Consider the following 61,222-nt stretch of genomic DNA (forward strand, 5'->3'; position numbering starts at 1 on the left):
GCAAGGTTCATCTTACGCTACACATGTAGTAACCCGTAACCAGTATCAGTAATTAAGGGATTAATCATAATTACTTGGGTAGAGTTCGGAAGCTCCGAAGGTGAGATCGGAAGCTCCGATCAGGATCGGAAGCTCCGAACAGGATCGGAAGCTCCGATCGGTATTACGTCAGGCATGACGTGTGGTTGGATCGGAAGCTCCGATCAGGACTGGAGGCTCCGATCACCCCTATCCGGAGTCAACAAGTGATATTTTGACACGTGGCAGATCAGGATCTTCGGAAGCTCCGATGACAGGATCGGACGTTCCGATCGAGGTTCGGACGTTCCGATCAAGGATCGGAATTTCCGATCGTTGTCTATAAATAGAAGGCCGAGACTTCACTTTCATTTGCCAATTTTGAGTTCTCCTTTCTATTCTAGTCCTTTTGGAGCTGCTTTAGTCTTCTTAGGCTTGGTCCGGAGGTTGGCAAGGCGTTCGGTAGTCGTAGCGGAGTTGTGCCCAAGTTCTGGAGGCACCGACATCAAAGGGCTAACGACGGACGAAGGTATAGCTTTTGCTTCCTATAAATATTTAGGAGTATGCAATAGCTTAGTTAAGGCTTTTAGAGCACTTTGATGATAGTAGTATCATTTGGCAGTGTAGAGCAGACTATAGGCGTGGACCTAGAGTTGGTAGAGCTTGCACTGTATTGAGGTACGAAAGTACTGTTCGAGATATCCTGACTGAGTATGCATGTATTATGTGACTGCATGATTTATATGCCATGATATTATGCTGCATTCATTTGCATCTTGCTGTATCTCCTTCGAGATGTCTGTTAGTAGGGTTGTACCCTATCCTGTTAGTGGATGAACTTCCATCGATTTGGATCCGGCGTTTCCACGGTTATCTCGGTATGGGAGCCACCTCCTGAAGAGACGGCATAGCGTGCTACATACCAGGGCCCGGTCTGTCTCTGTTATCTGATCCTTGACCTCGAGTCTATAGGGAGTTCACTTTGCATGCATGTATACTCATACTCTCGCACTGAGCATTTTATGCTCACGTCTCGTACTCTGTATTTTCTGGACACCCTATTCCATGGGGCAGGTTTGCGATTGGACGAGGAGGGTGGATCCAGGAGGGGCTAGTCAGTGGTTGGCCAGCTGGAGCTTCGCTTAGGTTTTATTACTGTTGTTTTGGGTTTATACAGCTATTCGATTTGGTTGTATATTATTGGATAAATTACAGATTCCTTTTCTTGGGATTGTATAGTGTTTATGGTTTCCGCAGTTTTTTTTTTGATATCTGTTTTATTAAGTTAATTGCATGCCTAAGTTCTGTTTAGTAGGTGATCCGGGTAAGGGTCACTACATTTATGGTATCAGAGCATGCAAAAGATTTCTTGGGATTTAGTCTCATCTTGAAGTATTTTTGTAGATGTCAAATCGTGACGACCAGAGTTCTCATGGCAGTGTTGGTGGGCGTTGGGGTGATGCCGACCGGGAGCCTCGTCGAGAACGGCGTCATCGTCACCATGACGACGAGCGTTTCACTGTGCGTCGATTCTTAGCTATGGGTCCTAAGCCCTTAGTTGGAGGTGAGTCTCCGGAGGATGCGGAGAACTGGTTAGACCGCATGGAGACGACTTTTCAGACTTTCCAATGCACCGATGAGCAGAAGGTGGAGACCCTGGGCTATCTTCTGGATGGGCGTGCGAGCAGGTGGTGGAGGTTTACTTCTGCGCCTTTTGTTACGGCGAGAGGAGTGGCCACCTGGGCCGAGTTCCGCACAGCTTTCCAAAAGCGATATTTTCCTCCTGCACTCCGTCAGAAGGCAGGCGAGCTACTGAGTCTGCGACAGGGAGCCATGTCTATTGATGAGTATCAGCAGAGGTTCTTTGATCTGCTATCCTATTGCCCCGAGATTGCTGATAGCTCAGAGATGAAGTATAATCTGTTCCTTCAGGGCCTTAACCCTGAGATCCATGACCGTGTGGCGGTTGGCGACGACATGTCATACGAGGGTTTGGTGAGCCGTTGTCACCAGGCGGAGGACAACATTCGGCGGAACAGGTCTTTCCCTCAGTCAAGGCCTGCTAGTTCTTTGGGTCCCCGTGCCCAAACTTTCAAGAAGTCTGGATCTTCTTCTTCCTCTGGTTCTGGAGGTGTTGTCCGTTTCGGTAAGAAGGACAAGTGTGATCACTGTGGGAAGAACCATCCATCCGACAAGTGCCGCAGAGCTTCTGGAGCTTGTTTTCGTTGTGGAAAGACTGGTCATATCCGGAGGGATTGTCCACAGTCTGGGGGAAGCGGTTCTGGATCTGGTTCAGGATCGGGTTCTCAGGCCACCGTTCAGCAGAGGTCGCAGGGACAGTCTGCTGGGAGTTCTCATTTGAGGCCACGAGCTTCTGGCCAGGTGTTTGCCCTGAGACATGATCAGGCTGTGGAGGAGAATGAGAAAGTCATCGCAGGTACATTTCTGCTTTATGGTATACCTGCTCTTGTACTTATTGACACTGGTGCATCTCATTCCTTCATTTCTGCACGTTTTGTTAAGAGGCATAAGTTACCATGCATTGCACTAGACGTAGTGATGTCTGTTTCTACTCCGACGGGCCAATCTGCTTTGGCTAAGCGTCTAGTGATGGGTTGCCCTTTAGAGTTCGAAGGGAACATTCTGTTAGCGAATCTCATGGTCCTGGCGATGGACGACTTTGATTGCATTCTGGGAATAGATGTGTTGACTACCTATCGAGCTTCAGTGGACTGTTATCAGAGATTAGTACGCTTTCATCCGGAAGGGAGTGAGAGTTGGTTTTTCTATGGTGAGGGAGCGCGACCCCCGATGCCTTTGGTATCAGCTTTGAGAGCCTGTCGAGCTCTAGAGTCTGGTGGGGAAGGCTACCTTATCTATGCAGTTGATTTGTCCGCTGAGAGTATTGGGATAGAGAGCATTCCGGTTGTGGATGAATTTCCAGATGTGTTTCCTGATGAGATTCCGGGTTTTCCTCCTGCTAGGGAAGTCGAGTTTGGCATAGAGTTGATGCCGGATACTTCGCCTATTTCTAGAGCACCGTATCGTCTGGCTCCGTCAGAGATGCGTGAGTTAAAGAATCAGCTACAGGATCTTTTGGACAAGGGGTACATTCGTCCTAGTGTATCTCCTTGGGGAGCTCCTGTTCTCTTCGTGAAGAAGAAGGATGGGTCGATGCGGCTGTGCATTGACTATAGGCAGCTGAACCGAGTCACTGTGAAGAACAAGTATATGTTGCCTCGTATTGATGACTTGTTTGACCAGCTGCAGGGCACGTCAGTTTACTCCAAGATTGACTTGAGATCTGGGTATCATCAGTTGAGAGTCCGTGATCAGGACGTAGCCAAGACTGCATTCCGTACTCGCTATGGGCATTACGAGTTCCTAGTGATGCCATTTGGTTTGACTAATGCGCCGGCTATATTCATGGATTTGATGAACCGTGTCTTCAGGGAGTACTTGGACAAGTTTGGCGTGGTCTTCATTGACGACATCTTAGTGTATTCGCGTAATACGGAAGAGCATGTTTCTCACTTGCGGTGGGTACTGCAGACTCTTCGAGATGAGCAGTTGTACGCCAAGCTGAGCAAGTGTGAGTTTTGGATGGATAGAGTGGTCTTTCTTGGCCATATCATATCCAGGGAGGGGATTTCTGTTGATCCAAGAAATATTGAAGCGGTACTTAATTGGTCGCGTCCGACGACAGTTGCTGAGATCCGTAGTTTTCTGGGTCTAGCAGGGTATTATCGTCGCTTCATTCTGAACTTCTCTCAGTTAGCTCGACCGTTGACGCAGCTTACTCGCAAGGGTGTGGATTTTGAGTGGTCCTCCGAGTGCGAGGAGAATTTCCGTGAGCTTCGACGGCGGTTGACTTCTGCGCCGGTGTTGGCATTACCGTCGGGATCTGGAGGGTATGTAGTTTACACGGATGCTTCTCTTCAGGGGTTAGGTTGTGTCCTGACTCAGAAGGGGCATGTGATCGCATACGCTTCTAGACAGCTGAAGCTTCACGAGGACAACTATCCAGTCCATGATTTGGAATTGGCAGCCATTGTGTTTGCTTTGAAGATCTGGCGTCATTATCTGTATGGCGAGAAATTTGAGATCTTTACCGACCATAAGAGTCTCAATTATTTGTTCACTCAGGCGGAGTTGAACATGAGGCAGAGACGTTGGATGGACTTGCTTAAAGACTATGATTGCGAGATTAAGTACCATCCGGGAGCTGCTAATCTCACCGCTGATGCTTTGAGTCGCAAGGTGCGACTATCCGCACTTCAGACTTGTTCTATGTCTAGTGCGATCAGTGACTGTTGTACTTCAGGTATACTTTCAAACATAAGAAAGGTATGCAGAGTATCCAGATGTTTGCGATATTATCTGAGCCAGCCTTGTATTCGCGGATCCGAGATGCTCAGATGTCTGATTCGAAGACCCAGCGTTTAGCTCGTCTAGCTAACGAGGGTAGCTCGTCTGGATTTCATTATCAGTCAGATGGCTTTCTGTGTTTGTCTGGTAGGCTTGTGATTCCGCAGGATGAAGAGTTGCGAGAGGAGATTTTGTCTCAGGCGCATCGCACTAAGTTGAGTATTCATCCTGGGAGCAACAAGATGTACAAGGATCTACGTACTCGTTTCTGGTAGAAGGGAATGAAACGCAGTGTTTATCAGTTTGTTTCAAGATGTTTGGTGTGTCAACAGGTCAAGGCAGAGCACCGACGACCTGGAGGATTGCTTCACAGTCTGCCTATTCCTGAATGGAAATGGGAGTTTATCACTATGGACTTTGTGACCCATTTGCCGGTATCCCCGAGGAACTGTGATGCTATCTGGGTTGTGGTGGACCGACTCACCAAGTCAGCGCATTTCATTGCCTATAGCCGAGAGTACTCTGTGGATCGCATGGCACGGATGTACATTCAGGAGATCGTTCGACTTCATGGAGTGCCTGTGAGCATTGTCAGCGATCGGGACCCCAGGTTTACTTCTAGATTCTGGGGGAGTGTTCAGCGTGCGATGGGTACTACTCTCAGTTTGAGTACAGCCTATCATCCGGAGACTGATGGTCAGTCAGAGCGCACTATCCGTACGTTAGAGGATATGCTTAGAGCGTGAGTCATGGATTTTGGTTCAGCCTGGCAGGATCATTTGCCGTTGATCGAGTTCGCTTACAACAACAGCTATCACACTAGTATTGGGATGGCACCTTTTGAGGCGTTGTATGGGCGACGTTGTCGTACTCCACTCTTCTGGGAAGAAGTGGGGGAGAGACAGGCTGAGGGACAGGAGTTTATCCAGCAGGCGATAGACATTGTTGATCAGATCAAGAAACGGATTAAGACTGCACAGGATCGTCAGGCCAGTTATGCTAATATCAAGCGTAGGCCTTTGCAGTTCGAGGTCGGGGAGAAAGTATTTCTGAGAGTGTCACCTTTTCGCAAGATTCTCAGATTTGGCCTTAAGGGCAAGTTGTCTCCCAGATTTATCGGTCCGTTTGAGATCTTGGAGAGCATTGGCGATTTCGCTTATCGACTAGCTTTGCCACCACATCTATCCAGTATTCACGACGTTTTCCACGTATCTCTGTTGCGACGGTATGTGGCGGATGAATTTCATATTCTGCAGCGGTCTGAGGTTCAGGTAGACAAAGATTTGACTTATGTTGAGAAACCTCTTCGTATCCTGGATTATAAGGATAAGGTTTTACGGAACAAAGTCATTCCTTTGGTTTTAGTTCAGTGGCAGCGCCGAGGCACTGAGGAAGCTACTTGGGAGCTTGAGGACAGGATGCGTAAAGACCATCCTGAGTTGTTTTGATTTCATTCTTTAAGTTGTATTCAGTTGCAAACTCTGTAAACGTTTGATTTGAATAAAGAATGTTTCTGATTTCTGTATTTGCATTCGGTACTTAAGATCTGATTTCGAGGACGAAATATCTTAAGTGGGGGAGAATGTAGTAACCCGTAACGAGTATCAGTAATTAAGGGATTAATCATAATTACTTGGGTAGAGTTCGGAAGCTCCGAAGGTGAGATCGGAAGCTCCGATCAGGATCGGAAGCTCCGAACAAGATCGGAAGCTCCGATCGGTATTACGTCAGGCATGACGTGTGGTTGGATCGGAAGCTCCGATCAGGACCGGAGGCTCCGATCACCCCTATCCGGAGTCAACAAGTGATATTTTGACACGTGGCAGATCAGGATCTTCGGAAGCTCCGATGGCAGGATCGGACGTTCCGATCGAGGTTCGGACGTTCCGATCAAGGATCGGAAGTTCCGATCGTTGTCTATAAATAAAAGGCCGAGACTTCACTTTCATTTGCCAATTCCGAGTTCTCCTTTCTATTCTAGTCCTTTTGGAGCTGCTCTAGTCTTCTTAGGCTTGGTCCGGAGGTTGGCAAGGCGTTCGGTAGTCGTAGCGGAGTTGTGCCCAAGTTCTAGAGGCACCGACATCAAAGGGCTAACGACGGACGAAGGTATAGCTTTTGCTTCCTATAAATATTTAGGAGTATGCAATAGCTTAGTTAAGGCTTTTAGAGCACTTTGATGATAGTAGTATCATTTGGCAGTGTAGAGCAGACTATAGGCGTGGACCTAGAGTTGGTAGAGCTTGCACTGTATTGAGGTACGAAAGTACTGTTCGAGATATCCTGACTGAGTATGCATGTATTATGTGACTGCATGATTTATATGCCATGATATTATGCTGCATTCATTTGCATCTTGCTGTATCTCCTTCGAGATGTCTGTTAGTAAGGTTGTACCCTATCCTGTTAGTGGATGGACTTCCATCGATTTGGGTCCGGCGTTTTCACGGTTATCTCGGTATGGGAGCCACCTCCTGAAGCGACGGCACAGCGTGCTACATACCAGGGCCCGGTCTGTCTCTGTTATCTGATCCTTGACCTCGAGTCTATAGGGAGTTCACTTTGCATGCATGTATACTCATACTCTCGCACTGAGCATTTTATGCTCACGTCTCGTACTCTGTATTTTCTGGACACCCTATTCCATGGGGCAGGTTTGCGATTGGACGAGGAGGGTGGATCCAGGAGGGGCTAGTCAGTGGTTGGCCAGCTGGAGCTTCGCTTAGGTTTTATTACTGTTGTTTTGGGTTTATACAGCTATTCGATTTGGTTGTATATTATTGGATAAATTACAGATTTCTTTTCTTGGGATTGTATAGTGTTTATGGTTTCCGCAGTTTTTTTTCTGATATCTGTTTTATTAAGTTAATTGCATGCCTAAGTTCTGTTTAGTAGGTGATCCGGATAAGGGTCACTACAACACATTTACCTTATGATGCAAGGTTCACCTTACGCTACATAAGTACACTACGTTGCAAGGTTCAACCTATAGACCTTACGTACAAGTACTTGTATTTTTTGGCTACATCAGCTTGGCTCCTTCTATGGGAATCCTGTTTACCTCGTCACTGAGAATGGATAATCAACCTCACACCTCTCAAGATACTGAAAACGATGGACTACCACATCAAGCGACAATGCAGATTGCACAGGCAGAATTGAGAACCATGTTATAGGAGACCACCGCCCGCGCTTCGAGTGAAGCATTGGCAAGATTCTTGGAGTCCCAACAAAATGACAAGGACGAGAAGATAGCCGACAAAAATGGTTTATCCACCGCTAACCCGATAGAGGACGAACAAAAGAAAACAGTAAATGAAGCAAAAACTCCACCACTTAATTCCAAGAAGAATACAACCCATAGAGAGGATGAGAACCAGAGTCAAGCTCAGAGCACCCCAATGAATGAAGAAGAAAAATCCTTGGTAGTTCTACCTGCCAGACGCAGCCCATTCACTACAGCTATCCTAGTTGAATCATTGCCCAAGGGAATGAAAATCGTCAATCCTCTAGAATATGAGCAAACAGGTGATCCACAAGATCACCTTGAAAAATTTTATGTGAAAGTGGATTTATATGACATAAGCAATGCTACTTAATGCAAGATATTCCAAACCACTCTGTCAGGGGGCGTACTGTCTTGGTTTAACAAACTACCTTCCGGAACCATTGAAAACCTGGAACAGTTAACCCAGCGTTTTCTCCATCAATTTTTTTATCAACAAAAATTATCTGAAAACCGCAACATATCTGTTTACAATCATTCAAAAAGAAGGAGAATTCTTACGAGACTATGTACAACGGTTCACACAATCCGTCCATGAAGTTTCTCATGTTAACCATGACTTGCTAGCAGAAATAATTCAACAGAACCTCCGACACAAAAATTTCAAAGAGTTGATTGCAGGGAAGCCTCCAACAACCCTAGAATAATTACTGGAAAGGGCAGAAAAATACATCCGCATAGAAGAGTCTATCGAGCCACGATACCTGGGGAAGAGAAGAAGGGAGGAAGAGAAACCAAAAAATAAGAGGAAAGATGATAGGAGAATGCCTCAAACCCCCAACTCCAGTTCATCCCCTTGAATGCACGTTGAATAGACGTAATGATTGTGGCTGAACAACAGGGGTTATTGAAGCCCCCATGCCCGATGAAGGAGAACCCTAAACGACATCGATTGGAGAAGTATTGTCATTTCTATAAGGATAAAGGGCACACTACTGAAGATTGTTTCAGCCTCCGTGCTAAGATAGAAAGGTTAATCAAGCTAGGATACTTGGCCGATTACGTGGATAAGTCTCGTAGTCAACATTGAGATAACAATAACCACAACGAAAACCGTCAGCGCGAACAACATAAAGAGCGGGGGGATACAAATAAAAAACCCAACCAGAGAGAAGTGAATATGCCCACAGAAGGCACACTATCTGTCATAGCCAGAGTGCCTTCTTGCGGTGATACAAATCATGCTTGGAAAAATTTGGCACGTGCAACCAGAGGAGATCATCCATACTCACGCCTAGTCTTCACCCAAACAGTACATGAGATTTCAAGACCAAGTGAAGAGGTGTCATTTGGAAATTTAGACTTGGAAATCTCTCGAGATGAACACAAAGATGCCCTAATAATTTCTGCACAATTTCTAACTTTTGGGTGAAAAAGATACTAGTGGACTCCAGAAGTTCAGCAGATATCATTTTTACAGGGCATTCCAGAAAATGAGAATAAGCAACACACAACTAATGCAAGTGAAAACTCCTCTCGTCGATTTTGCGGGATAGACAGTTGAAGCAGCAGGGGAACTTACACTACCACTTTCTCTAGGCTCATATCCTCGATGAACCACCAAAATGGTGAAATTCTTGGTTGTTAAGGCCCCTTCGCCTTACAATGTCATAATTGGACGTCCAAGTCTGAATCTGTTTCAAGCAATAACATCTACGTATCACATAAAATTGAAATTTCAAAATTCTGACGGAATCATTGAGGTAATCGGAGATAGTAGGCTTGCGATAATGCCATACATCTATCCTAAGAAACTCTACGGGAAGTCGTAGACAGTCAGGTCCTTGTGACAACTCATTGAAAAGAAAGAAGCAATAACTTGACTATGATAAGGATGAAAACAACATACACCTTATCGAGGAAGAATAGAAAGAGCAAAAAGAATGAAAGCCGCAGAAACCCTCAAATACATAGAGATGGTGCAAGAACATCCAAAGAAAATCCTAAAGATCGGATCAGATTTTCCAGTCCAAGAGGAAAAGGCTTTGACAAAATTTTTGCAGCATAATGTCGATGTTTTTGCTTGGAGTGATGAGGCTTTACAAGAATTAGCACTTCATCATATTAATTTGGATCAGCGAATGAAACCAGTCGAGCAGAGGAAAAGATCTTTCGGTCCAGACAAAAGCAAACATATTGTTTCAGAGGTTGAAAATCTTTTAACAATGAAATATATCAGACCGGATTCGTACCCAGAATGACTAAAAAATGTCATATTGGTTCCAAAACCCGGAGAAATTGGCGTCTTTGCATAGATTATACCGATTTAAACAATGCTTGTCCAAAAGATATTTTTCCGTTTCCTCACATAGATATCTTGGTCGATTCAACTGCAGGCTGCGATCTGCTTAGCTTCCTTGATGCTTACCAATGGTACAATCAAATAGGCCTAGCCCCCAATGATCAAGAAAATCAAGTTTTATCACTAATCGCAGAATCTATTGCTATGATGTAATGCCCTTTGGACTCAAGAATGTCGGAGCCACATATCAGCGATTGGTTAATAAAATGTTTGCAAAATTAATTGGACGAAACATGGAGGTATACATAGATGACATGCTAGTTAAGAGCATCCAAGCAAACAAACATGTGGAGAACGTTTCCGAGTGTTTTGAAATATTGGGAAAATATCAGATGAAGTTGAGCCTTGAAAAGTGCTCTTTCGGCGTGCGAGGTGGAAAGTTTACCCTGTTACATGGTTTCACAAAGAGGAATAGAGAAAAATCTTGAAAAGATTAAAGTTGTTATAAGCATGAAACCCCCACGGAGCGTTAAAGGAATACAGGAGTTGACTGGAAGAATAACAGCCTTAAACCACTTTTTTCTCCTTCTGCAAACAAAGGTTTGTCATTCTTCAAAATATTACGACAAGGAAAGAGATTCCAATGGATCGAAGCATGTCAACAAGCATTTGAATATTTGAAGATATATCTACCAACACTGCCACTCCTAACCAAATCTCGTGAATAAGATAATTTGCTACTGTATTTAGCAATATCATCCAAAGCAGTTAGTGCTATACTGGTAGTTGAAGAAGGAAGAGAGCAAAAACCCGTGTATTACACAAGCCAAACATTGCAAGGAGCAAAACTTCGGTACACCAACATAGAAAAACTAGCATTAGCTTTAGTGACTACAACAAGAAAGTTACGTCCATACTTTCAATCTCATCAAATGGTGGTACTGACCAATCATCCGCTCAAGCAAGTGCTCGCCAGACCGGAGGCGTCTGGTAGAATGGTCAAATGCGCCATCGAACTGAGTGAGTACAGAATTGAGTTTCAGCTTTACCCGACTATTAAAGTGCAAGTTCTTGTAGATTTTCTCGTTGAAATGACAACTGCTGACGCAGAGTCTTCAGCCTCAACCTGGACACTGTATGTAGATGGATCCTCCATATAGCATGGAAGTGGAGCCAGAATTTTACTAGAAAGCCCTCAACAAGACAAGTTTCAATATGCTGTCAGATTTCAATTTAATGCATCAAACAATGAAGCTGAATACGAAGTTCTCATCATTGGCATCAAGGTGGCTCTCTCGATAGGAGCAACAACGTTGATAGTTCACAGTGATTCCAAGCTAATATTGAATCAAGTCCATGGCACTTATGAAACCAAAGAAAAAAAGTAGCGCACATACTTGACTCGAGTTAACGAGCTCCTTACCCGGCTAGAGAACTACGAGATAAAACAAGTACCCATGAATAAAAATGAAGAGGCTGACCATTTAGCAAAACTAGCAAGCTCCTTAGCCAACATAGATAGTCGAAAGATAACATTCCTGACGCTCAGTAAGAAAGAAATCTAGAAGGTTGGTTTTAATCTTTTTGCAACAGAATAACATGAATCTAGCTGGAAAGATGAAATTGTTAACTACCTGACATGTGACAACCTCCCTTCAGACCCTACCACTGCACGAAAGATAAAAGTGCGAGCCGAAAGTTTCGCCATCATAGATAGAGAATTATACAAGCGAGGTTACTCCCAGCCATTCCTGAAATATCTCACTCCAAGTAAAGCATATTACGTTCTCCGTGAGATTCACGAAGGAATATGTGGAAATCATTTATTGGAAAAATCACTGGCTGCCAAAGCATTACGTCATGAATACTTCTGGCCCATCATGAAGAAGTATGCTTTGGAACTCGTCCAATGTTTTCGGCCATGCCAAGAACAAGCCAATCTTCACACCCATCCTGCAGCATTGATACAACCATTGGATAGCCCACTACCTTTTGCCCAGTGGGGAATGAATCTTGTAGGCTCTTTTCCTCCTGCTACAAGATAAAGAAACTTCCTTATTGTTGCAGTAGATTATTTCAACAAATGGGTCGAGGCGGAGCCACTGACAAAAATCACCGAAAAATATGTCATCGGTTTTCTTTGGAAAAACATAATGTACAGGTTTGGAATTCCCCGAGCATTGATCTCAAAAAATGGAACTCAATTTTCCAGAGCAAAGATAAAAGAATGGTGCAAAGGCATGTCTATCCACCAGTTTTTCACATCAGTCGGCAACCCGTAGGCTAACGGCCAAATAGAAGTTATTAATCGAACAATCTTGCAGCATCTTAAAATCTGCTTGGGTAATGCTAAAGAAAAGTGGGTAGAAGAGTTACCAAGTGTACTATAACGACACCCCGTGCATCAAAAGAAGAATCACCATTCAATCTAGCTTACGGAGGTTGTAGCTCCAGCAGAAATAGGAGAGACCTCTTGGAAGGTCAAACAATATAAATCGTCTCATAATGATCAAGCATTTCGACACTCTATGGATTTAATCGATGAACTACGAGAATAAGCATCAGACCACGCGGAAATTTATAGGGCTTGCATGGCTAAAACTTACAATAATCGAGTGAAACCTCGATCTTTCCAAGTAGGAGATCTCGTTATGAGAAGCGCTGATGTTCTGCACCCGGTCGGAAAATCTCAATCCAAAATGGGAAGACCCATATAAAGTGATTAAAATCATCAAGATGGGCACTTATCGGCTCCAACATACCGATGGAAGAATACTCCCTCGACCGTGGAACGTGGCGAATTTGAAAAGATTTTATTCTTAAGATCTGTTTTAAGCGAGTCGCAACTTTGTCAACTCCTCACCTTACATTGCGTAGTTTCATCAATACCAGTTTCGATAAAGTTAACAGTTCTTTTATCAAACACACATTGGTTTACTATGCGCCATAAAATTTCTCTCGTTCTCCATGCTTAACGAAAACGTCACCGACCCAGGTAGTCGTTAAAGGTTAATAAACCCAAAAACAACGACTTCATAAGAAGCCAATGATGAACACGAGTCCCGGGATACCTCACCACCTATAAGGTGGGTTTAGGACTTCCTCTTGAGACAAAATCTTGAGAGATGATCTCCTCTCAAGTACACACTAGTTAAGCATTACAAAGCGCAATGTACATCAACAAATACGCGAAATATAATAATCATGCAAACGTCAATTTCACGAGTATGTCATCCAATACCTCACGTAGATACCTGACATCATGCCAAGTCAAAGACCTATTATGGCTACACTTCACTCGATTCAAGATCGTCATCTAACGAGGGACTCTTAAGATAAATCTTATTATTTTCCCACAAAATCTACTCTCGAACGTCTTCATTGCGTGAATTCACTCAAGACTAGTGGGCTTATGATGGGATGGAAGCCCAATTTGTTAATTAATAAAATAAGCCCAAATTTATGAGCCCAAGACACAAGGGTCCAAGCCCACGAAGCACTCCTAAAACATCTATAAATAGATGTGTCTCTCTTATATCCAAGGTACATTCTCATTTTTCTCTCTAACTTGAGCTTTCTTATTTTGGGAGATTATCATTGTGCTCTTTGCTGACTTGAGCGTCAGAGTGCCTACGCCGAGGAACCGCCCGACGCCTCTGACGTTTGTTTGTGTTGCAGGTGACGATCCACAAAGTTTCAGCTTATGCTGCAAGGTTCACCTTACGCTGCGTAAGTACCCTACGTTGCAAGGTTCAGCTTATAGACCTTACGTACCAGTACTTGTATTTTTTGGCTACATCAGTATTCACCCCCCCCCCCCCTCTCACGTATTTCGATCCTAACATGATTATTATACAAGCATACAACGTGTGCATCAATACACTAGAATATAATAATGATTAAAAAACCGTTTATTTAAGATGATCGGATATAACTATTAATTAATATAAATATTATATTTTAAAATATAATAAATGAAACAATAGAGAAAAATTTTGTTGAAGGCATTAATATTTTTTGATATTTATTCTTAATATATCTACATGTACTACATGCAAGTGATATAGAAATAGATCGATGCATTTGAATGTGATGACATAATAATTAATGTCTGGCGCTGAAATTAAATACTATTAAAATTATGTTAAATTATTTAAATTTAAAAATAAATTATAATTTAAAAAATGAAAAAAAAATTGTAATAATGTAAATTTGCATGACACCAAAAATATTGAAATAAATTGGTATAGAATAAAAATCAATATATGTAAAACATTAAGTTTAGCGGTATAAATAATATATATTAAAAAATTAAGTTAATTTATTTTAATTTTTGCTTCAAATTATAAAAATAATTATTACGAAAAAAATGAAGCAAGATTGGTAGTCGTGTAAATTAACATGTCATTAGATGTAAAAAATATTGAATTTTTTATATAATAAAGACAAATATCAAAAGTAAATGCATCAATATAAATAAGTCCAATATAGAGAATAAAACTCAAAATGTAATCCATATTTAGTGAAGCGAACTTAACATCCAAATAAAAAGCTTTTAGTTACTATTAAAGTATGAATGATGGGCACAATTTTTGCATTGTGAAATTTTATTAATGCCCAAATTTTGTTAATTAGAATGTAAAATGTAATGGGCATTTTGAAAAGTTATATGATAAAAATAAGGATAGTATTTTAAGTCAAATTAAATGGATGTGATTGTATTATTAATTGTGTCATTAATCACCCTAAATTCATTGTACAACAATTTTATAAGCTATTTACACTTGATATGTTTAATTTTTAGTTGGTGAAAAAAAGAAAGCAAAACATTAATTTAATATGACAAATTTAGAATGGTAATTAAAATAATAATTAAAAATTTTATTAATATATATGAAATAATATTTAATGAAAACAAAAAGATTATTTGATTATTACTTATTTTATTTCTATTATAATATGAGTAAATTTAAATTTATTTTAATTTTATATTATATCTAATATAAAAACTATTTTGTTAAATATTTTCTCATTTTTTGGTTTACATGTAATTTTTTTAAAATTACATAATTTATTATAAAAATTCAATTTGATATAATTTTGAATGTTTTTAGTGCAAATAAATGAAGCGATCAATTAATATATCAACATATTAAATATTATTGAAGTATTGTAACATACGCTCTATTAAACATGGATAATTATTGTACCCCAACAATATATAATAATTTTAAATTAACTAAAGTATTTAAGTTATTATTATAATTTTTTACTTAAAGTTAATTTTAATAGTTATATTTTTACGTTAATTAAATTAATCATATTATAATAAAATAAATAATTACAAAATTATTATTAATATATATAAAATAAGAGTTTGAAAAATTCAAATAAAAGACAAAGTAATAAAATATATGACAAAAAATTATCAACTTTGAAGTTTTAGTTATTATGTTATTTGTTAATTATAAAGACTAATTTAATACATTATTATATCTAAATATTAATTGTTATAATTATATCATATGCTTTGATTTCTTATTGTTTTTTAACATTTAATATTAAGTCAATGTTTTAGAATATCAATTTTCAATTCTTTATAATTATGTTTATATATTATTTTGTATCCAATGTGTTAAATATTTTTACAAGGTATTTGATTTTTCTTAAATTAGGTAATGAAGTTATATTTTATGATATATTATGTTTCAAGTTATATATAGACTCCTGAGTCAATGTTTTTTCTTAAATTAGGTAATGAAGTAGATACATATTGAAATATGTGACATGATTTACAATATATATATATATTTGTGTATGTGTGTGTAACACTTGCCACTATATATTTTATTATTAGTATCATCTTCAATTTAATTATATAACTAATTGGTTATAAAATAAGTAATCTTCCGTGTGGAGCGCGTGCATATTACTAGTATATATATATATATATATATATATATATACATATATATATAGAGTTCTTTTATGGTACCCAAAACTATATGCCCACTTCATGCCCACCATGTACAATAGATGAGTTGACCGGTACAATAGATGAGTTGACTTGTACATGGTGGGCATGAAGTGGGCATATAGTGTTGGGCACCATAAAAGAAATATATTATATATATATATATATATATATATATATATATATATATATATATATATATATAGTTTTGCTATCATGCCCACCCACCGTGCCCACATAATGTGCCCACCATGAGGTGGCACTCAACTATTGGACGCACAATTCATCACATCCAATAGTTGAGTGTCACCTCATGGTGGGCACATTAGGTGGGTACGGTGAGTGGGCAGGATAACAAAATTGTATTACACTCCATATTTTGCTAAACACAATCTAATTTTTATTTTATACTAAAAATTGACAATTTTATCTTTTGTTTGGTTTTATTTTAGTAAATTCATTCATTATTTCAATTCCTAAAATAAGTTATTTAGTTACTAAAAAATGTATATTTTAATTTGTTAATATCATTAAATATATTTAAAAAACAACTCAAGTATAAAAATTAATGTTATTTTTATTTTGATCCTATTTTTTTCGATTTTATAAATAATGATATTTCATTCTTATGATTTTATAATTTTAATTCGCCACATCTCCTTAAATTTTTATTGTAACTTAAATTTTAAAATTTTTAATTAATTATAATATCTTATAAAATAGATAAAAATGCATCATTAAATTTATAAAAAAAAATAAAAAAAACAATTTAATATTTGGTGTTATCTACATAGTATATATTGAGTTCAAATAATATATTTGTATAATTGTATCATAAAAATTACGTTGTTAATCATCGAAAGATATATAAACAAAATAAAAAATATAAGACAACATAGAAATCTTAATTTTAGCCTTAAGTTTAAGGTATTTTTATTTTATACCTAATTTTATAAAGTTTTGATTAAATCAAAATTTTCACGTCCATTTTTTTTATTAACAAAAAATTATTAATAATCGTATATCATACTAAAATTTGAGATAAGATATTTTTTTTATTTTATACCAAACTTTATAAAGTTTTGATTAAATCAAAATTTGCACGTCCAATTTTTTTATTAACAAAAATTTATTAATATTCGTACATCATACTAAAATTTGAGATAAAATATAAATAATATTAAATTTTAATATCAAAATAAAATATTATTATTTAAGAAAATTTTCAAAATTTTTAATTTTTATTTATTTCAATCGCATGATTTATTATTAATTTTTTTATTTATATTTTAAGTAATTTTCTCATACTTGCTAAATTTAATATTAACTATTAAAATTTTAGTAGTTAACAACAAACTTATTATATTTGAGTTTTTTTAGGATAAATCAAAATCTATTATATAAGAAATGATATTCTAATATTACATTAATTAGGTAAGGTGGAGTGTTATCAACATAATTTGAATGTGAATAACACTCCCTTATTTATATATATATATATATATATATATATATATATATATATATGGGTGAGTTTTCGGTATACCGTATAAAAAATATTGGTAAGAAAAAAATTCATACCGGTACCGATATCGAAATTTCAAAATTTTTGTATAGAAAAAATTCATACTCATACCGTATAGATATCGAAAATAAATTCGATATACCAAAAAAATGTCTATATATCGAAAAAATTTCGGTACGGTATCCCAAAAAATCGATATTTTGGTTCGGTATCCCAGCCATATACTGAGCCTTTTAAATTTGCTTTGGTTGGCAGGATTTCTGGGAACAGTGGTGTGACACCGAACTGTGATATACTTGTGGCTATTTTTCGTATTGGTTTGAAGGGTTCGTATACGGTGAAGTTTCTTCCTCGTGGTTTCATGGTTTTGAATTTATCTGTGGAGGAGGATTATTTGTTGTTTTGGAGTAGGCCTCAGGTGTCTATTCGGTCGGTCTCGATTCGGTTTTCTAAATGGACACCGAAATTTAAATTCGAGGAGTCTTCGATGGCCCGGTCTGGGTCAGATTTCCTGATTGAGCCCTCCATCTTTATGATAAAAAAAATCCTTTATCCGATACCAATGATCCTAGGAAATCCAGTTAATATTGATGATATTACTGCTGATGGTTCCCGGGTTTCTTTTGTTAGGATTTGTGTTGAGATGGATGTTCTAGTGGATCGCCCAGGGCATGTTTGGGTTTGCTGGGGTGATCATTGTCAGATTATTGAGGTTGTGTATGAGAATGTCCCTCATTTCTGTACGCACTTCAAATTATTGGGTCATTCCCTTGCGTTTTGCTCTCGGAAGGGGGCCTTCGGGCCGTAGGAGACGGCCTAGACGTCAGCAAAAGTCTTCTCAGGATTTTCAGGATTCTAGTCTGAATCCTGAGGTTCAGTCTCAGGTTGTTCAGCCGGATATGGTCCCTTCCTTCAGTGTTGTTTCGACTGCTCCTGTTGGTGGGTGGACTCTCAAAACGGGTAGACAGCGGCGGCGTCAGGATCAACGTCGTTCTCTGCCTCAGTCTGTGGGGAATCTCTTTGAAGCCCTTCGGGACTTCAAAGATGACGATGTTGTGGATATCTCGAAAGCTGGTGATACTCCGTCTATGGATTCTTAGGTGATTGTTGAAGATGTCCCTGTTTCGAATGAGGTGGCGGGTTTGGCTCCGTCACATACTATTGTTTCCTCTGAGGGTCAGGGTACTGATGTTGGAGTAGGTCAGTTTCCCTTGGAGGTTCCTCCTCGTTCTGAATCTTCTCCTCTCGTTCCAGGTCCTACTCTACTTGATAGTTCGGAGGTGTTTGAGCGGGAATTGTTGCGTAAAGACTTTTTCGAGCCTTAGGCGCCAGGTTACTGTTCGAAGGCCTGATTCCGAGGATGAAATACATTTGACTTATAAGGAGTTGCGAGCACAGCAGGCTGCACAAGATCGACGACCCCCTTCTATCCGACCGAACCCTTTGTCGCGACATCGTTTCAAGAAGACTCACAACACTTCGTCTTCTTCTTTGGGTCGTCCCCTTGACTTTGTGATTTGGTGTTGTTCCCCTTGTGGCGTTATTTGGTGGGCGTTTACTGCAGGATTCTCCTTGCTCACCGGTCTTTTGTGTTTTGTTTTGGGCTCTTGTAGCTTGTTATGTTTTATGTTACGATACTATGATGTAAAATATTGTGCTTTTGGAGAGGTATTGGTCTAGTCCTCTTTTCCTTTGGTGTTTCTTTCTTTTTATTTATGTACTACAGGTAGAGGTTTGTCTAACCCCCGCTTTCGGCAGTGTTTTTGAAAAAAACAAAAACAAATGGTTTAATTTTAATATATTTGATGTTATGTGGTTTTAATTTGGATATATAACACACTACAATAGTACAATGGTATTTAAATTGAATGCTTTTAGATTTAGGGAAAAAAATTATAATATTAAATTGAAATAACTGTTGGATATATTTGAAATTTATTCCAACTAATACTAGTGGTAGATAAGATTCTAGCATATGAGTAATACCCAAATCATGCATCTAATGACTTTTATTATCCTATCATCAATTATAAATATTCATAAAATCGTGCCACATACCCAAATCTTATTATCCTCACCCTTGATCTAAGTACGCATATTTTGTCACTATCAAATTTATTATATATGATTTGAGTAGATCACATATAAATATCTATGAAATAATGAGATATATCCAATCTTATTATTCTAAATATTTGATCTAATTACACATATTTTGTCACGTTAAAAATTAATATTACTAATAAATTAAGAACATATTCGGGAATCATTTGCAATAAAAAAAATAGAAATACATATATCCCAAATTAATTTCTTATACCGTCGAAAATTAAAATCTGCCATCAAAATGCATACAAAATTACAAATCTTAAAATTTTACCCACAAAAAAATCATACACCATGCAAAGTCGCCCTTTCTCAGTAAGCTACAGACAAAAAACCGTATCTATATAGATAAGAACATGCGGAGGTCATTCGGCGGCGGCAGCAATATGGGCGGCGGAGGCGGCGGGATGCTCAGAAGCGTCCACAGAGCTGTCAGGGCCGGCATCGGCGGCGCGCCGCCTGACCCCTTTTCGCCTTCCGCCGGCTCCGGCTCTGTTTCTACTTCCAGTTCAAGGAAAACGAAGAGATCTCGGATAAAGCAACCATCGTCTCCGAACAGGAACTTGACCCTCTCTAACTCTTCTATTAATAATGGGTCATCGGCGTTTTCTTCACTGATAAATCTTCCGATCTCTGCTACCTCCGGTGCGGCGGCACCCGCGTGGCGAGCTTGTTCTTCTCCTACTTGCGACGATTTGGAGTGGGAGTATGTGGAGGGAAGCGGCGGAGATGAAAGGGCGGCGGCGCGTGCGTTTTACGACGATTTTGTGTTTGCAACTGTTCCATCTAGAGATGAAGTGCAGCATGCAGTTTCTGCTCTTCAACAGTATGAGTTCTTGAAATTGCCTTTTTTAAAAAAAAAAAAAGTAGTATTTTAATTTTGTTTAAATCGTTAGAACTAAATAGTTTTATGCTCGTGTTTGATTATGAAGGGTTCTGTGAATTTCAATTAAAAGTAGTTCTTGAAAAATATTATTGTTAATTGGTGTTGAGTCTCATCATTTTATTGGTAAGTAATGAGCAAACTAATGACGGAAAATTTGCAAAACAAAGTTTGGTTTTGGGCAATAATTTTGATTTTTTCAGATTGTAGTCCTTCATCGTTCTTAACTTAATGTAGAAACACCATTTGACTTAGATAGTGTTTGCAACCTCAGAAAGTTTGTTAAGAGAATCTTCATAATAATTTTTTTTTTAGAGTTTGAGGTTGCAAACACCACTGTACCTGAATCAAAATTTGACAAATTAATAAAATAAAACCTAAAATTGTGTAAAAGTTTTCGTTATATAAAAATGCTGTTAGAGCTTATGTTTTGAGTTCTTTTTATATCCAGTGTTGCTGGCATACGATATCCAAATGAAGAACTTGCAGACGACTCAGGCATGAATTTTCCCAACGAAGATGGAAGTTCTATGGGGATAACCAAGAGTTTATCTTCTGACGAGCTCGAGTCGGATTGGGTCGAACCCTCCCCGTATCTCTGCGATTATCAAATGTTGCAACCTCAAGGATCACAAAGAGTTTATGATGCCTTCCATTTATTGCAGACCGATCCTTCTGTTCAGGTTCTTCATCAATACTATCTGGTTTCTGTCTTCTTTATTCGGGCTAAGCCGAAAACTCTGCTACTTTCGATTTTATTGTTTTAGATTTGATTTACTTTAACTGTGACGAAACTTGTTTTAGAGGATGGTGATTTCTTTATCATCCGACAAAGCAGTTTGGGATGCTGTCTTGAACAATGATGTTGTTAGGGAGCTCAGAGGTTCGATTACTCAAGGTTTGTCAGAAGCGCTTGCACTAAATCTTGAAAATGTAATACAATTATGAAATCAGTGAACTCATGTTTCATTGCTAATCTTCTTGATTATAAGTTGATGATGAAGTAAGGGAAAGTGCTGAGGCCTCTCCTGATGATGGATCCAATCCATTGAAGGATATTATGGAATGGGTTATCGAGAACGCCAGAGCCAAAATCATGGAGCTGGTTAACAAGATCACAGATATTGTTCATGATATTTTTCATCCATCAGACGAAGGCGAGAGAGATGGTATCAAGGACCCTGTGGAGGAAAAGCTAAGAACTTCGTTGCTTCTTTCGGTCGTCGTCCTATTGATAGTTGTTATAAATCGAGTCCAGAGCGCTTGATCAAAAATCTGTCGAGTTCACTGATGGTTCCTATCTTTGTACACCTTTGTATCGAGTGAGTTTCGATCTTGTGTTGTGTATTCATGTTAAGGTCAATCATGCAACAGGTACATGGAGGTGGTTTTGTGTAAAATAAAACCAATCATTTTCAATCCGAACTTGATATTTAGATTGTAGATCAGATTGTGAATCTAGTCGAGCTGAAATACTAGATACTAGAATCCTATCAAAATCCATTTTTAAACTATTAGAATTAGGATTCTGGGATCTGCAGGAAGTGATCAAGTAAGATGCCACTTGTGAAGTGTTAAGAAAATTTTTACATTTTTACACTAAATGTACACCTATAGTTGATGTTCAAGCAATATCAAACTTCACTACCTGGATCAAATGTCCAAACTGTTTCTGAATTTTGCCATGCTCTCAATGTAGTATCATCTTTCACTCCCACGTCGTTGAAATCATTTTCCGCAGCCATATATTCAAATTCGTACAAAACTGGACAGGACCGAATAGCTTTTATCCTATTACATTATCCAGTATTGAATCTATATCAGGACTCACAACCGCCCGTGTCATCAACGCCCCTAGTTCACAGAAGTGTCTATCGCTGGTATTAATTGCCACAACATTTTGAGCAAATGTGCATTCAGAGCCAGGAGAAACCTGCAACAGAAGAGGTTCTGTAATTGCGTTCAACGAAAATGAGAGCATAATTATTCAGACATCAGGATGCTGTCTGAAATGGCATGATGAAATATGATATGATTCCCCAGTTTTAAAGATGTATCTTCACTAATCTTGTGTCATTAAACTAAAGAGAGAGTAGCTACTCACATCATACTGGATATCTCCTAGCTTCAATTTAACAGTGCCACTTTTGTATACCAGCATCTTGCCCATGTATCCTTTAGGCAACTCCTCCAAACCACTTTTTTTCCTAAAATCATATCCATTTCCCTGATTGGTCGGGCTTCCAGATATTCCTTTACCCTTTGCACTGGTGGAAACAACACTGGGAGCGGTGCCAGCTATCTGTTTCCCTTTAGCAGCAGCAGACAAAGGCGCTGATGGAACAGAGCTACCAAGTATCTCTTTCTGATTCGCATCTGATTTATCGAGTACCTTCAAGCTTTGAGCTCTCTCCCCCCGGTTGGTTCTCGAGTCTACCCTGTCTAGAGGTAGATTAGCAGGAAACTGAAATAGAAGCATCTTGGGTGTGTCATCTGGGTCCTGTAATGAGCACAAATCGGATATCAAGATCCTGTAGGTTTGGTTAGTGGGTGGGAGGAAGTAGTGTGGAACTAGTGAGGCAGATTACCAACCAGCAAGCCAAGTTCTTTAGCTGAACAAAGTGCGTTTTCATCATATTCAGCAGCTTCCTCAAATTCAGCCTCGTCAAGAAGTTCTGGGAAAAGGAAACAGGAAGATAGCTAAGCTTTCCCCGATACTTGTGGTTTTCCCAAGATTAAAATCTCGGTTTTGTCGAGGAAAAACATAGTAGCGGGCACATTGATGGATTCGAGACCATCATATTTTCACACAAATAGACCCAAGTTACCACACCACCATAATAAGGAAAGACAAGGCTTTCAGTTTAATTTAGAAGACAAACAGAAAGAGCTGTATTATCGAAGTATGGCAGTGCACTAGGGAAATACCTGGATCTCCTGAATAAGGCCTCCTCAAAGGAAGGGTAACAGGATAATTACTATGTTCGTAATCCTGCAAGCATCACAAAATAATAGGTTTATAACAAAAAGATAGCAACCATGTATTTCCTCGCTTTTCAAAGAAAATATCGGAGTTGCATATCAATATATTGATACCCAGGGTTCCATATATTTTTTTTTCTTCTTTTTGATAACAGCATCGGTTGGCTCTGTATAAGTTTCTCCAACTTCTGTTTTATCAGTTGATGGTGATGAGGTAAAACTGGTTCTTCCATAATCAAATGCCACCTCTTCAGCATCACCAGCTTCACTTTTATCCTTGTTCCTTTCCCTTGGTTTGCCAAAGGTCCTCAAGGGCGTTGATGCGACTCCATGAGAAAATACAACTTGAACCGAAGCTGTAGTTTTCAACGCTCATAGTATGTTATTTATACCCTTATAGAATCCATACATAAACTACTAAACCAGTTCACCCAAAAAAAAAAGCAGACACTGAATAGTAAGCAATGAGAAATGCAGGAAAGGAGACTACATTTCTTCTCGACTTTAGATCCACGCCTTGCTAGATCCTACAATGGAAAATTGTAGCAGTAAAAAATCTTGCAGCACATAATCATTCTATAAACTTGCTGATATAACAAAAGAAGATATAGAGACAAAGCGGTATTGGCAGAGCGTCATCAGTCTATCAAACAGTGATCTCCTTTTTTCGAGTTCCCCCAAAACATTTGGAAATACAGCTTCTATCCCTTCATTGGAAACTTTATTTCATTTTCAATCAGTCGGTATACATGATGCAGAGGATCCCAACATTAACCATTAATTAAATTTCAACTTTCAAGTCACTTCCGATATATCCTACCAACATTAAACTCAAGTTAGTTCAATTATATTAACCATATGTCTATTATCTTATACGACTTCTTTGGTAACATATATAGTCAGTATGTTTTATGATTTTATCAATGTTGTCTCTCCACTAAAAGTCAAAAGTTGCAAGTCAAACAACCAAAAATGGAAAAAACAAATCAAATACATAATTTTAAATGGTTGTCTTTAGATTCCAATGAAAGCAAACCTACTAAAAGCATATGATAATTTATAACCTACATAATAAGTAAATTTCCAATGGAAGGACAACATAAAGCATAAAAATGATTAAAAAAGTTTTCCCTCAATTGTCCATTTCTCTTGATGTCTTGATATTAGTAAAGAAAATTAAAATAAAAGCCATAAAATAAAAGAGCTAATACCTTAGGCGACACCAATAATTTGGGACGATATTTCGGTTTCGAGACTGAATCATAATATGTCTTTTTAAATATATATATATATATATATATATATATATATATATACAGCATCCAAAAAAAAAGGCAATAATAAACAGAGAAGGTATAAATAAAATGTCAAAATATCAAATCTCGGAGAGAGAGAAATCACCGTGACTCGGCGAAGAAGAGCTCGTTGTTCGGCTTCGACGTCGTCGCTTCCATCATCCTCAGCTACTGTTTGACTGCAATTTTTTTTTTCTTCAAATTTTAGGGAGAAAATACATCTGAAGGTGTAAAATTATCGAGTTGAGCTATACATTTTGGTGGTTGCGGATTTCGCAGGTCTGCGAGGAGGTCCTTTGGGAGCAAATTTCACCTGGAACAAATGATTTGAATAGATTGGAATTTGACCGGGGAAACCCATAAAAAGAAGAGAAAAAGAATGATTTAAGTGCGAACCTTTCTTGGACTTTCAGAAGGGGGATCTGGATCCATGAAATGTGCGGGCGATTTTGAAATCACTCGATCCTGTGATATTCAATGAAAAAAATCAGTTATCCATGAATCAAACGATGAAAAGATTGAAGTTATTTTCTGCAAAATCTGGATTTCGGGGAAGGGGAAGATGAAGAAGACGAAAAATATCAAAAAAAAAAAAACCCTCAGAGAGGTTCGAACCTGCGGCGATTGAAAATTATCGCGTATGATTACCACTCTAGAAAGTAGAGAGTTTTGTTCTCGTCTGTGAAATATTATATATAATACAAGTTTCACTCCATATTACATACTTTACTTCAAGGTAAGCTAGATTTTATCATTCATGAAAATGTTTGGACTCCTAAATTTCGTTTTTTAGCACCATTTATGTATGATGAATTTATTTCGCCGTAAAAAAGTTACATGTATAAAATAAAATAACAGATTGGTGAAAATTAAGTTGAAAAATTTGTATCAAGTTCGTTTCTGTTAAAGAGTTGGTCTTACGATTTCATAAAAACTATTGTGATTGTTAAATTGGAGTTGAAATTTATAAGTGTGGTTAATTACTCTCCTAAAAGCCTTCAATCTGTACTCTAATGCCTAATCTAGAAGATATGTAATTGGAAACATGAATTTTGAAAATAACGCTTCATATCATTTTGAGTCTTTGACACTCTTCTATCATATTATGCAATTTTACCCTTAAATTGAAGGGAAGGTCAAGCCAACATTTGGGGCAAAATGGGAAGGTTAAATATTGGTACATTGAAATTAAATAAACTTTTGAAATATTATATCTCCCGTAAAAAATAATATTTTTTGTATAAATAATAATTCTTTTTTATGAGTCAAATCGAATTATATTTGAAGTTTTTGTGGTTTCAAAACCACGTTTCATATCGTTTTTCAATCGAGAATATTAAGCCAATTTATTGTTAAATCGAAAGAAAGGTCAATCAATCGGTTGATGAGATGCTAGTATGAGGGTACTGCCCTCACACAATCACACTACATCTAAGGGTCAAATTTTAATTTGATTGTGTGGAGTCCAAGTATTTTTATGGACTCCACATATCCAAATTAAATTTAGACCATTAGATTTAATATGAGAATAGTACCCTCATGCTAGCATGAACTCCCACCCAATAAATATTGGGAGAAAAATAAGGTGGTCAAATATTGGCAAGGGCGGAGGCACCCTGGGTGGCCCAATTTTTGTTATTTATTTATATATTTATTTTGTTATGTTTTTTTAATAAAAAAATTTATGTGTTATTTTTTTATCCATGCTACATTAGCCCGTTAATCCAATTAAATAAATTAATAGTCCACACGTAGCCAAATGAAAAAAATAAAGTAGTCCACATATCCTAAAAATGGGGAGGGACTATGCTACACCGGGTGAAGATTACCCGGAGCAGCAGCATCCATCATTCATGAGGCCCGTGCCCCATAAATTATATGGGGCACGGGCCCCATGAATGGTCAGGATCCATCGGGTGATCTTCACCCGATGGAGCATAGTGGGCCTTCCGCCTTTGTCTTAATGCTAGATTTGATTCCATATAAGTTTCATTTTCATCAATCTATGTTTTTTAAATAATATTTTCACTTTTGTAAAATTGAATTGTTCTCGCCATTTAAAATTTTTTTTTTCTTTGTGATGTTGATTGTTTTAAAAGTGACTGCATTGCTATGAGAGGTTTTTATCTATAACTGCTATTTTTTATTTTTTAAAAAATTTGAATTGTTTGTTTCGTTCAAGTTTTTACTATAGTAAATTTTTCACCGTGTTGATTGTATTATGTTTTTGAGGTGATATCATATTGAAAACAAATTTGAATTGTGATAAAAGATCTATTAAAAGGTTTTGAAATCTTACCAGTTCCACAAATATTATTGAGAAACTAATTAATGAAAAACTTTTTAATATTACAATGAACAAATATTTTACTCATCGTTTTAATTCTTATGATCATTTTATTTCATTCTAATTAATATTACCGTTCATGACATGAAATTAATTTTTTTAAATATATTACATCATTTAAATGTGACGATATATGAGGAATAATAGATTTTAATATATGATTTAAAAACAAATATATTTAATTATTTGAAGGGAATAATTTAGATCTCAATTTTTTAATAAATATATTTGTATTGTTCTTTCAACAAAAGGATTTCAGATTTAGGGTAAGAATTTGTAATATGACATCAAATTAATAGATGTCAATAAATATATTTGAAATATATTCCAATTAATACTAGATTACTATGATATTACTTCTATATCCTCTTGATTAAATTTATCCAAACAACCAAAAGTCTAAAACATATTTAAAGCCATTGATTTAATACAGATGATTTAAAATTAGTCCATCCAAACAACAAAGACTCGCTTATAGAGCTATATACTGAAAGCCACATTGTGTTTCGGCAAATCAAGTGTAAATTCATAATATGTAATTGTTGCAACCAAAAATTTGGATAAGTACAGAATTATAGATCCTTTGGTCAGGCTTGTTATCTACGGGAGAGGAAATACAAAGATCTCACAAGGTTGAACTTGAACACAGCATATCTTAAAAAATTCAACTAGGTTTGAAAAAGACATTGAATTCAGGCTTTAGATAAAATTAAAGAGTTCAAAATTATGGAATACAACGATGGGTTTCGATTCTCAACCAAACACAAACTCCAGGCACAACAAGTAACATTCAAAACTCAAAAGCACTGATGCAGAGTCGAAATATTTGAGTCTACTGTCGGAGTACCAAACATAACAAGAAAATCAACGATAACGGCGAAGGGACAATGTTTGGTTCCTCTTCCATGTAGCCCTTCTTGAAGGGCGTGCTTTGTGGTGAAGGTGGCCCTTCCCTCGTAGACCTCTGTATTTCTTTCCTGCTGAGGTCAGTCCCCGCAGTTCTCTGTGCTTCTGAACTGGATTGCAGATCCAGTTAATCCTTGGGTCTTTACGGATTGTAGTATGGGCAGGATCGATCAAGATAACTTCAAAATACTTGTAGGTAGAGTCCTGAAATTTACATTTACAAAGGAGAAAGAACATGGTCTTTTCAGCAAAATGGGATGACTGGTGGTCTTGACCAAAGCACGAGAAACCCGGAACTAGTAGTTAATAATAAGTCCATTGTGCACAAGCTTGCTTCTTCCAATTACAAAATCCACCACATAGATATAGCATGCCCAAGCTGTACTACTTAAGAATGTTCAATCAATGTTTTTGGTTTCTGAATTTTTTCTTGAAGGGGATTGAAGGAACGTTTAGCAATTAAGTAAACCACGGGACAACTGACAACCTAAGTAATCCCACAGTCAATGAAAGGTTGGCCTGTTTACACCCATTCCAGCGAAGTTATCATGGTTACAGCAGTAAGACAAAAAAACAAAACCTTTATGCAGCTAATGCAAAGAGAAATTCTGAGGTTGAAATGCTAACAAAGAGAAGAGGCAAACCTCGTTGATCCAATAGGAATTCAGAACCCTCAGCCCACCCAGTTTCCTTCCAGCACGCTCTTCTGCAACTGAACGTTTGCTGCGCTGAAATTTCAGCTGTGTAACACCCTGGTTGGTGGGCTTTCCATACACGATACCTTTAGGAACCGGCCTCTTCCTTCCACCACGTCTTACACGAACGCGGTAGATAACATATCCCTGGTAGATATCATCAATACCACAGATCAGCGAACCAAAATGATCAAGCATAAACACTTACCAGGGTACCAAGAAAGCCAAACGAGAACCAAGGATAAAAAAGTAGATCGATTGCATTTATCAACAGCCCATCAAAATGATAAGAAAATCCTTAATATTTACCAAATCACACAATAATTAAAAGCAACTGCATCACAAAGCTGGTACCATGAATTCTTCGAACCCCACACAAAGAAACGAAAAGCAAGACTACAATCGAACATAAAAAAAAAATTAGCAAGCACAAAATCACGCGACCATCATGATTAATACGCATTCTCTAAAAAACCATTAAACATTCATAATCCATTTACTTGCTTAGCCTTGTAACCGAGGCGTCGGGCCTTATCGGGGCGAGTCGAGTGAGTGACTCGAACAATAGACGGAAGCTGACGGTACTCCCAGCAGCGCACCCTTAGCAAGAACCTCATAACATCAGATTGCTTTTTCTTCCACAACTCCGATACGTACGTGTACGCACCTGCAATGCATATCAACCCCACCGAATCAAATCATCAAAAATAAAAGATCAAAACATAGAATTTAAGATAGAATAACGTGATTTAGATGAAGCGACAACACATTGATCAGTAAAATGCAATTGCAACGGAGAAAATCAGGTTTCGCAAAACGCACCCATTGTTGCTGCTGCGGTGGCGGAAGCAGAGGCAGAATTTGGAGTTAGGGTTTAATAAAAATGTTCAAACGTTTGGGCTTTTACGAAATTGGTCCCATGTTTTGGAGTTTTGACAAGTATATTGGGCCTTAAATTGTTGGGCTTATTTATTGGGCCTCTCTACTGGGTTTTCAGTGGGAGGAACCCAGTACTTTTTTTAAAAAGAAAAACCCAACATACCTTTACCCAATTATATCTATACTATTTTTTTTTTGAAAGACAATTATATTTATACTATTATATTTATTGGGCACCCTTTAATAACTATTTTTGGTGTGTCAATATGACACCAATTTTATTTTTTATTTTACCCCGGTTCATTGAGAGTTGCACAACTTTATTTTCTTCTGAAGGCAAAAGGCCAAAATAACATTTTGACAACTTTCATAATTCTAATTTTATTTCACGTCTCTCTCACATGTCTTCCAAACGAACGTTTTTTTCTCCCAAACCAGAAATAAAAAACACAAATTTTATTATAAAAATACTGTAAAAGCACGCAACGCCTGTTTCGGATCACTAGTATTATATACACTAGCGACCGACGCACACGCGTTGCGTGTGCCATAAAATTTTAAATATCATGATTTATATGTGTGTAATAAATAATTTATGAAATATTTGATTTAATTATGTTAATTTACAGAACCAATAAAATATGATTAAAAAAATATTACAAAATAAATGATGTCTATGGGTGAAATAAAATCTTAAGAATTGAAATGTTTGTACGAAAATATCATAATTATATACACAACATATTTCATTAAATTCAAGCCACAAATGACTCATATTACTGGAATTTATTCATGAAACATACATAAAATCTTCCCTTCAATTTACTTGTCACCTGCAAAAACAAAGTCGAACTTAAAAACACAAATCCAAATTCAATATCTTAAAAAACAAAGTAATAGTACGTTTCAAACAATGAGTTTGAAAATAATATAGGCATAAAAATATGTTTAATTATGAAGAAATAACTATAATATTAATCCATAGACAAAAGCTTCACATAAAAATTCAATCTTCGACATCTAAAAAACTAAAAAACCCAACTTAAGGCAACACATAAAGAGCAAAAGAGAAATAGAAGACTATAAACTGTTGTCATGGGTTCTTCATATGATAGAATTGAAAATCAACACAAAGAAATAAAAATTTCAAAGCTTCGCTAATTGCTTTGTGCTCAGGAACCATGACTTCAATGGAATAAATAAGCCTGAAAATAATTTTCTTTTGTTTGATATCCTGAATTAACTAATCTTGCTCAATGTGATCCTGAAATTATCAATCATTTTTTGGAGATCACCTTCAAATTTTTCCAAATTATTGTTTAAATGGTGCCACGAAAAGAAAATATTATTGCATTTCACACAACCTTAGTAGCCAATAATAGACAATTTAAAAGAAAAAAAAAGAACAAATAGTATAGTAACCTATGTTGTTTCCATTTACGGAAAATAATTGACTTCCGTTCTCCCTCATTGTTGTCCTATCTTTCAATATTTAAACTGCAATATCCCAATTAAAAAGTATCAATATGAAATCTATCTATAAGATACAGTAATCATTCGTAGATTAAAGATCTAAAATTGACATATTACTAAAATACCGCACAGAAAGTTCGAAGTTGAAAGGATTGAAGGTGATTTCAGTAGCAGGAAACTCAGCCAATTACCATGCAAACTGTTCTCTACCAATCCTCTTTTTTCTGTAATTTATGAACATCAATGATATACCTAGTATGGAATGCCATGGTAATTTGACGATTGAAGGAATAAGTGGAGTATTAGGTGGAATTTTTCAATTTGGATGATTTTGAATAAGAAGATAGTTAAAAGCATAATTACTCATTTGTTTTCATCCGCTACCACCTCAAGGTGTTCAGAGTGAATTCATGTTGGTCAAATTTCAGAAGACTGATTTATTTTTTTAATGTTCAATTGGCAGTTGAAACGAAAATAAATTCAATAAAACAGATAAAAGTACACCAATCTGTTAGTGTTTACCATTTCATGATCTAAACTGCCTTCCTAATCTCCACTCGGAGCCCAAATAAAGATACTAACACATACCTACAACTTAGGTTCTGCGAAATGTTGGATACTTTGAATCTCCAATGAACCAACTCAGAGTCATATGCAGATTCAGGATACACAGATATATGCCAACACACATAAGAAATTAACCTGATCGTCTGAGAATCTTTCTGAATGAGATGATAATGATCCAGATTCCTGAGCTTTCTGTTTCACCGCTGAGACTTCTTTCTGAAGACTTTATCCGTCATCACCAATTTCTTTGATCCATCTGACAAACACATCAACTTCACACTCTTGTTTGATAAACTTTCTCTTCAATTTCAAGCTCTATTTAGCCACCACAACTCGAAACCAGTCCCATATCTACATTGGACACCATTCGGTCCAAGGTTCACAAAACTTCCATCTATGAAAAGTCGTATTAATGCTCAAAGTTGTTCTCAACATCTATTCTTTTATGCATAAAAAAGTATTACAAATTCAATAAAGAAAAGATAAATGAAAAATTTGACATGAAAAGGGTGTTATAGCTTCAACTTTCCTAGGAACATATTACTAATTTGATCGTGCAAAAATAAACAAATAGAATATTAATCAAAAGTGTCTCACAAATTCAATCCAATACTGAATTGTCCTTGCGAAAGGATTGCTAACTCGATAAAATAAAATCGGAGAAATCTGCATTTGTGGTGAAAATAAAAGAAAGGGAACAAATTTAGCACGCAAACATTGACGTCCTCTTTCAAAATCATGATATTGAATAAAAGAAGAGCAATGTATGAGGGTGAAAATAAAAGAAAGGGAAACAATAACAGAATCGTACGAGGGAAAAAAATAAACATTGGATTCCAATTTCTAAATCCTTCCATTGTTGAGAACACATGAACCGAAAGAAAAAAAATTGGCTTTGGTTTTTTTACAAACAGTTAGTGTGCATCAATCATAAATAAACAGTAACCGTTGATGAACAAAACAAAGGAAACTGAAAAATAACGCAACCGAAAAACCAATCCATCAATCATAAATAGACATTTCTTGATGAACAAAACAAAGGAAACTAAAAAATAACACTACCGAGAAGCCAATCCAAGTAAATAAACATGCTGAATGGTGTAGGAAATAAAAGAGAGGCGCACCAGAGAGTGTGATTTAGGAGTGAGCTTCCTATTCTTACTGATTTCGAGGGATTCAATGATTGTAATTGAATGATAAATTTCAAAGCAATAATAAGAAATTCAGAACTGAAGCAAATAAGGCGGAGAACAAATGTGGTTTGCAGTTAGTGTCCACTTTCTCACCCACGTTGGAGTTGGGTGACTTTATTTTTTTTTCTTATTTATTTGTTTGAAAGAAAAAGAAGAGCAGTTGGCGTAATTTGTCAAATTCATACCACTGTGCGAATTGAGAGAACGAAGAGCAGTTGAGTGATTTGTGAAAATGACAGAGAAAATGTGGGCAGACCGAAGTTAGGGATAGAAAGCAGTTTGTTTTTCAACCGCTTGCTATGGATTGGGCCATACCAGTGAGGAGCCATACCAAACGTACTAAGCAGTTTTTATAATGTGCTGAGCCTTTATTAAATAGTAAGAGAAGTAAGAGATATTGCGATCGTGAAACTAACATCTTCGTACAATTGAACATGCTCATACGAGGAGATCATCCAGAGTTATTTTCTATAATTTTGTCTTCTCTTCCCTTCTCTTATCTTATCTTCTTCTTTTTTTTTTTTCTTTTTCTTTTTTCCTAAAAACAACTTATTGAATAGACATTTTTACAAAATTAGAAAATAATGATTTGATCTTCATATTTCATTTTTATATAAATAATATACACGACAAATCTCTGCATGAACCATCGATATCATATACTTCCACAAAACACGTTAGTTTGATAAAGATTCTATAAAAGTTAAATGAAATGATATTATGTATGTATACAATTTTCAATTTAGGTATGTGTATATTATGTACGCATACAATTTTCAATTTATACAACCGAAATAAAATATAATCTAAAATAATAAAAATAAAAAGAACCTTGGCGAGAAACAGTGAATTTACTCATTCTCTGACCCACATATTTCTTTAAATCAAATTTGGCAACTGTGATCAAGATAACAGAAGCAGATCCATTTTGAAATATGGGATTACCAGAATTTACCACGAATGAGTGCTTCAATATAGCTGTGTAAACAAAGTTCATTAATTTAATAGATTAAATTAAATTTTGACACTCATGAACTTATATACAGTAACAATTTGCAGCAGACCACATAGAACCATCTTGGGCAACAGCTGCAACCATGACAATGTTTCTTGATGATAACTTAAGCCAGTCTGTAAAAATGACAAGAAAATAAGGTTAAAACGGTGAACTGCCGAGTACGATTAGAAAAACATTCTTGTCATAGACTCATAAACATCTACAAAATAAGTAATTTGAAAATCGAACGAGTCAATGAATCTGCAGCAAAAAAGGGGCAGTGCCTGTTACATTCTTTGGTTTTGATGCCCTTTAAATGTGAAAGAGATCGCTACTTAAATATTTTTTTAAAAAAAGAGAACGATGCTGAAAAGTATGCAAATTCTGTTACTTAAAGAACACAAAATAAGTAAAACAATGGTAAGTGGATTTACCTTGAAGTTGAATTCAGGAGCTGGAGCTACCTAGATCGAAGTCCATCGTGTAATCATATTCTATGGTAGGAATCACAGAAGCCATGAATTTCAAAAACAAGAAGAGGTACCTGTAAGAAATGGTATTTAGGAATCGCAACAATATTGAATGAGTCAGGGGAAAAGAAAATCAGTCGAAATCAGATAATCTAATCCTCGTATCAAGCTCCAGTGAAGTTTTTGCATTAAAATACAAACCAAAACAATGGAAATTAACACATAATACAAGAATCCTTTTGTTAAAACCTAAGAACAGAAAATTCTCATTTGCAAGGCTTACTTAGATCTAAGTGTTTGGGAGAGCTTATAAGAAGCATTTTTCAATTTTTTCTTCACAAAATTTCAAAATTTTGTTAAAGAAAAGCTGAGAAGTATTTCTTAGAAGCTCTCCCAAACACCACCTTAGTCAATCTACAATTTAACGTGTATTTACAGAAATCAATTGAAGAGCTGTTTCTTGCATTTTGAGTGTATATATTCAAGTCTCACAAGAGACCGTCCATGATTCTCCACTTTTTCTCCATCCTTGATTAGTAATCACCATAAGATTCAACAGTAAATCAGGATATTCATTATACACCTTTTCCAACCAACTTCTATTTTTTAAGTTTACAGATTTTCTGTACTTCAAGAAAAATATTAACAATATGTAAATCACAACACGAAGACCTGTTTAATAATCCATCTAGCTAACCAAATTTATTCCATGAAAACATGTCCTTTTATCTAGTTTCTGGTTTGCCACATGGAGTGCATACAGAGAAGAACAATAACAAACAAGACAAGAAAAATAACAGAAATTTGCATTTTAAACAAGACATGTTGAGCAGTTATTTGGAATTTTGGATATATTACTTCAGGGATTAATCTTCTCAAGGGGGGTAAATCTGATATGAGTTTCTTACAAAGCATAGTAAAACAATCTTCCCAAGTAGGAGTCAGAATAATAGCGACTCTGACGAAAATGAAAGACTCAAGGCAGAACCAATAGGAAAACAAGAGCAGGCAAATAAAAAGTGGGAGAAAATAAATACTTGTCGACTTCAGGCTCTACTCCTCGGGACATTAGAACATCAATGATTTTCTTCATCACTGCCCCGTGGCGACATGGATGTACAGAAGCATGTTTCCCAGGCAAGTGCGGATGGTCTTCAATAGTCACCTGATAGCAATATTAATAAATATTATGAGTTACCTAGTCAAACACTTGAAAGTAATGATCAAATTAATTGAGTCCTAAAACTCTCAACTCCGACCTTGCTCTCCTTTTGGGGGTTATTGGGGTCTTATAAATCAGTACAGAAAAAACAAGACAATAAAGAAATAAAGAAGACCAAGTAAAAATATAACGTTCTGTAAATAAACTCAGGCACCCAGATATAACTCACTGTTTTGCGAGCATGGTCTTGGCTAACATCTTCAAGAACAAGTTCTGGTTGTAAAAGCATCCTCGACTGCCATTGATCAGCAACAAATATTGTTATTCCTCTTAAATGGAAACATCACCATAACTGGGCACAAACGTCTCACATTCTCTCTAGTAGTCTGATTTTGTTAAATAGAAATTAAAAACGAACCATGAAGATTGAAAAGTAAAGGCAACTGACCTCGTCATAACCAGTGAGCCATACACGGGGAGTTTGGTAGTATTTGTCATACCTGAATAAGAGAAGATCATATAAGGTGCAAGCAACTAAAAGTTTTTATGGGTTTTAAGAGCAATGTGGCCTACGTTATGCTAACATCATATGTTCGCGTTCGTAGAATGTTGTCATCATCAGGTTCATGGGCTACAATGTATGTAGTCTGAAGCATTGCCTGCATCCACCAAAAATTCAAAACAGAAACATTATTATCATGCAGTCACAACATTTTCACATTATCCATATGCTCCACATAGGTACAGAAAATCCATTTCAGCGGTATCTTCTTTGTTTTCTTGTTTCTCAGGATCACTTTAACTGGCTAATGCGGAATTCTAGTTGCTATCTTGCCTAAACCCAGACAGTGAACACAATCCACATATGTTGAAAACTTCATCACTCCAATCCTCGTTATAAACACAAGTTCAAGGATTACAGTATGATTGAGTCATATGCAAAATAAATGAAGTTCACTAACAAGAGCCCCAGAAGAGGAAAGAGTTCTCCACGAAAACAATTTGAACTTTAAACTCCTGCGTCGCCAGAAGGCCTGAACCGTTTTAGACTCACCTCGCCGTGCTCAAGGAAAAGTAAAATGTTTTATAAAACCAATAAATAACACCAATAGTTAGAAAGTGGAGCTATATAACTACTTCAATAGAAGCATAAACAGTCAGCACCACTCTGGAAACCCTAACTCACAGGATCGTTTTCAACAAGGTTATCTGCTTCATCAAATTCTGCCATATCTGGAATCTCATCCTCTTCCTCGCCACCAAAATAAGACGGGATTGACTGAATTGTATTCTTTTTGCTGATTTCAAGTGTCTCCATGGAGGGTAAGTTTTCATCCTCATCATCCATGCTTTCTAGGCACAGGAAAATGTCGTTAGGAAGATTAGCACATAAAAGAATAAAAATTACATATTCGCAACTCAAGAAATGAAAACACAGATACACCTTTAGGTTTGCCATGAGTTGCCAACCAACCATCATTCTCATCATTCTCAAGTAGAACTTCACCTCCAGCAGCCTCGTATTCTTCTTCTATAGAGGAAGCTCTACGTAGACAGGGGACTGCAAGTAGAAAGCTCGCTAAGTAAGAATCGAATATAAAAAGTACAGAAAGAAAGGCCACCTACATGCAGAAAGTATGGACGAAATAAGGCTTATTTTCTAACAAAGTCATGGCTCGTGGAACTTGGTGGTAAACATTCCATGGGCCTGTGTATAATAATGAAAATACAAACTAGGCATTGGAAGTACCTATCTTTGGGTTTGTTCAATACCACCTCAAGACTAACCAATTATCAGCACAACCAATCAGCAACTCATTAAAAAATTCATAATTGCACACTTTTGAGCAAATTCCAGCATTTACCAGAATCCAAGGAAACCACTTACCATTTCTAGTAATCAAGAATTGTTTGTCCGTGGGCAAATATGATTTCCTCTTGCTAGGTTCACCTGATTCCCTGAGGATCAAGACGTAAAACATAAGGCAAAATAATGACACATTATCTCAGCTGAAAAGGCATAAGACTTTTTCTCACACAAAATCAAACTTTCAATTATGCCATGTTTCTTACTTGGAGAATCACAATGTGATTTGCAAATTGACGCTATAACGCACACAATAAGCACTCCCACCGCATTTTTTTTCACTGAAATTCTGATCTTAATCTGACGATCAATTTGAAATTTACTGAATAGTAGGAGTGAGCTATGCCCATTGGGTTAAATCCCAACAGCCACATCCCAAGAAACAACCTTTTTGACTCACAAATTAAATTTCACTTCACCCCACAAAAATATCAATTTCGACGTTGTAGCAAGATAATAATCCATTCTCAAATCAGGTTAAAACAAACTAAAAAACCAAAACCAAGATAAAACAGCTGATACACAAGCCGGAGTGGCAATCAATGAAAATAAGGATTCGGGATCAAGGGCAAGAGCCGGAACTTTACCACGCCCATGTGGGGCACTTGGAAACAAGGTTATCTCCGGCGAGGATGAACTCATTGATGGTAAGAACGCCTTTCTCTTTGAAGGCGGAGACGGTGCGGGGACTCGTAATTCGCTCCACCGTCCCCTTGAAGGCTTCGTGGATTTTCTGTGACAGCACCATACTCGGAATCCGCCGGAATCGGAATCGGAATCGGAATCGGAATCGGAATCACGGATCTAGGTTCCCCGCGATTTTGATTGGAGAGATGGGAAAATCGTGGCAACTTGATTCTTCTTGTGCTCAAGGAATTTGACTCGCAGCCAACTTTCGGGTCATTCAATTGATGTTATTTTTGAAATAAATATTACTAAAAATGTACATATCAAATAATTTAATATCTATATATTAATTCAATTTTAATTAAAGGTAAAATATGTGACTACAAATATAAATTTCTTAAGATAACTGTTTTTCTAACAACCTTAAAATAACTTTTTCTTTTCAAAATATTGCATTTTCTTATTTCGAAAGACATTCTAAATTTATTATTATTTGTATATCAATTTAATGTTTAGTTCTATTAAATTGAACTATTTATAAATTATTTCTGTTTTAGCTTATAATCCACCTTCTCCTTATTGAAAAACCCGTGTAAATGCCCGAAGCTACAATTCTGGTTTTATATATAAAAACCAACCATCAAAAAATATATTTCAAGCCAAATGGTAAATGATCATTCGAAATGAATTTTCGGAAAACAAAATTTATTTAAAATACATCGTGGTTAGACTTGGTAAGACGTGTTAATGGGACGGATCAATTCATAATCCGTCGTTTGACAAATGAGATGGGCGGATAAACTAATTCAACCCACCTATTTAACAAAGTAAAACCCAACAAACTTAATTATTTTTTAATTGAGTAACGCTCGTGTGAAACGGTGTCATTCGTGAGACGAGTCAATTCTACTCATGTTTATAATAATAAGCAATATTTTTGTAATAAAATATAATATTTTGTAATGAATAATTCATATAAAAAATACATATAAAAAAAAATAACTCTTGAGATCGTCTAATAATAGTTTGTCTTCTTAGTTATATTATATCTTTGAGATCGTATAATAATAGTTTTTGTCATCTTAGTTATATTATGCGGGTGGAGCGAGTATCCTGGACGGCTATTTTGTAGGGTGGGCCGATCAGATATAAACCCAATCTTAATATATTAGATGTGAGGGCGGACACGATAGACCAGCCCATTTTGTACCGTGATCAAAACTCTATTTCAGCCTTGTTTGTTGTTTCGACCCGAATTGCCTTATCGTGTGGGCCTTCAAGGTCCAGATTTGTAAGGAGAAAGCCATTGTGGCACTAGCCATAAAATCTTTCCTTTCAGTTTCGAGAAAGACGATGTTGCCAACCACCAAGTACACAGAATCCCACATGCACAAAGCCACAAAGGTTAACAAACTTGCGGCGAAAGTTCAACTTTGTGTGAAAATGGAGGAGACCTTCTTGTGGGACATTTGGGTAGAAGAAGCGCTCACTAAACTCGAATCTCTCAAGCTCATGCGTTCGCTTAGACCCATTCATCTCCCCCTCCCCAATGTTGTTACCGATCGATGTAGCTTCAACTCTGGCTCAATTGCAAATTCTTCGAGTAATCTTGATCGAGATTTTCGATTTTTTGATGGCCCACAAAAATGGGACAGAGCTTCCGTTGAAGCGAACATTTCCGAAGCCACGTTCCGGAAATGGCTTCATGATATCCCCAGTGCTGGTTAGATTACTTGTTTTGAGGCTTTTTATTTGGTTTCCTTTTGATTTGGTTTGGAAAGATTTGGTCTTGTCGGTTTATGGTGCCGCTTTTATTTTTTGTTTTATCTTTTTTTGGTGCGATTACCGTACGTTTGAGAGTGTTTGTAGAGGAAGAAGTCTATTTTTAGTTTAGAATCTAGCATTACTCGTGCGAGATTTTACGAGAATCTTACATTTATTATAGTTGTTGGTTAGAAAGATCGAGTTTTGTGCTTTGATTACGTATTTCTACATTATGTTATAGCTGGCTTTCAATGAATTTGCGATTGCCAACTCTATTTAAAGGGATTAAATTATGAAATAAGATGGAAATATACACATGGAGATGTTGAAAAAATCTTGATCTAACTATCTACTTCAGTCAACATCCTTTCTTTTTCTTCCATTTACTTTTCATAGGGGATGACAATGAAGTTGAAAGTGGAAGAGATGGAAAGCTTAAGAAGCTGATTGTCTTCTCTGGAAATGATTACTTGGGATTGAGTTTGCATCCTACAGTCATCGATGCAGCTAGTAAGGCACGTATAGTTTGGCCAGTCAATTTCATGCATTTTAACTTTACTGTGCATGCTACTGATGAACGGTTTTTCGGGTATTGATGTTGAAGTTTTCTGATTATACAGGCAGCTTGGGAGCATGGAATGGGTCCTAGAGGTTCTGCTTTGATATGTGGATATACGAGTTACCATAGGTTACTGGAATCATCATTGGCGGACTTGAAAAGAAAAGAGGTGCCATTTTCTCGGCCTTGACATCAAATCGTTAATGCTTTTATTTTACTTATATTTAGATTGAACAAAGATCTTTTACCTAGTACATCAGGGCTGTTTTATGCATTTCAACTATTTATGGTTTTAGTAGAAGAAAGTCTGTTTTGCCTTTCTGCTGACGGGAAATATGTTGTCTTGATTGTCAAAAAGCTAACTCAAACTTCATTTCTTTAAATTTGTGATTTGTCTCTCACCATTGGCTGATTGAAAACATGAACCTTTACTCTCAAAGTTTTGGAGGTAAACATTATTATTTTTTGTTGTGGAAGTAGAAATTATTGACTCGGGCACTTGAAGTGACTTTGAATACAAAAATACATAGTTTTAAAATTACTTCATGAACGGAGTTTTTCAAATTACTATTTTGCATACTGATTCACTGTTGTTCTAATGTTATATTAGGATTGCCTTCTTTGTCCAACAGGCTTTTCAGCCAACATGGCCTTCATGACAGCAGTTGGAAGTGTTAGTTTGCTCATAGCAGGAACCAAACCTTCAAAAGATGACAAGGTTGCTATATTTTCTGATGCCCTGAACCATGCATCAATAATTGATGGTATTCGCCTTGCTGAGAAACAAGGAAGTGCCGTGACCTTCGTCTACAGGCATTGTGATATGAGCCATCTCGATGCGTTATTGTAGGCTATTGATTCTGCCATTCCTTTTGCCTAATTATTCTCCTTTTCAATGGGGTTTTACGCTGATAGTTGATTTTATGATCCAACAGGTCAAATTGTTCTATGAAGAAAAGAGTTGTTATAACTGATAGGTTCGCTAAATTCCTGCTATTAAATTTGAAAATCCCAGCTGCTTGTGTGAATTTTTCTCTAAACTATTGAATGTTAATATCTGTTAGAGCTATATTAATTGTCTCTGATGGAAAATACCCTCCAGTTATAAGTACCGCTTCTTCAAAAAAATCCTTACCCTTGCTATGCTTAACAAGCTAGAAGTAATACAATGATTACATGCAGATATTTGCAACTTTTCTGCCACTTTCGGTAATGCATGAACATGATGTAAAATAATGCAAATTAGAAACGGGTTTTCTGTCATTGTTGCTGTCCAACATTGATTTATCGGTTTAACCCTGTAATTCTAAGTGATATCACAAATTTCTTACCCCCAAACTAACTTTTTTTGTACAGAATGGTGGGATTTTATACGTCTGAATTGTTTTGTTTCGAAATTTTGCGATACTAAGTTCCTTGTTATGACCTGTGGATAAAGTTGACTTTATGACTATTTCATGAGTATCTCGTAGTGAATACAAATTTCATCCATGAATTTTATTTGATCTAATGTATATGGAGTGAAGTAGAAAGTTATTTTATCCTTTTTTGTCCAAATATCAGACTTCTGGTCCCGAGAAAGAAACCTGGAACGAAAAGTTGTTTAATTTAACACTGCAACTCCCGTGATCCTTGATTCATAAATTCCCCTGTTTCCTCCTGTGAAAACCCTCTGTGTAACTTGGGGAAATTAATTTTGTCTAATCTGCCAGCTTGTTTAGCATGGATGGAGACTTTGCACCTATGACCGAGCTTGCAAAACTTCGTAAAAAGCATGGATTTCTTCTGGTAATTGATGATGTAAGTTCTGACCTGTTGTCATTTCTAAAACATTTTCCATTATAAAAGATTGCTTGACGAAAGCAGTGAAACTTCAGTCTCTTGCGATTGCTCTTTACTGATTTGGTTTTACATTATAGCTGCTAACTTATTTTTTAACTTCTGGATGCATATGAATGTATTATGTTTTAGCTAAACCATCACTTACATATGTAGGCTCATGCAACATTTGTTTGCGGGAAAACTGGTGGTGGAGCAGCTGAAAAGTTCGATTGTGAAACATGCGTCGACATTTGCATTGGCACTCTGAGTAAAGCTGCGGGTTGCCATGGTGGTTTCATAGCATGCAGGTAAGGTGACAGACAAACATCAACAATTATAAGGCTCATCTAGATATTCTCTGCCAATATTTAGCTTGAATTTTTACTCTATTCTGAGTAATATATGATACTTTGCATTTAATATAGACTTGTTTCGCTGATGACGTGTAGCTCATCTGGCACCAAAGTCCCAAGTGTGGGACGAGGTATCGAGTTCGAGACCCAATTTTAACAAAAATCCCCTCACCCAACTCAAGAAAAAAAATATAAACTTGTTTCAAAGTTTTTATTTATATTCTTACATTTTCAACTCTTCTGGTAGTAAGACATTTAGTTCGTTTTGCTGTCTTAACTAACACGGCTACCTTTTTAGTAAATCATTTAAAAATGACTGACTTGATTTACGTGCTTGATGGCAGCAAAAAATGGAAACTGCTCATTCAATCCCGGGGTCGTTCTTTTATATTTTCAACTTCAGCACCAGTTCCCGTTGCTGCCGCAGCCCATGGTTACTTTTACTTTCTATTGCTAGAAATTTTTTTTTCCCCTGGTTTATCAATTATGTTATTCTTGATGAGGTGAGGAAAATCTACCTTTTCAAGAAAAATGTTAAACATTTAAATTATCAAATCATACAAACCGGCATTCATCAGTCATCAGCGCAAATATTTCAGATGCTCGTGTTCCTCCTATACAACAGACAAATTTGTACACCATAGAACAATTTTATTCTTGTAGTACACCCTGGATAAGGCCTCCTGTCACGAGTTTTACGAAACCACAGTTCACTCATAATCGCTAAAACTTGGGATATACTCACAAAGAGTGGCGTGGGACTTTTTTTACACATGCTTCATCGTCTTTTCTTCTGTGGTTTGTCCAACTTATGCAGCCGCTGTTGTTGTGGCAACAAATGAATCTTGGCGTAGGCAAGCTATCTTGAACCGAGTGCAAGAATTCCGTGCTTTGACAGGAATCCCAGTAGTGAGTCACATCATTTCAATTGTTGTCGGAAGTGAAGATAAGGCCCTCCAAGCTAGCAGGTAATTCGCGTTATCTTCAGGTCTTTCTTCACGTTTTCGCGATGCGTAAAATGGCTGATCAAACATCTTGAATCAGGCATCTTTTAAAACTTGGTTTCCACATAACCGCAATCAGGCCTCCTACAGTGTCCCCAAATTCTTGCAGGTTTGCGATCGAACTGAGATACTGCTACGTTGAGCTCGAATTAAGCGTTGCATTTCGACTATTCTTGATTTTCTCTGGTTTCAGGTTAAGGATAACTCTGAGTGCAGCGCACACCAAGGATGATTTGATAAAGCTCACGAGTGCACTGTCTCAATGCATTAGTTTCAAAGAGGTTGAAGCATGTAGCCCAAGTTGCTACTCCAAACTTTAACTTTCTCATATTCTCTTTTTACTCCAATTTAGTGCTGCATGCCAAGTACTTCAAATACCTCTCGTGTTTTGTAAATTTCTTCAATTTCATTGTTTTGACAATTTGTTAAAAAAATATGCGAGCGCTTCTTCCAACATATAGCACAATATATATAATATATAATAAAAAATCAAAATTATACGGTTACTAAAATAACTTCTAGTAAGTCAGTAAATGCTTGATCTTACATTATCAAAAACTATACATATATATATGTATCTATGTATGTATGTATTTATATGTGCGTGTGTGTGTTATAAATTTTGTAGAAGATCAAATTTTAGGTGTTCAAACTAGTGAGTGGTTTATTGTTATATACAAATAATAAATTACAAATTTAATATTTAAATTATGGGTAAAATATCAAACCTTTAATTTATCAAAAGCAGTAACACTAGTTCATTACACATATCACTAATATATATCACCAATATTTTTATCTTTATTTTATGTTGCTGTAGTTTAAATTCCACCTGAGATAAGATTTTATGTAATTTTTGTACAAAAATTTAAAAATGAGCTTTATGGTTATATTAAAATAAAAAGTGTAATAATAACTTTTTCTATAAATGTAATATCGGACTAGCTTATCATTTGATATGATTCAACTTTTTTATAAAATAACCAAAGTTACCTAAAAATTTATCATATAATCCCATATTTGTGTCCAATGAGTTGTTTTGTCTAAATGCTTTTGAGAGTTTAATTTTAAAATAAGATATAACAAATTATATGCTACTTTGAACATCTTATAAATTCTATTACACGTTATAAGCATCCACATTGGTGCGGATTAATCCACGTTCCATCTCTTCAGAAAGCATGAGAACTGAGATCCACGTGACACATAACTCATGTTAGAACTACAGAGTGTTGATATGAACATAAGTCAGTTTATTATGTAGGTCAACCGATATCATCAAATGTCGAGCATTAAAGACGTCAACTGATCTAAAACTTCAGTGGAAGCACAGAGATCAATTGAGTTGACTTTGACCAAGAGCTAAACCAAAACTATCAAGATGGTCAACAACAAGAACTTCGAATAGTTGAGCACAAGAAATAACTTCACACAAAGTGCATTCAGTTTAGGAAGGTAAACTGAATAAGTTTTTCCTCAGCTAAAAACACTAGAATACAAATGATCAAAAGACTGAGCAATTCAACTGAATCAAGCATTAAACTGACTGATTGCTTCATCAGTTTATCTCATATGTATAAGATCAATCATACAAGACTGAACGCCGCATTAGTAGAACATAGCAGTGTACGATTGAGTCAACGATTGTCTGCGGAAAAGACAAGCTAACGATATTTGATTTGAGTGTCGTTGCCCGCCTATTATCAGAGAATCCATCCGACTCCAAAAAGAACTCTCGTATACATTAACATATTCAAGCAATCAGAGGTCAACTGAACATATGCAGTTGAATCACTCAATCAAGAGAGAAACTATCGTAAAGCTTATCATCTAAGAGTCGTAGAACACAAGCACACACCTATGTATTAAAAATCAATCCAGTGCTAAGTGTTGTGTTATAATCTGTAAAATATCAGTGTAATCAGTTGAGGTGCTGCAAACCTCATTGTAACAAGAAGCAGTCGTAAACTATTTTTTTGAAGTGTTTCTAGGAGTTCTAAGATAGGCAGTGTGTGTAAGTCTTATTCTTGGAGTGGGCTATTGCAAGTTGATTGTAATAGTCAAAGACTCAAAGTCTTCTAGAGTCAATCCTTCCGAAGAGGAAGAATGAGTGACCTACGAGTTTTTAAAATCTCCGAACATCCATAAACAACTCTTCGTGCTATTTTTACTTTTCAGTTCATCACTCACACACGCAGTCAGTAGTCCATCACATCTGAAGTTCAATCAACTTATTTGTAAATTAGTATCGACACACGAGAAGAACACGGCTCAGTTGACCAACTTCAACTGCACCATCCTAAGAAAAGATTTAAAATTCAACTGCTATAATAATATTTAAATCATCAGTTTACCTAGCGAATTCACGCAAAGAACCTCAACCGATCCTGTCAACTCATGATATCAACATCTTTTCATTTCCATTATTAATGTACACCATGTCCATTTAATGAATTTTTTTATTATTAATTTTAAAAAATATTACAATCCTCTATTACCATCTCCAATCCATTACGCTATCTTGATGTAACACTAACTTCAAGATAGTGTAATTCCTACACCAAATACAAAATACATCTCCAACTCATTTACTCTAAACTCTACACTAAAAAGAATATTTTGGAAATATTCTCTATTATTTTATTCACAACAACTAATTTATTCCACCAAATATTTTTAAACACAATAATTAAATATCATTAACATCTAAAATAATAATTTCTATATAAATACTTACTATAAATATTAATGAATTAAAAATTTTAACTAAATATATTTTAAGAATTATTTTAAAAAATGTAATTTAATTTATTTTAATATGTGCGTTTTACTAAACGTAGTAGGACGTTTTTATAATTTCAGTCTTTTTTAAAAAAGATTTTTTTAAAAATGTATCATAATATTTTTTATGTAAGATTTTAATTAATATTTATGTTACAATATTATTTTTTTAATAATTAAAAACATAAATTTAGTATTTATTACATAAATAAAGTTTTTAACTAATTTATTCCATAAAATATTTTTTTAGAATAATCCATAAAATATTTATAAACACAATAATGTATATATTTATTATTATTTTATTAATTAATATAGTATTATAAAAGAATAATTAAGTAATTTAATTATCTATAAACATTTTTAAAAAAAAATTATACATGTATTGAAAATATAATCTGATTATTTAAATTTTAAATCAAAATATCCTAAAATTAACAATTACAAAAAATATATTAAATTTAAAGAAATGTTTTTTTTTAAAAAAGAAAAATAATAAGAAAATTAACAAACGTATACACTAACAAAAGAAAAGAAAAAAAAATAAAGAAAATCCAACGCTATTGCTATAGTGTTAAATCAAATTTAATGCAACACTGCAGTATTTTTTCAACACAATACTAAATATGGCGTTGGGTTGACCAAATGATCAATTTGGTGTTGGATTGGAGAAGCCCTGTTGACCTGCTTCCCACAATTGTACGCCACACGAGGACTTGCATGTTGCAGGTCCTCATGTGGCCACTTTCTTTCTTTGTTTTTTTTGTTTTTGTTTTATTATTAATTATATAATTAGTAAATATTTTTGTAAATTCATTATTTATTTATATGATATTTTTTTTTCAAAATATCAAAATTTTAATTTTAATTTTCGACTTTGATAATCAGCTACAAAATTATGAAGGAGGGAAAAATTAAAAATTTAATAGGTAAAAAATTAAATTGATTAAATATATTTGTTTGTGAGCAGTTATATTTATAAAAAATTGGTTAACATAAATAAAAATATTTTGATTAATTAAAATTTTGATTTAATATTAGTATTAATATTATGTTTTGATTTTTTACTCAATTATTTTGTTAAAAAAATAAAAAAAAATCAAATCGGATTGATCGAGTTAGTCGGGTTCGAATTCACTATTTTTTAGACGATTTTGGTTCGGCTCGAGTTTGGGTTAAGAAATTTTTTAATAGTATTTTGCGTCAACCCAACCCAAACTTATCCGAATTGACTTCTCTATATCTGTTCATAGAACCGAGGGAGCTCCACAAACCCAAACGAATTAAAATAAGTCACTAATTGCGCTAACAAATTTTTTAATTAAATATATAATTTGTATTAAAAAAATATAATATAAAATAAATTTAATCAAAATAAAATTATTTAGGTTAAATTTTTTAATAAATATAAAAAATTATTAAAAATTATTTAATCATTTTAATTTTTTTATCCATTAAATTTTTAATTTTTGTCTCTTTAATAATTTTTTAGTTGGTCATCAAAGTCGAAATTAAAATTTAATTTTTTTTTAAAAAATTATCATATTAATAACAAATAAATAATGATTTTATAAAAATATTTACTAATTATATAATTATTTTTTTTTAAAAAAAAAAAAGAAAAAGAAAATGGCCACATGAGAATGTGCAACATGCAAGTTCAGTCTCCACGTGGTATACATGCAAATTGCAATTGCTGGCAGCGTCCGCCATCAGTAATTTTTGCAATTCTCCGCAACTTGCATTAAATTTGTAAATTTTTTATTTTTAAAAATTAATAATAAAAAACCCCATTTTATGTCAAAACGTGTTATTTTAATAATTCTTAATTATGCCTTTTAAGTTAGTCTTTACAAGTTAGTTAACTTCTCAGTTCTCACTAAATTCAAAGGTAATATTGGAATAGTGAAAATGACTTCGCCAAAAGTTAGTTAACGAATAGGATCTATTGCCTTATTAATAATATATTAATAATTTTGTCAAAAAAATAATATATTGATAATATAGATTAATAGATATCATTTTTTATTTTAATTTCAATTTTAAAAATAATACTATTTAAAATAAAAATAAATATTTTAAAATTAATATAATTTCAGTTTTGATTAAAATAGATTTTAAAAAATTAAGTATTGTATATCAACTGTCGTATTGTTTTGTTTTGTTTTATTTTTAATATAAACTTTTTAATAAAACCTTAAATGGGCAAAGTGAGGGGTACACCACTATCACCGCATGCGTTAGACGTTTTGTGTGTGGTGGCCTGGTGGATGCTCTCAGGTGCATTTGTTAGACAAAAATTCGTATGCGATGGTTTGAGTTATTTTTTTTAGATGTGACTTTTAGATGTGTTATTTATTAAAAAATATTCTTTTTGTCTCATATATATTGTTTTCTTTGAATTTTCACACAAATTAAGAAAAATGTATTGGGAAAGCAAATTATATATAAATTTTCTATTTTATCTCTATTCAATGTATTAAAAAATGATTACACAATTTTCAAGGTGTAGTTAATCGGGGTATATTAGTAAAGAAGTGTAAAAAAATATTACTAAATATGATATATGACTATATATTTGGGACAAACAAAAAAAAATATATATATATATATATATATATATATATATATATATTCGTGAGACGGGTCAATTCTACTCATACTTATAATTATAAGTAATATTTTTGACATAAAATATAATATATATATATATATGAATAATGCTAGAGGTACAACATATATCGTGTACAACGATATTTACAACAAATATATCGTGAGATTTTGATATTATATCGCGATATTTTACATTCAATTTATCATGAGATTTTGATAAATGAAATTTTTGTATTGGATTTTTTGTGTTGTACAAATTTGATTGTACATGTAGAATTGCATATATATATATATATATATATATATATATATAGAGGGATTAATTGAGATGAATTTATGAGTTGATGTGTCATTCAGATTATTAATGTGTAGTGCATGAATAGTAATTGATGTTAATAATCAACCATTAATTCAGATTTTATTAGTAAATTATTATCTGTACGGATATTAGTAGAAGGAAAGAATCTAATAAAGCAATTCAAATTAATAAACAAAGGAAGTGTACTAAATTGTACGGAAAATAACTAAACTACTCAGCAATTTATATACGCATGCACATATAGGCATGCACCCACAATAAATACAAATACCCAATACCAGATGGTATTCAATGGGGAATACCAAAGGAACTGATCACGTTGAAGACTAAATGGGAGGTATGTGGAACACCAAAGGGTGATGAGTTAAATAGAAAATTATTTATGCTTAGATAATAGATAATAATGATAATATTATCTTTATTATTATTATTATTATTATTATTATTATTTATTTATTTATTTAATATTTAATAATAGGTAAATCCCATAGAAAACTGATTTTGGTCATTAATGTGAGTGGACTAATATATCATTGGTTGTCTTTTCTATTTTATTTTTATTTTATTTTTATCAAAAAGAGCAAAATGATAATTTCACATGAAAAATTTTCCACTCTCTCCATTTTCTCCCACGTTTCTCAATCTCTCATACATCATTTTGTTAAATATTATTGCATAAATATCCTCTTAATTTAGTGGTTTTTTACAATAAATTTTCGCTATTAAGTATCATTTAAATCATAATATTTAAATTAAAAGACCGTAACAACACAAAATATTTTCAAATAAATTAAATGTATTATGTTACTGTTGTGTGTGATTCGTTGGCTAGTTATTATTATATTAGATTAGAATAGAATAGAATAGATAGATTAGTAGATGAGAGATGATATGAACATGATAAGATCGATTTAGATAAGATTCATAGAGATTTTTATGTGCTTTTAATTAGAAATTAAGGTTTCGTTATTACTTTATTTTAAAATATAAAATTTCATCTCCCAAACTCAATTACCAAAACGAATTATAATGTCATAATACTAAATATTTTGTATTTTTTAAAATCAATTACATTAATTTCCCCAAAAGAATCCTATATAATTTTTTTTTTCAAATATTCATATACAAATACAACAATAACGTAAAAAAAATGATAATCGGTAAATAACTTTACGTAATTAAGTAATCGGCTATTTACGTAAATTTACAATGAAACTCACATATGTAATAAGAAAAACTGTAATCACGTAAATTCACAATGAAAATCACATATTCATAGTAAAAAAAATATTTTAAAAATATTAATTGCATTTTAATTTTTTATTTGAAATAGTTTATAACATAATGCTTAAATAAATTATTTAATTGAAGAGTCAAGTGTTAAACTAACATATTAATATATATTTAAAAATACTAACAGTATTTTTTTTTGAAAGAGTTCATAGTATACGAATAAATAAATAAAAAAACACATTAATCTTATATAATAATAATGAACGGGTAACCATGTAAATTCACAATGAAACTGACATATTTATAATAGTAATAGATAATAGATAATAGATTTATTTAAAAGAGTTTACAGCATAATGCTTAAATAAATAGTTTAATTGAAGAGTCAAGTGTTAAACTCACATATTTATATAGATACTTAAAAATACTAATAGTTTTTTTTTTTGAAAGAGTTCATAGTATACGAATAAATAAATGAAGAAAAAAAACATTAATTTTATATAATAATAATGAAAGGATAACCATGTAAATTCACAATGAAACTTAAAAATACTAATAGTATTTTTTTTTTTGAAAGAGTTCATAGTATACGAATAAATAAATGAAGAAAAAATACATTAATTTTATATAATAATAATGAAAGGGTAACCATGTAAATTCACAATAAAACTCACATATTTATAATAATAATAGATTTTGAAAGAGTTCATAGTATACGAATAAATAAATGAAGAAAAAACACATTAATTTTATATAATAATAATGAAAGGGTAACCATGTAAATTCACAATGAAACTTAAAAATACTAATAGTATTTTTTTTGAAAGAGTTCATAGTATACGAATAAATAAATGAAGAAAAAACACATTAATTTTATATAATAATAATGAAAGGGTAACCATGTAAATTCACAATGAAACTCACATATTTATAATAATAAATAATAGATAATATATAATAGATATATTATTGCTTTGAAAATTGATGTTAATAAAGCTTATGATCGCATAAACCAATGGATACAAATGATAAAGCTTTGTGTTTCTACTGTGACATATTCAATTAAAGTAAATGATAACTTAGTAGGGTCGATAATTTCGGGGCGTGGTCTACGTCAAGGGTATGCACACAAGGATTGTCTACACTTATTGATAAGGCGGTTCGACGGGGTGAATTACATGGAACAAAAATTTGTCGTGGTGCTCCGGTAATATCACACTTACTCTTTGCCGATGATAGTTTTTTCTTCTTCAGAGCATCACCCGACGAATGCAACAAAATGAAACATATCCTTACTACCTTTGAACAAGCGAGCGGACATGCAGTAAATTATGGGAAATCTGGAATTTTCTTCAGCCGAAATACTTCACAAAATGTGAAAGAAGCTTTATCGGGTATTCTTGGAATCTCAAACCCATTACATACAGGCAAATATTTGGGGCTTCCATCTTTGATTGGTAGTAAGAAAAAGGCTGTCTTTAGCTACATTCGGGAAAGGCTTTGGGCAAGAATAAGTAACTGGAAAGGAAACTTTTTGTCTATGGCTGGACGTGATGTGTTACTTAAATCGGTGGCTCATGCTCTTCCAACTTATTGCATGAATTGTTTCTTGCTTCCTACTTCGTTACTCGATGAACTTCAAAAGATGATGAACTCTTTTTGGTGGGGATCCAAAGAAAATTGTGCACGGGGAATCCGATGGTTGTCATGGAATCGGCTGTGTATGCGAAAGAAACATGGTGGATTGGGTTATCGCAATTTAGAAGGATATAACCTTGCCATGCTTGGTAAGCAAGGCTGGAAACTCATTTCAGCCCCCGATGCTCTATCATCTCGAATTCTCAAAGCTAAATATTTTTCAAAAACTGACTTTTTAAATGCAAGCTTAGGATCAAATCCTAGCTTCATTTGGAGAAGCATCTGGAGCTCACAAGCAATTCTGCGGTGAGGAACACGCTGGAAAATCAGCAATGAAACATCGGTTGTCATTGATCGGGATCCTTGGCTGCGAGACTCGGACAATTTTTATATTCAAACAACACTTGCTGCTGAACATTCTTCTCATACGGTTAACACTTTGATAGACTTAAACTCTCAAAAATGGAATCTCTCATTGATCCATGATATCCTTCAGCTTAGAGATATCAAGGAAATTATGAAAATACCTTTGCCATCGGATACTATAGAGGATTCACGAGTGTGGCATTTCAGTCGAGATGGCTGCTACACAGTCAAATCTGGTTATAATCTACTCATGGGAGATATGACAGCAGCCTCTGGGACACAAATGATATCGGGTACGTGGCATCGCTTATGGAAAATTCAGGTACCACCTAAAATTAAATTCTTTCTATGGCGTGCTGTGAGAAATTATATACCATGTCGTCAAATTTTGCAACGTCGAGGTATTGATGTCCCTTCTTGTTGTGTGCTCTGTGGAAATGGAATTGAAAATACTTGGCGTTTATTTGTTGATTGTGCATATGCAAAAAATTGTTGGAATTTATTGAACTTGCTGCCTTTTGTGAATGAAATCGCGCTTACTTCGGAATCTTTTGCGCATTGGTTTTTTGGCTTCTTGGGCAGATCTTCATCCCAGGTAATAACTATTCTAAGTATGACGTTATGGAGTATATGGAAATATCGAAATGACAAGCTTTGGAGCTAAGCTTCTGTACCTGCATCTCTTAATATTTCTTTAGCTTCGGATCTTTTACAACAGTGGCTTCATGCTCGAGAACCTAATCAGAATCCATATATCCTGCCATCCGCTACAGTGATTATTGAAAATGATGAAAAAGTTACTTGGAAGAGGCCGAGTGAGGGATGGATGAAATGCAACGTTGACGCTGCTATTTTCAACGAAACTAATTCAATCGGATATGCAGCCGCTATTCGGGATTCCAATGGAGAATTGATGATGTGCAGGATGGAGAATTACCAGGGCTTACTAGATACACGCGAAGCTGAAGCAAAGGCGCTGCTCGAAGCTATTATGTGGGCTATCTCGTTGGAGATTCAATATGTCGTATTTGAGACAGATTCTAAGTTGGTGGTTGATGCGATATTTTCAAATCAAATAGATCGAAGTGAGTTTGAAACATTAATTGGAGAATGTCGTTGCTACTTTCTCAGAGAAACAAATTTCAAGCTTCAATTTGTGCGAAGACAAGCGAATATGGTAGCTCATTTACTTGCTAGGACGACCAATTCTCATGTTAGTCCTTGTATTTTTTATGATGCCCCTTTTTTTATTATGGATGTACTAATCTCGGATTGTAATAACTCTTTGATAGTTGAATAAAATCTCAGTTTTGTGGGTTCAAAAAAAAAAATTCCCTAAATAATTTAATATCTACATATTAATTCAATTTTAATTAAAGGAAATATATGTGACTACAAATATAAATCTCTTAAGATAACTGTTTTTCTAACAACCTTAAAATAACTTTTTCTTTTCAAAATATTGCATTTTCTTATTTCGAAAGACATTCTAACTTTATTATTATTTTTATATCAATTCAATGTTTAGTTCTATTAAATTGAATTATTTATAACTTATTTCTTGTTTTAGCTGGATAATCACCTTCTCCTTGTTGCAAAACTCGTCTAAATGCCCGAAGCCACAATTATGGTTTTGGTCCCGAGTGATATTAAAAGCCAGACCAAAAAAGCATGTTTGAATGGTCATTTAAGTACTTAAAAATCACTTTTTAAGTCAAATTTAAAGCGTTTTCAAAAGCCCAAAATTAGAACTTAAAAAAATACTTTTTAAAAAAAAATATATGAAATCCAAACGGACTCTTTATATGTAAAAACCAACCATCAAAAAATATATTTCAAGCCAAGATGGTGAATGATCATTCAATTTGAATTTTTGGAAAACAAAATTTATTTATAATATACCATTGTGTTAAGACGGGTTAATAGGACAGACCAACCCACAATTCGTCGTTTGACGAGTGAGACGAGTGGATTTGTCATTTTGGTTAATAAACTTAGGGCTGATCAAAATTTTTCAATAACCGTCCAAACCGACCGCACCGTATCACACCACACGATAACGCACTGTTTTTTCATTTTTTTTAAATAACCGCAATAAATCAATCCAACGAATTTAATTATTTTTTAGTTGAGTAACACTCTTGTAAGACGGTCTTATCTGTGAAACGGGTCAATTCTACCCATATTTATAATAATAAGTAATACTTTTGACATAAATTGTAATACTTTTTAATGGATAACCCATATAAAAGATCCGTCTCATAAATATGACCCTTGAGACTGTCTTATAGAAGTTTTTGCCTTTTTAGTTATATATTATGCAGGTGGATGCCAGTGAATGCTCGACCGCTGTTTTGTAGAGTGGGCCGATCAGATATCGACCCAATCTTATTATATTAGATGTGAGGGTAGACACGATAGACCAGTCCATTTTGGACCGTGATCAACTCTATTTAAGCCTTGTTTGTTGTTTCGACCCCGAATTGCCTTATCGTCCAGATTTGTACGGAGAAAAGGTCGCCCTGTAAGTAAGAAAACCGTTCTGGCACTAGCCATAAAATATTTCCTTTCAATTTCGAGAAAGACGATGTTGCCAACCACCAAGTACACAGAATCCCACGTGCACAAAAGTTAACAAACTTGCGGCGAGTTCAACTTTGTGTGAAAATGGAGGAGACCTTCTTGTGGGACATTTGGGTAGAAGAATCGCTCACTAAACTCGAATCTCTCAAGCTCATGCGTTCGCTTAGACCCATTCATCTCCCCAATGTTGTCACCGATCGATCTAGCTTCAACTCTGGCTCAATTGCAAATTCTTCGCGTAATCTTGATCGAGGTTTTCGATTTTTTTATGGCCCACAAAAATGGGACAGAGCTTCCGTTGAAGCCAACATTTCTGAAGCCACGTTTCGGAAATGGCTTCATGATATCCCCAGTGCTGGTTAGATTACTTGTTTTGAGGCTTTTTATTTGGTTCCTTTCGATTTGGTTTGGAAAGATTTGGTCTTGTCGGTTTATGGTGCCGCTTTATTGTTTTTTTGTTTCTTGTTTTTTGTTTTTTGGTGCGATTACTGTACGTTTGAGTGTGTTTGTATAGGAAGAAGTCTATTTTTAGTTTAGACTCTAGCATTACTCGTGCGGAGATTTTACAAGAATCTAACATTTATTACAATTGTTGGTTAGAAAGATCGAGTTTTGTGCTTTGTTTACGTATTTCTACATTATGTTCTAGCTGGTTGTCAATGAATTTGCGATTGCCAACTTTATTTAACGGGATTAAATTTTGAAATAAGAGGGAAATGTACACATGGAGATGATGAAAAAATCTTGATCTAACTATCTACTTCAGTCAACATCCTTTCGTTTTTCTTCCATTTACTTTCATAGGGGATGACAATGAAGTTGAAAGTGGAAGAGATGGAAAGCTTAAGAAGCTGATTGTCTTCTCTGGAAATGATTACTTGGGATTGAGTTCGCATCCTACAGTCATCGATGCAGCTAGTAAGACACGTATAGTTTGGTCAGTCAATTTCATGCATTTTAACTTTACTGTGGATGCTACTGATGAAAGGTTTTTCCGGTATTGATGTTGATGTTTTCTGATTATACAGGCAGCTTGGGAGCATGGAATGGGTCCTAGAGGTTCTGCTTTGATATGTGGATATACGTGTTACCATAGGTTACTGGAATCATCATTGGCGGACTTGAAAAGAAAAGAGGTGCCATTTTCTCGGCCTTGACATTAAATCGATAATTCTTTTATTTTACTTATGTTTAGATTGAACAAAGATCTTTTACCTTGTACATCAGGGCTGTTTTATGCATTTCAACTATTTATGGTTTTAGTAGAAGCAAGTCTGTTTTGCCTTTCTGCTGACGGGAAATATGTTGTCTTGATTGTCAAAAAGCTAACTCAAACTTCATTTCTTTAAATTTGTGATTTGCCTCTCACCATTGGCTGATTGAAAACGTGAACCTTTACTCTCAAAGTTTTGGAGCTAAACATTATTATTTTTTGTTGTGGAAGTAGAAATTATTGATTCGGGCACTTGAAGTAACTTTGAATACAAAAATACATAGTTTTAAAATTACTTCATGAACAGAGCTTTTCAAATTACTATTTTGCATACTGATTCACTGTTGTTCTAATGTTATATTAGGATTGCCTTCTTTGTCCAACAGGCTTTTCAGCCAACATGGCCTTTATGACAGCAGTTGGAAGTGTTAGTTTGCTCATAGCAGGAACCAAACCTTCAAAAGATGACAAGGTTGCTATATTTTCTGATGCCCTGAACCATGCATCAATAATTGATGGTATTCGCCTTGCTGAGAAACAAGGAAGTGCCGTGACCTTCGTCTACAGGCATTGTGATATGAGCCATCTCGATGCGTTATTGTAGGTTATTGATTCTGCCATTCCTTTTGCCTAATTATTCTCCTTTTCAATGGGGTTTTACGCTGATAGTTGATTTTATGATCCAACAGGTCAAATTGTTCTATGAAGAAAAGAGTTGTTCTAACTGATAGGTTCGTTAAATTCCTGCTATTAAATTTGAAAATCCCAGCTGCTTGTGTGAATTTTTCTCTAAACTATTGAATGTTAATATCTGTTAGAGCTATATTAATTGTCTCTGATGGAAAATACCCTCCAGTTATAAGTACAGCTTCTTCAGAAAAATCCTTACCCTTGCTATGCTTAACAAGCTAGAAGTAATACAATGATTACATGCAGATATTTGCAACTTTTCTGCCACTTTCTGTAATGCATGAACATGATGTAAAATAATGCAAATTAGAAACGGGTTTTCTGTCATTACTGCTGTCCAACATTGATTTATTGGTTTAACCCTGTAATTCTGAGTGATATCACAAATTTCTCACTCCCAAACTAACTTTTTTTTGTAAAGAATGGTGGGATTTTATACGTCTGAATTGTTTTGTTTCGAAATTTTGCGATACTAAGTTCCTTGTTATGACCTGTGGATAAAGTTGACTTTATGACTATTTCATGAGTATCTCTTAGTGAATACAAATTTCATCCATGAATTTTATTTGAACTAATGTATATGGAATGAAGTAGAAAGTTATTTTATCCTTTTTTGTCCAAATATCAGACTTCTGGTCCCGAGAAAGAAACCTGGAAGGAAAAGATGTTTAATTTAACACTGCAACTCCCGTGATCCTTGATACATAAATTCCCATGTTTCCTCCTGTGATAACCCTCTATGTAACTTGGAGAAATTAATTTTGTCTAATCTGCCAGCTTGTTTAGCATGGATGGGAGACTTTGCACCTATGACCGAGCTTGCAAAACTTCGTAAAAAGCATGGATTTCTTCTGGTAATTGATGATGTAAGTTCTGACCTGTTGTCATTTCAAAAACATTTTCCATTATAAAAGATTGCTTGAGGAAAGCAGCGGTGAAACTTCAGTCTCTTGCGATTGCTCTTTACTGATTTGGTTTTACATTATAGCTGCTAACGTATTTTCAAACTTATGGATGCATACGAATGTATTATGTTTTAGCTAAACCATCACTTACATATGTAGGCTCATGCAACATTTGTTTGCGGGAAAACTGGTGGTGGAGCAGCTGAAAAGTTCGATTGTGAAACATGCGTCGACATTTGCATTGGCACTCTGAGTAAAGCAGCGGGATGCCATGGTGGATTCATAGCATGCAGGTAAGGTGACAGACAAACATCAATCAATTATAAGGCTCATCTAGATATTCTCTGCCAATATTTAGCTTGAATTTTTACTCTACTCCGAGTAATATATGATACTTTGCATTTAATTAGACTTGTTTCGCCGATGACGTGTAGCCCATCTGGCACCAAAGTCCCAAGTGTGGGACGAGGTTTCCCCCATCTCAAGAAAAAAATAGACTTGTTTCAAAGTTGTTATGTTCTTATATTTTCAACTCTTCTGGTAGTAAGACAATTAGTTCGTTTTGCTGTCTTACCTAACACGGCTACCTTTGTAGTAAATCATTTAAAAATGACTGACTTGATTTACGTGCTTGTTGGCAGCAAAAAATGGAAACTGCTAATTCAATCCCGGGGTCGTTCTTTTATATTTTCAACTTCAGCACCAGTTCCCATTGCTGCCGCAGCCCATGGTTACTCTTACTTTCTATTGCTAGAATTTTTTATTTCCTGGTTTTTCAATTATGTTATTCTTGATGAGGTGAGGAAAATTTACCTTTTGAAAAATGTTAAACATTTAAATTATCAGCCCAGATATTTCAGATGCTCGTGTTCCTCCTATACAACGGACAAATTTGTACACCAAAGAACAATTTTATTCTTGTAGTACACCCACACCCTGGATAATGCCTCCTGTCACGAGTTTTACGAAACCACGGTTCACTCATAATGGCTACAAGCCTAAAACTTGGGATATACTCAGAAAGAGTGGTGAGGGACTTCTTTTACACATGCCTCATCGCCTTTTCTTCTGTGGTTTGTCCCACTTATGCAGCCGCTGTTGTTGTGGCAAAAAACGAGTCTTGGCGTAGGCAAGCTATCTTGAACCGCGTCCAAGAATTCCGTGCTTTGACAGGAATTTCAGTAGTGAGTCACATCATATCAATTGTTGTCGGAAGTGAAGACAAGGCCCTCCAAGCTAGCAGGTAATTCGTGTTATCTTCCGGTCTTTCTTCATGTTTTCGCGATACGTAGAATGGCTGATCAAACATCTTGAATCAAGCATCTTTTAAAACTTGGTTTCCACATAACTGCAATCAGGCCTCCTACAGTGTCCCCAAATTCTTGCAGGTTTGTGGTCGTACTGAGAAAACTGCTACGTTGAGCTCAAATTATTGACGATTCTTGATTTTCTCTGGTTTCAGGTTAAGGGTAACTCTTAGTGCAGCGCACACCAAGGATGATTTGATAAAGCTCACGAGTGCACTGTCTCAATGCATTAGTTTCAAAGAGGTTGAAGTATGTTGCCCAAGTTGCTACTCCAAACTCTAACTTTCTCATATTCTTTTTACTCCAATTTAGTGATGCATGCCAATTGCCAAGTACTTCAAATACCTCTCGTGTTTTGTAAATTTCTTCAATTTCATTGTTTTGACAATTTGTTAAAAAAAAAATGTGAGCGCTTCTTCCTACATATAGACTATAGCACAATATATATAATATATAATAAAAAAATTCGAAATTATACTCTTAATATTATAACTTCTAGTAAGTCAGTAAATGCTTGATCTTACGTTTATCAAAGAATGTACATATATGTGTATGTATCTATGTATGTATGCATATGTGTGTGTAAATTTTGTAGAAGAATAAATTTTAGGTGTTCAAACTAGTGAGTGGTTAATGGTTCTATGCAAATAATAAATAACAATTTTAATTTTTAAATTATGGGTAAAATATCAAACCTTTAATTTTTCAAAAGCAGTAACACTAGTTCATTACACATATTACTAATATATATCACCAATATTTTTATCTTTATTTGATGTTGCTGTGGTTAAAATTCCACCTGATATAAGATTTTATGTAATTTTTGAACAAGTGTTAAAAAAAATGAGCTTTTTGGTTATATTAAAATAAGAAGTGTAATAATATTTTTTTTCTATAAATGTAATATCGGACTAGCTTAGCTTTTGATATGATTCAATTTTTTAAAAAAATAACCAAAGTTACCTAAAAATTTATCCTATCATCCCATATTAGTGTCCAATGAGTTGTTTTGTCTAAATGCTTTCGAGAGTTTAATTTTAAAATAAGATATAACAAATTATAAGCTACTTTGAACATTTTATAAATTCTAATACACCTTATAAGCAAGCATCCACATTGGTGTTGGTTAATCCACATTCTATCTTTTCAAAAAGTATGAGAGCTGAGATTCACGTGTCACATAACTCATGTTAGAACTTAAAACTACAGAGTGTTGATATGAACATAAGTCAGTCTACTATGTATGTGGAGACCTTGGGTGCAAATATTTAAAAAAAATCAATATGACATTTGGCGACGCATGTCTTACATTAGGCGACGCAAAAACGCGTCGCGAAAAGAAATTTTTTTTTTTGTTTTTTTTAGTAGGAGGCGCGGGCGCGCCGCCGCAGCGCTGCGGGCGCGCCTCTGTTGCGCAAAATAGCGCACCGGATGCGCGGCCGCGCTGGGACCTCGAAAATCTCTATTTTTCTCTTCTTTTCTTGCTCCAAAGACTCGGAATGATGACCTCTCAAAGTTTAGATCACAATATACAATAAAGAGATGTCCGAAAATCATTCAAACGAGTATCAAATGCAACAAGTTTGAAACTTCCAAATATTCAACAAGTTTTCAACATTTATTTAAAATCATTCGATTGCTAGACCCGAGCTCCACTTCTACTCTCATTTCAAATCTTTAAGGTCCTCTAAAGCTTGACCCCGAACCTCCTATTGCAATGCACACACACAAGACAAAGCAACAACCGAAAATCCGGTGAGTATAAAAACCCAGTATGAATGACAGAAACAAATGAACATCTAAACATTTCAATGATATCAATATAAATTCATAAGTAATCTCAAATGGATAATGCATGGGTGAAATGCATGCTCAAGAATCTGGGGTTATCAATTCTCTGATTCAGTCTGAATCTCGGTCTTAGGGATCCCAAGGGAAAAGAAAACACAACATCACCACCTACTCTCCCAATCGGGGTGGGCGTTGAGCTTCTCAACCCCGGACTTCGGCACTCCTATATAGAGTATTCTGGTCATGCAAGTTGCTCTACATTCCATGCCACTCAAATATAGACCCAAACGTCCGCTGCAATCTAGGCAAGTCTGCCATCAAATCTGAACAAAGTCTGGCTCAATATGAATGTGATGATGCAATTCAATATATCAAAATCTCTGCTCAATCTGAGCATCTCATCTCATATATCAAATCATTAGC

At 35.3% G+C, this 61,222-nt stretch overlaps 5 protein-coding genes and 1 pseudogene across 7 annotated transcripts; 3 read left to right on the top strand and 3 right to left on the bottom strand.

The window, feature by feature from the left end:
• The first annotated feature begins 19,776 nt into the window (after window positions 1-19,776).
• Window positions 19,777-21,842, top strand: LOC140862321 (uncharacterized). 2 transcript variants are annotated; one of them, XM_073265334.1, is made up of 4 exons: window positions 19,777-20,342; window positions 20,851-21,082; window positions 21,204-21,297; window positions 21,404-21,842. In XM_073265334.1, exons 1-4 carry the CDS (start codon window positions 19,873-19,875, stop codon window positions 21,664-21,666), a joined length of 1,059 nt encoding a protein of 352 aa, XP_073121435.1. In that variant the 5' UTR covers window positions 19,777-19,872; the 3' UTR covers window positions 21,667-21,842. The 2 variants fall into 2 exon arrangements, with proteins under 2 accessions (XP_073121435.1, XP_073121434.1); XM_073265333.1 differs by having other exon boundaries at window positions 19,778-20,342; window positions 21,392-21,842.
• Window positions 21,843-22,059: 217 nt separating this feature from the next.
• On the bottom strand, window positions 22,060-25,362 carry LOC140862320 (uncharacterized). Its single transcript, XM_073265332.1, has 10 exons — window positions 25,292-25,362; window positions 25,073-25,141; window positions 24,931-24,989; window positions 24,783-24,855; window positions 23,872-23,908; window positions 23,496-23,737; window positions 23,328-23,391; window positions 22,992-23,074; window positions 22,504-22,899; window positions 22,060-22,332 (listed from the first exon to the last, which is right to left on the bottom strand). The coding sequence occupies exons 2-10, from the start codon at window positions 25,106-25,108 to the stop codon at window positions 22,186-22,188; spliced, it is 1,137 nt and encodes a 378-aa protein (XP_073121433.1). The 5' UTR covers window positions 25,109-25,141; window positions 25,292-25,362; the 3' UTR covers window positions 22,060-22,185.
• Window positions 25,363-27,676: 2,314 nt separating this feature from the next.
• On the bottom strand, window positions 27,677-29,541 carry LOC140863893 (large ribosomal subunit protein eL15-like). Its single transcript, XM_073267667.1, has 4 exons — window positions 29,447-29,541; window positions 29,125-29,291; window positions 28,574-28,771; window positions 27,677-28,133 (listed from the first exon to the last, which is right to left on the bottom strand). The coding sequence occupies exons 1-4, from the start codon at window positions 29,448-29,450 to the stop codon at window positions 27,888-27,890; spliced, it is 615 nt and encodes a 204-aa protein (XP_073123768.1). The 5' UTR covers window positions 29,451-29,541; the 3' UTR covers window positions 27,677-27,887.
• A 4,121-nt stretch (window positions 29,542-33,662) lies between these two features.
• On the bottom strand, window positions 33,663-38,126 carry LOC140864635 (autophagy-related protein 3). The gene is made up of 10 exons (XM_073268921.1): window positions 37,820-38,126; window positions 37,254-37,324; window positions 36,810-36,926; window positions 36,552-36,718; window positions 35,939-36,024; window positions 35,814-35,865; window positions 35,595-35,660; window positions 35,241-35,368; window positions 34,168-34,277; window positions 33,663-33,867 (listed from the first exon to the last, which is right to left on the bottom strand). The coding sequence occupies exons 1-9, from the start codon at window positions 37,978-37,980 to the stop codon at window positions 34,181-34,183; spliced, it is 945 nt and encodes a 314-aa protein (XP_073125022.1). The 5' UTR covers window positions 37,981-38,126; the 3' UTR covers window positions 33,663-33,867; window positions 34,168-34,180.
• Window positions 38,127-39,206: 1,080 nt separating this feature from the next.
• LOC140860100 (8-amino-7-oxononanoate synthase-like) lies at window positions 39,207-43,803 on the top strand. Of its 2 annotated transcripts, XM_073262880.1 has the most exons (11): window positions 39,207-39,582; window positions 40,020-40,142; window positions 40,248-40,351; window positions 40,793-41,028; window positions 41,118-41,159; window positions 41,895-41,982; window positions 42,178-42,311; window positions 42,701-42,789; window positions 43,174-43,324; window positions 43,401-43,469; window positions 43,554-43,803. In XM_073262880.1, the coding sequence occupies exons 1-11, from the start codon at window positions 39,213-39,215 to the stop codon at window positions 43,678-43,680; spliced, it is 1,533 nt and encodes a 510-aa protein (XP_073118981.1). In that variant the 5' UTR covers window positions 39,207-39,212; the 3' UTR covers window positions 43,681-43,803. The 2 variants fall into 2 exon arrangements, 1 of the variants encoding a protein (XP_073118981.1); XR_012143595.1 differs by lacking the exon at window positions 43,554-43,803 and having other exon boundaries at window positions 42,701-42,859; window positions 43,401-43,463.
• An 11,023-nt stretch (window positions 43,804-54,826) lies between these two features.
• LOC140865016 (8-amino-7-oxononanoate synthase-like) lies at window positions 54,827-59,425 on the top strand (annotated as a pseudogene).
• Window positions 59,426-61,222: the final 1,797 nt, after the last annotated feature.

This window comes from Henckelia pumila, chromosome 4 (genome assembly GCF_033568475.1).
Source record: "Henckelia pumila isolate YLH828 chromosome 4, ASM3356847v2, whole genome shotgun sequence".
Taxonomy (NCBI): Eukaryota; Viridiplantae; Streptophyta; class Magnoliopsida; order Lamiales; family Gesneriaceae; genus Henckelia; species Henckelia pumila.

Coding starts and splice junctions, on each gene's coding strand:
- LOC140862321 (XM_073265333.1), top strand. CDS start 19,873: ATGCGGAGGTCATTCGGCGGCGGCAGCAATATGGGCGGCGGAGGCGGC. Junction 21,083..21,203: donor AGACCGATCCTTCTGTTCAG/GTTCTTCATCAA, acceptor AACTTGTTTTAG/AGGATGGTGATTTCTTTATC. Junction 21,298..21,391: donor CAGAGGTTCGATTACTCAAG/GTTTGTCAGAAG, acceptor CTTGATTATAAG/TTGATGATGAAGTAAGGGAA.
- LOC140862320 (XM_073265332.1), bottom strand. CDS start 25,108: ATGGATCCAGATCCCCCTTCTGAAAGTCCAAGAAAG. Junction 23,738..23,871: donor ATCTAAAGTCGAGAAGAAAT/GTAGTCTCCTTT, acceptor TGAAAACTACAG/CTTCGGTTCAAGTTGTATTT. Junction 22,900..22,991: donor CTAAAGAACTTGGCTTGCTG/GTTGGTAATCTG, acceptor TGCTCATTACAG/GACCCAGATGACACACCCAA.
- LOC140863893 (XM_073267667.1), bottom strand. Junction 28,772..29,124: donor TCGGTTACAAGGCTAAGCAA/GTAAATGGATTA, acceptor GATATCTACCAG/GGATATGTTATCTACCGCGT. Junction 28,134..28,573: donor ATTCCTATTGGATCAACGAG/GTTTGCCTCTTC, acceptor TGTAAATTTCAG/GACTCTACCTACAAGTATTT.
- LOC140864635 (XM_073268921.1), bottom strand. CDS start 37,980: ATGGTGCTGTCACAGAAAATCCACGAAGCCTTCAAGGGGACGGTGGAG. Junction 36,719..36,809: donor AACTCATGGCAAACCTAAAG/GTGTATCTGTGT, acceptor TCCTGTGCCTAG/AAAGCATGGATGATGAGGAT. Junction 34,278..35,240: donor GTAGAGCCTGAAGTCGACAA/GTATTTATTTTC, acceptor CATTTCTTACAG/GTACCTCTTCTTGTTTTTGA.
- LOC140860100 (XM_073262880.1), top strand. CDS start 39,213: ATGTTGCCAACCACCAAGTACACAGAATCCCACATGCACAAAGCCACA. Junction 40,143..40,247: donor CGATGCAGCTAGTAAGGCAC/GTATAGTTTGGC, acceptor TTATACAGGCAG/CTTGGGAGCATGGAATGGGT. Junction 41,983..42,177: donor TTCTTCTGGTAATTGATGAT/GTAAGTTCTGAC, acceptor TTACATATGTAG/GCTCATGCAACATTTGTTTG.